The 60,948-nt window shown below is 42.2% G+C and overlaps 1 protein-coding gene across 1 annotated transcript; it reads left to right on the forward strand.

Annotated features, from left to right (window-relative positions):
* The first annotated feature begins 5,520 nt into the window (after positions 1-5,520).
* LOC117518921 (leucine-rich repeat-containing protein 24-like) lies at positions 5,521-55,493 on the forward strand. The gene is made up of 8 exons (XM_034180190.1): positions 5,521-5,667; positions 7,721-7,906; positions 10,618-10,704; positions 11,595-11,786; positions 11,862-12,030; positions 16,711-16,973; positions 34,721-35,290; positions 54,956-55,493. The coding sequence occupies exons 2-8, from the start codon at positions 7,739-7,741 to the stop codon at positions 55,361-55,363; spliced, it is 1,857 nt and encodes a 618-aa protein (XP_034036081.1). The 5' UTR covers positions 5,521-5,667; positions 7,721-7,738; the 3' UTR covers positions 55,364-55,493.
* Positions 55,494-60,948: the final 5,455 nt, after the last annotated feature.

Here is a 60,948-nt window from a genome sequence, read left to right on the forward strand (position 1 = left end):
TAGCATGTCTATGGGATTTTCAATGTTAAAAGTTAGCATGAAGCAGTTGCAGCTGTCATCACGTTCGGGTGCATTTGTTTTCAAACTGTAATATTTCTTAAATTTATTTTTGTTTATATATTAATAATCTAATGATTATTATATACAGTTTTAGAGAAACAGACAAAAAGAAATAGATCACTGTGCCAAGGAGGGAATCTCTTTAGGGTCAGTGACCCTATGGCTTTGTTTAGAGAAGTGTTTCATAAATGTAAAAAATTTCATATATTTGCAGTTTAGTTGAATAATAAATTGAATTTTGTCTCTTATTTGTTTTTGGCTATAAGCACATGCAATATCAATATCAGTGCTCAGATGACAGTAGCTTCTGAGAAAGGTGCAAGTTGCAATAAACTGTGATGCCAAGCGCTAAGGATACATGCTATCCAGTCACAGCAGATGAAACTTTTTTTTACTACTGAGCAAACATCATTGTTAGACCTTTTTAGGTTCAATGATTCCACGGCATGTAGATGTTATGGCGTCAGTGACCCCATGGCCTTGGCGGAGGTTTGCACTCTGAGTGCTTCTAGTTACACTGTATAATTGGACAATTATATTGGACAAAAACAATATTGAGAAATATGTTTTCAAATTCAGAATATGCTAAATTTGCATCTTGCTTCTCATAAATGGGACTCCAATTCTGTAAAAGTAAATCATTTTTAAGGCAGTGATAGCTTCTTCAGATTGCAGGCGTTTACAATATTGTATTTCCTCAGTACATTTTATTGAAATTTAGATCAGTTAATATAAAAATTGGTAAATGGTCACTCATATCATTAATTAATAAGCCACTTTTTTGGGATCTATCATTTGTAAGTATATTATCAATGAGAGTAGCTGAATGTGAAGTGATTCCTGAAGGCCTAGTAATTTTTGATATAAATTTAGACTACATAGTATTAATGAAATCGCAGGGGTGGTGGCCAAGTGGTTCGTGCGCTTGGCTTCAGTGCAGAAGGTTCCCGGTTCAAATCCCACCCCTGCCACATTTCTCCATGTAATGTGGAGTCGCGTCAGGAAGGGCAATACAATATGCACATCCGCCTTGGATTTGCTGTGGCGACCCCGAGTGCAAACGAGGGAGCAGCTGAAAGGACTTACTATAGTATTCATGAAATCCTGAGCTCTCTGCAGCTACCTGATTATAATACCACTGATAATAATGCATTATATATTTATATAGCGCTTTACACAGTGCTAAAAGACGTTTTACAGGACAGAGAAAATATCAAAGAACAAAGCAACTTTATTATAGATTGAAAAATAAAATGAGAATATAAAATCAAACCACCACTGTGCCTTGTGATGGAATCACTACGCTGACCGCTCCAAGATGGCGGCCGCAATTCTTGCGCCTCAGCAACCAATGTGGCGTCTAGTCTTTGTAATGTCTATGCGTCGTCAGGCATTAGATTAAATAGAAATTGATGATGCGCTTACTTAAAGTTGGGTTAAAGTGATCTGAAAGTGATCTTTCTTTATGGACAAAATCTCAACATCATGAGCAAATAGTATTGTTTCATTTTTTTTTTTTCATTTCCATCAGAGTTTAAAGTGTATTTTTGATCAAAAAGAGGCACATGAATGCAACAACTGGGATCTAAACCCTTGATAACCAGACTGATTCAAATTATGGAAAGTGTGTGCACTTAATATAGTTTAGCATTTTAAAAGTGTCATGTAATGAATGGTACTGGAATGCACCTATTTGTTGATTTTTTTTTTTTTTTTTTTAATTACTTGTGAACTGCCTTGTGTTACATATGTCAGTTTGTCCTTTTAATTTATTTTCTGTTTTTATCCTGTGTGATAAAACATTATCAGTGCTTTTCCAAAGTAACAAAGAGAACAATTCCACAACTTACAGTGTCACTTCCAAACAGTCTGTGATCTTCTTTTTTATCGCCTCTGCCAGAACACATCTGCAACAATATAACTGAACTTGTGGTTTCAACAAATTAAAACATGTATATGTAGTCACTGCCTATATATCAGAACCACATGAAAGAAATCGACTTTCACACAAGCCTCCTGAATTAGAAAAGCTATAGTGAGGAAACTAAGTATTTGAACACCCTGCGATTTTGCAAGTTCTCCCACTTAGAAATCATGGAGTGGTCTGAAATTTTCATCTTATGTGCATGTGAGAGACATAATCTTAAAAAAAAAAAAAAAAGAAATCGCAGTGTATGATTTTTTTAATAATTTATTTGTATGTTACTGCTGCAAATAAGTATTTGAACACCTGTGAAAATCAATGTTAATATTTGGTACAGTAGCCTTTGCAATTACAGAGGTCAAACATTTCCTGTAGTTTTTCACCAGGTTTTCACACACTGCAGCAGGGATTTTGGTCCACTTCTCCAAATCTTTCAGGTTTGGAGTTTCAGCTCCCTCCAAATATTTTCTATTGAGTTCAGGTCTGGAGACTGGCCAGGCCAGTCCAGGACCTTGAAATGCTTCTTACGGAGCCCCTCCTTAGTTGCCCTGGCTGTGTGTTTGGGGTCATTGTCATGCTGGAAGACCCAGCCATGACCCATCTTCAATGCTCTTACTGAGGGAAGGAGGTTGTTTGGCAAAATCTCAAAATACATGACCCCATCCATCCCCCCTTCAATATGGTGCAGTCGTCCTGTCCCCTTTGCAGAAAAGCACCCCCAGAGTATGATGTTTCCACCCCCATGCTTCACAGTCGGGATGATTTTCTTGGGTTTGTTCTCATCCTCTAAACATGGTAAGTGGAGTTGATTCCAAAAAGCTCTATTCTGGTCTCATCTGACCACATGACCTTCTCCCATGCCTCCTCTGGATCATCCAGATGGTCACTGGTGAACTTCAAACGGGCCTGGACATGTGTTGGCTTGAGCAGGGGGACCTTGCTGCCCTGCAGGATTTTAAACTATGACAACATCATGTGTTACTAATGTAATATTTGTGAGTGTGGTCCCAGCTCTCTTCAGGTAATTGACCAGGTCCTCCTGTGTTGTTCTGAGCTTTCTCAGAACCATCCTTACCCCACAAAGTGAGATCTTGCATGGAATCCCAGACCGAGGGAGCTTGACAGTCATCTTGTGTTTCTTCCACTTTCTAATAAATAATCATAACAGTTGTCTTCTACCAAGCTGCTTGCCTGTTGTCCTGTAGTCCATCCCAGCCTTGTGCAGGTCTACAGTTTTGTCCCTGGTGTCCTTAGACAGCTCTTTGGTCTTGGCTATGGTGGACAGGTTGGAGTGTGATTGAGTGTGTGAACAGGTGTCTTTTATACAGGTAACAAGTTCAAACAGGTGCAATTAATACAGGTAAAGAGTACAGAATAAGAGGGCTTCTTAAAGAAAAATTAACAGGTCTGTGTGAGCCAGAGTTTTTGCTGGTTGGTAGGTGTTCAAATACTTATTTGCAGCAGTAACATACAAATAAATTATTAAAAAATCATACATTGTGATTTCCGGATTTGTTTTTGTTTTTTTAGATTATGTCACTCACAGTGGACATGCACCTAAGATGAAAATTTCAGACCCCTCCATGATTTCTAAGTGGGAGAACTTGCAAAATTGCAGGGTGTTCAAATACTTATTTTCCTCACTACTTGTTTTTTGCTTTTCTGTTTTTCTTTTAAATGAATGAAATAAATATTTAAAAAAAACAAACTAAAAAAGTCATGCCCAGGCTGCACATTTGCCCATGTTGCATTTTTTTTTCAGTTATAAAGGTTTTGAATGGTTAAAACATGGCTGAAGATTGAAATAAAGCAATTTCCCCTGTGTTAGGATGAAAACCAAAAATGCAGGGAAGTGGAATTTTTCCCCCTGGCTGCTTATTTACCCATAATGTTGGAATTCTTCCAAAAAGGAATGGTTGTGAAAGGTGTGTATATTTCCCCAGATTAAAATAATGCAATTTCCCCAGTGATAGGATGAAAATTGGAAAAGCTATTGAGAAAGGAAAACTGCAAAGTTTGGGTCCAAGCTACATACTTGCCCATAATATTGGGATTTTTCCCAAAAAGAAGGGCTGTGAATGGTGGGTACATGGGTGTAGATTAAAATAAAGCTATCTGCCTGTTGCCTGGATGAAAACTGGAAGTGTTATTGAGAAGAAACTGAAAAAGTTAGGCCCAGCCTGCATATTTGCCCATGACTTTGGAATTTTTCCTAAAAATAAAGGTTGTAAAAGGTGGCCACATTGAAATGGATTAAAAAAAAGTTGATCAGGCTCTGCAATGTAAATGCTAAAAAATATTGAAAACAACTGAAAACCTTCAACCCAGTTTACATTTTTGCCCCTAATGTAGGGATTTGTACCCAAAAGGAAAGGTTATAAAAGGAGAGGTCATGGACAAATCTGAAAATAAGATTGACCCCAGGACTCCCAAAAAATAATCCCCATTTTATACCAAGAATATTATTTCAATACTTTCTCATAAAGATATCTGACCTAAAACGAAGCAAGTGTGACACAAGTATAAACTCAGTCACATTGAAGAAGTCACATTTAAGATGAATATACCGTTGTATGTAAAGGCTTGGGCACCCCGATGATTTTCCTTAGATATATCATACAGACAAACTGATATTTGACAAGTGAAATGAAGTTTATAGGGTTCACAGAAAGTGTGCAGTAATTCTTTAAACAAAATTAGTCAGGTGCATAAATTTGGGCACCCCAACAGAAAAAAATACGTCAATATAGTCTATCCTCCTTTTGCAGAAATAACAGCCTCTAAACCAGGGGTAGGCAACCTGTTCCAGAAAGAGCCATGAGGGTGCAGGTTTTCTTTGCAGCCACTGACTCCACCAGGTGATTTCACTGATTATAGGTGATTTCACTGATTATAGGTGATTTCACTGATTATAGGTGATTTCACTGATTATAGGTGATTTCACTGATTAATAATCAGTGAAATCACCTGGTGGAGTCAGTGGCTGCAAAGAAAACCTGCACCCTCATGGCTCTTTCTGGAACAGGTTGCCTACCCCTACTCTAAACTCTTCGTTTAGCTTCCAATGAGAGTGTGGATTCTGGTTGAAGGTATTTTGGATCATTCTTCTTTACAAAACATCCCGGGTTTGTTGGTTTCCGAGCATGGACAGCCAGCTTAAAATCACACCACAGATTTTCAATAATATTCAGGTCTGGGTACTGAGATGGCCATTCCAGAACATTGTACTTGTTCCTCTGCATGAATGCCTTAGTAGATTTTGAGCAGTGTTTAGGGTTGTTGTCTTGTTGAAAGATCCAGCCCCAGCGCAACTTCAACTTTGTGACTTTCATGAACATTGTTCTCAAGAACTTATTTACACAATAAAATGAATTATGAATTAACGTAACCTCGGTTAATCTAATTTTGAAGTCATTAATTTTTTTTAAATGACTTTCAGATACAAACAGTCGATAAACCTGCGGCGACGAAAAGACGCAAATTCACCGTAAAACAGAGAATAGAGTTAAACAAAACAAACGGGTTCCGGTGACGCAGGGAGGGGGCGGGGCTGTCGGCAGCTCTTCTTCGTTGGTCCTGGATGCTGTCGGTGCCGCGACTGGGTTCGTTCGGCTGTCCGCAGCACCGAACCGAACTCCCGTTACGGGGCTGAGGAGCAAACGGCACAGAACCGACGGTCCAAGGTAGGAAACGACACGTGTGTAGTTCACAGGTTCCGCCTGCAGGGGCGCGCGTTAGTTTGCGCTTATTGTTTGTGTTTCATTCATATGAATAAAAATAAAAAAACGGGAGAGAGAGGGAAAGAAATATTATCCAGAGCGCTTCAGTGCACACATCACGCAACCGGGATCTCCAAACCGGATCAGACAAAACCTGCTCAGTGTGGGCCAAATTCATCCAACCTCAGGGATAAAATACAAATATACACGACAAAATACAGTTCAAATCATCCTAATCTACAGGCCAGAATGCACATCAAATCATCCTAATCTACGGGGCAAAATATGCATCAAATCATTCTAATCTGCAGGACAAAATACACAAAGTAATCCAAATCTACAAGACAAAATACACATAAAGTAATCCTAATCTACAGGACAAAATACAGCTCAGATCATCCTAATCTATAGGACAAAATACAGGTCAGATCATCCTAATCTATAGGCCAAAATACATCTTAAATCATCCTAATCTACAGGCCAAAATACAGCTCAAATCATACTACTCTACAGGACAAAATGCACATCAAGTAATCATAATCCACAAGACAAAATACAGATGAAATCATCCTAATCTACAGGACAAGATACAGCTCAATCTAGATAGTCCTTTTCGTGTTTGGTCCGGAGCAGACAGCGCCCATTTCTTCCAAAAAAGATCTGGAATACTGATTTGTCTAACAACAATACATATTTCCAGTGTGTGGTGGTCCAACCCAGATGCCTCTGAGACCAGCGAAGCCAATTTCACTTCTGGACAAGGTTAACATTGTTTGATTGTTTTTGCACTGTAGTTTTAAGTTCCATTTGTGAATGCAGCTGTGTATTGTCATGCTTGACAAAGGTTTCCCAAAGTAATCCCTTGCCCCTGTGGTTATATCAGCTGTTGATGAATGACTGATCTTGATGCAGTACCATCTGAGGGATGGTTTAATGATATTCTGCACTGTAGCTCAGCTACAGTTTAAGTTTAGTTTGTGTTTACAGTGTGCGCAAACCTTCGTCCCTCCATTCTCCGCCTCCACCTCTGTTAACTGCATTCATCTGTTTCTAAGGTAAAAACACTTAATAAAACTTTTTTCTTTTACTTTATATATTTTATTATGCACAGGTAAAATATACAAGTCTATTTGTTAATAAAAAAAATTCATTATTTAGAGTGATTTGGGGATGTTTTACAAGGCTGGAACAGATTAAAATTATTTTAGCTATTTTCAAATGGGAGAAATTCATTTGAAATATGAGCAGATTGGCTTACGAGCTTTGTCACGGAACAAATTCAACTCGTATATCAAGGTTCCACTGTACTACTAAAATGTAATTTTTTTTTTTATCCTTTTCATCACGTTATTAAGAGACTGCATCCATGAGACCTTGAAAACTTGCTAAAACAAATATGCCATATGATCCGTGTCTGCTACGTTTAACCTGCGTGGAATTTAATAAATGCAAACCGAATTTCAGGCATCTTAGAAATATTACTCTGGACCATAGAGGACAAACAGTGTTGTAAAGGACAATAAATAGGACGTTAAAGTGCAAGCTTCACTTTCCCCCAGAACGACATGAGCAGGAAGCGATCGCAGCTCACAGCAACTCCCATTGAAAATAAGAGACACGACCTGAGCTTCTGGCATTTTTCCATAAATCAAACGCAATAACAACGTCTAAAAACCCACTTAATATATTCAGGAGAGTTTTAGGCACAATATACAAATAGTTCTATGTTGCGATGTTAATGCTGTTGTCCGTGTGCAACGGTTTAAGTGCAGCCTGTTTAGAGCGTTTCATTGCAGTTCTCAATGTTAATGACAGCGCGCCTTTTTTGTTTGGAGCCGGAAGTTGAAAATCACATGATGCATTACATCACACTTAACAACTGGATTGGTGCAAATTTCAGCACCTTATAGAACAGAGTGGATCTGTTCAAACCACTTCAGGAATTGGCTGCTGTCGTGGGCGGGGTTTGTGACCAGAACCTGTTTGGTAATGACGACTTTGCTTTTTGTCTCTTTAGTCTCGGGCTGCTGTGGTCATGGCGGTGTTGTTGGTGCTCGTACTCTCTGTGCTTCGCCCGCCCTTTGATATTTGCAGCCACGCCTCCCCGACCTGTCCTGCTAGCTGTCGCTGCTACAGCCTGACTGTGGAGTGTGGCTCCACCGGCCTGCGGGACATCCCCAAACACGTCCCGCCTTCCACACAGGTGGGTGTCCAGTTTATTTCAAGATCTGTTTGAACTTGTGTCATTATTTTTCCATCTTGATCTGGTAGCTGAGAAGAGAAGTCCTTCCCTGAGCACATGAAGTTAGGAGATATAGAAACATTCCGGAGATTAACAAGTTGTGTGAAAATATGTGAATCACATATGTCTGCCAGGTCTCACTCCCAGGTGGACTGGGCTGGCCTGTTGCTTAGCAACTGTAGCCGCAGCATTTTCGACAAGTGTCAGTTCAACTTCCACCAATACTTGCGTATATTGTACATTATTTTACTTGCATGGAGCACATTAAAAGCAGTCCATTGTGCAGGTTCTACAATTTAACAGCTCTGTCATGCATGAAAAAAGAAATCCCCTTTAATATAAGCCGCTGCTTTATTTATAGATTTTTTTTTTTAAGTTAACAGAATTTGTGTGTGTGTGTGTGTCTTCCTAATTCCACTTTGCTCTGCAGTGTAGGAGTACAACTACTCTCACTACACTCAGCTACACTCAGAGTAATATTGATTGAATGTTTTTGCTGTTAAAAATACATTTGTTATCATCAAGTTGCTGCATCCATGACACTATGTAACCACCTTGGTTTCTGGATGACAACCATCCAGGTAACCATCCATTTCTACATATCGAAAATACCTGGCAACTTGCTCCCGGGCAGACTGCTGACACTCTCCACAGTTCTGGTAAATGGTACAAAAACTGGAGCCTTTAATGTTCAGTCAGGAGTAAAGCAGGCTCATGTTGTTGCCCTTCTGCTTGCACACCTGATCAAGAACAAGGTGCCACCATCAATTGACATCTTGGACAGAACGGATGGAAAGGCTTTCAGTCTGATCCGACAGAGTCAAGAATAAAATCACCACTACTTCACTCCTGGACGTTCAGTGTGGCTACGACCACAGCATGTCATCCTTTATGGACAAAGGTCTTCAGAAAATCTTTGAAACCTTCAATTCAAAGCTTCCTGTCGTGAGACTGTACAGACAGGTCTTGGAGAACATGACCCACTTTCCATGTGTCATCCGACACCAACATCAATGATGAGATCAAACACCATGCACAAGTGTGCAGGAAGTGCCTTCGGGGCTGGCTTTGTACATCCGTTTTCACCAACAGAGATCTTTGACACGAGATGGAAATCCATATGTACAAAGTCATCATCATGCCAACCCTGCTGTACAGATCTGAGACCTGGAGCACCTACTGCTACTCATTGAAGAAGACCCTTGATCGATTGCACCAACACTGCCTGAGGAGTATCTTCCGCATCAGGTGGGAAGACTACTGTACCAACATCAGCATCCTAGCTGAAGCCAAGCTCCAGAGCATTGAGTGTGCCATCATCAAGAACTAGCTCTAGGAGGTGGGTCATGTTAAGATGGATGACAGCCAACTGCCCAAGCAGATCTTCTACTACCAGCTGAGTGAAGGAAAATGGTCGAGACCTCCTGAAGCACAATTTCAAGAACTGCTCTATCGACTGGAAGACCACAGAAAACCGAGAAAGGGACTGACCCAGTTGGCGAGCAATGATCCACATGGGTAAGGAAGACTTTGATAAACAACAGTCAGACAGTAGAGAGGGGAAGAGGAGAAAGAGGAAGGAGAGAAAGCAAGATCCTGACCAACAGAAGCTTCCTGCAGCGACCGCAAATAGAGCTTGTCAAGACTGGGCCTGTTCAGGTCCAGCAACTCATAACTCCCTGCTTTTTTTTTTTTTGAATGTGAAGGACATTTCCATCATTTTCACTATGGTTAGATACATGCAGACCAACCTGGGCTTCAGACCAGAGGATCCTTTGTTCAAATTCCAGCCTGACCGGAAAATCACTAAGGACCCTTGGGCAAGACCCTTAATCCCAGAGTTGCTCCCGGTGTGTAGTAAGGGCCTTGCATGGCAGCACCCTGACATCGGTGTGAGAGTGTGTCTGTGTGACTGGGTTAATGTGAGGTATCACTGTAAAACACTTTGAGCTTCTGATGCAGATGGAGAAGCGCTACATAAATGCAGTCCATTTACCCAGCAAACGAGCCCCAGTTGTCACTTCAGCAGCTGACTAACATCAGATACTCCAGACAGGAAACAGGGAAACACTAGAAAACACTGACAGCCTGGACTGCAGCCCAGACCACAACACAACACCACTGGAAGGAGCTGGTCTGCCACAGCAACTGCCACTTCCTCCGTACGCCAACTGCCGAGACGACACAACCAAAAATAGGTCTCTCAACCCACAGAGATCTGGCTGCTTCCAGGTCTTCACCCGTCAGGCAATGCAGAGGAAGCCAGCGCACCCGGAGGGAACCCACACAGAAAGGAGGAGGTGGGAATTGATCCTGTGACCTTCTTGTCGTGAGGCAACAGTGCTAGCCACTACGCCACTGTGCCACCGTGGCACAAATTTCTTTGATGAAACATGATTTATTTTACTGAAGTTTGAATTCAGATGGCCTTGTTTATGGACTGTTGGCAGGAGGCTGCCATCTTGAGTGATGCGTGGTTTTGCAAGAGTCGAGTGTCACAGCTGAACCGTTCCTCCACCTGAATCTGGGTTCCTATTTCAGGCTGCAGTCAGTGTGTTACACCTGCACTAACACACATGTTGCTTGTTGTGGTTTGTTGTTGTTCAGTAGTTCTGAACGTTTTGTGAAATATTCGGACTCTGCAGATGGATTTGTGTCTGTCCTGTTTCCAGACCATGTTCCTCCAGGACAATGTTATTGGTCAGATTTATCGACATGACCTGAGTCCATTGCGACACCTGCACTACCTTTACCTGCAGGTAAGAAACACTCTGACGCACCCACATGCATGGTTTGTCCAATAGTTCTACTGAGTGTGTGAAACGTGACACAAGACCTCGTGCACATCGATTAGATGGAAATTTAAAGATGAAAGATCTTAATGATCTCTGAAGAGGTGAGGGTGGAATATTTAAAGACTGAAGCCACACACACACAAATTAGTTTTCACTTATCTGCAAAATTTGGTGTGTTGAATCAGCGATACGTGTGTGTTGGTGGCCAACCACTAACCAACTCCACGGAAGACGAAGAAGGTGCCACACCGTCACATGGTGATTTGTAGCCATTTGGTGTGAGAAAAGGATCAAGGGAACAGTCTGAGAAGATGGCAGGAATTGTTGACAAAAAGAGGAAAACCGAGCTGGAGAACTTGACAGATGGAGGATAAGGTAGTGAGAGGAAGGATGTGCTAGTAAGGCCGAACACACGGGATCAGCGGGGTTCACCTGCATGCACCCACACCTGGAGTTTCAAACCAGCAGAGACTCGTATGATCACAAGTCTAAGTTTAAATTATTACAACAAACTTAATGGAGGTCACGAGAACCAAAACTGTAGTATCAAGTGGAGCTTCTGAAAATGTGACTGGAATAGTTTGTTAGGGTTGTTAGTACAGAGCACACAAAAAAATTCTGTACGTTAGGTGACTCAGGGTGCAACTGTGTCATGAAGCATGGCTTCATTAGCGCTGAATAAATCTTCATAAATATCAGGCTGTGTCATGTAAGTGGGATATCTGCAGGCTGATGACACAAAGCAGAGAAAATCTAATGCTGTTGAATGAACGATAATTAATGGCACTTTTTGTTGAAATCAGAAGGAGTGGATAAGAATCTTCAGCTGTTCCTCTGATTTGTCTCTCCCAAAGAACAACAGTATCTCGGCAGTGGAGCCCGGAGCTTTCCAGAACCAGGGTCAGTTGCTGGAGCTGGCGCTGAACGGGAACCGCATCCACTTGGTGACGGCTGACATGTTTCATGGACTTGAGCAACTCCGCATTCTTTACCTGGCAGGAAATGACATCACACGGCTGCAGGACTACACCTTTCGTGGCTTACAGGTAAGACATCCTCGTGCGTTATCGTGTTTCCACGTGTTCCGTCATGTCTGACGAGTGACACCTGTATCTCTGCAGCGTCTCCAGGAGCTCCATTTGCAGCACAACAGTTTAGAAATTCTGGCCGACCAGGCGCTGGATGGTTTGACTTCTCTGGCTCTGCTGGATCTGAGCAGGAACAACCTTCACACCATAGGCTCAGCGTCACTGCGACCGCTGATCAGCCTGCAGGTGCTGCGCATCACAGGTCAGAGTCCCCGCGGCTAACGTCCTTAAATGTGATGTTCTGCAGAGAGCAAACGGGTTAAACATGCCAACGGTCTTCTCAGAGTGTTGTGTGCGTCCTCTGCATCTCTGTCCATGTTTATGTGGGCCAGTGTGACCCAAGGTTCAGTGCTTTGAATATTCAGGGACATTTTGAAATTCCAGAACAGGGTCCCCTGTTCTGTGGAATGATCTCCCTGCGTCAATAAAACAGTCCAGTTCTGTAGAGACTTTTAAGTCCAGACTTAAGACGCACTTATTTTGCCTTTTGTATGGCTAGCATACAGGCATAGTATGTTACTATGCTTTTTACTCTTTCAATTCATTTTATTACTAAACCGAGTGGGCTACAGCCTTAACTTTATCTAAATTCTGGGTCTTTTAGTGAAGCTTAGGGCTAGTGGCTGGCGATCATGTATGTGTAGTATTTCTTCTGTTTTTCTTGTTGCTTAATGCTGACAAATTATACTGTATTTGTTGTCTTTATGATGCTTGATTCTGTTTTTTCTCTCTGTTTGAGGTCCAGCTCCAACCAGAGATGGGTGTGGTGTCTGTTTCTGAAACCCTCCCATCCTGTGCACCAGCATGGACTCCCAAAATTTCTTGTATATTCGTTTTTCAATTGTGTCTGTAGCATGGCCCAAGCAGAGGGTCGCCCCTTTGAGTCTGGTCTGCTTCAGGTTTCTTCCTCAGAGGGAGTTTTTTTTCTTACCATTGTCACCTGTGTTCTTGCCCTGGGGGTTGGTAAGGTTAGACCTTACTTATGTGAAGCGCCTTGAGGCAACTTTGCTGTGATTTTGCTAAGGTTTAGGGGTCCAGACGGGACTGGACCGTTACTTGGCGATGGACTTAAATGCAGGGAACAATAACCAGGATGGAATGCAAATGAAAGGAGATTTATTATACTAAACCAGAAAATGCTGCTGAGGAGAGAGGTGGCCCACCTTCTAGCGGTGGAAATCCAGGTGCTGCTGGATACAGGGCCAGTCTTGAAGGAACGTGTCAACTAAGGATTCTAGGACCAGGACCAGGTGGGACACTCTCCTTTACAACCAAGAACTAGGGAAGAAGACACACTGATAAGTGGAATGCACTCCTTATGCTGGACCACAAACAGTCACTGTTCATAACAGGATTTAACAGAGATTATCTCAGAATGCATCAAATAATATCTGTAACTGTTCAGCAGTTGTTCATAGTTCATGAGTGGTCTCTAAAGTCAAGGGTCAAGCGCTGAAGGACAGCTCCAATCAAGCAGGACTTCATATAGCTGGGCATCGTTCTCAGTTGTTTGATATCAAAGTTCAGGCAATTCTTAAGCAGAGTTCTTGAATAGATCTTTATCAAAGTACAGTCACAGTCTGAGGAATGTGAGAACGGGATCCCACAGAAAGGGGGCAGAACTTAGCTGGCATTTTGGTCCAGGAGCACTCCGCGCCGGGAGCCAAGTTTCCACAGAGACATGTGGAACCGGCAGCCAGTACCAGGGGCCAGGTCTGGCTGGTCAGCGTTACCTCAGTATAAACTGCAGGGCGCTTCGGCATCAGAGCGCACAGGTGGAGATGTGTTCAAGGTCACGGTGCAGCAGTTAGGTAAAACCCTCTGATCTCCGTCTGGAGCGTGGACGAGGCGTGGAGGCTGACGAGGCAAACGATTAAGCAAGGCACAGAGAACAGACATGGAAGTCTGCAGTAGTATCTGGCATCGACTGGCTCGATAGCATGGAGAACAATCAACCATGGCACAGACAGGACATGTACCAACCAAGAATCCGGCAAACATGAACCGAAAGCTCGGGTTTAAAAAGTCTATCAGAAATCAAGTCGCTCATATGATCCAGGTGTTCTCTCAGAAATCAGTTGCTCAGATAATCCAGGTGTCAAACAAAAACTGAGGGTGCCATCTGGTGGAAAAAACAACACAGGATACTGGAATCCTGACAGATTTGGTGCTATATAAGTGAAAATAAATGGAAAATTGAAATTGGGTATTGAACCTGTCAGCCTGTGCTTTCTGAAAGAAGGGCCCTATTTTGACTATCTGTAGTGCACAGTCTAAAATGCATCGTGCAGGTTTGTATGAGGTCCAACTCTGTGAGACCGTGCTTGGGCGTCAGGCAGTGGCATGCGAATGGGGCCCGGCAGGGGCCCGCAAGTTGCCGTATGGCAGCGGCCCTTCTGCTTCACCAAAGGTTTTGCCTGCAATTTCAGTCATGCACAGAATGGCCTTTGACATGGCACGTGCACACAGAAGTCAGTAAAACAATTGGACGTGCATTTGAAACAATGTGATGTTATTGTATTTGTCATGGTGGAGGGTTCTGTATGTGTGGACTTTGATTGAGGAATGAGTGTTTCTGTGGTGACGCCTATGTGGACGTCAGTACAGTCACGACATGAGGAGCTTGAAGGGTGAAAATCTAGCCATGATGAGTCTGCATGACCAGGCCTGTAGGGGGTAATACATAACACCCGCAGATGCACAGAATCATGTGCGAGCGTGATGGTGTACTTCTCACAGAATTTTTGGACCACAGCAACACTGTCAAGTCTGACCAACTTATGGACACTCTACAAAAGCTGCATGCGTGCTTGAAGTGGGTTTACCCTGTGAAAGACGCATTCTTCAGTGTGACAACTCCCGTTCACACACAAGTGGACGGGAGTTGGATGCACTGCAGCAGCTCAAACACACCCACTGCAGCAGCTCAAACACATCCACCGTACAGTCCGGATCTCACACCCGCTGACTTTTTTCCGAACTGAAATATAACCTGAAGGGATGCATTTACACTGATGATGCAGAAGTGCAAGCAGCTGTGCATCGCTGGTGCCGAGAGAAGACACCCTATTTCTAAACCAGTGGTAACGCAGAAACATGTCTGGCCTTGGCATAAATGTGCGGAAAGGGAAGGTGACTGCGTGGAAAAGTAATGACACCACCTGATAGAGAACAATCCGAGCTTTATACAGATACTAGCGTGCTGCCGTGGGGATCCACAGGCTCTAGATTGGGTTGTGTTTATAAAATAGGTAGCTGACATTTCTCAAGGGTGGTAATAAATTATGCAAAGTTTCTATAATGAGTTAGAATGGTGTGTGAGTCCAGAATGTTTTTAGAACCTTAGACCTCAACAGTTTTTAGAAGAACTCAACCCTTTTATTTCCTGTTAATTATGCTATTTTTATGTTGATTTACTGCCTTAATGTATTTATAAATTGTTTAGGTTCTTGTTATCATATACACACTATTAATATTATCAGTATTATTTGTATTTTATTATTACTTCTATTTTGTCATTGGACCAGAATGAAAATAAGTGTTTTCACTTTCTTGTGTCATCCATGTATTTTAACTTATTTACAATTATATTATGTACTTACATTGAATTTACTAAATAAAATCACTCATGCACTCTTATGTAGATGATTTACCGCCCCTTGCTGGAATGGCGTGTGAGTCCAGAATGTAATTATCAACATCCATTGTTGAGTGCTGTTATCTAATATCTAAAAATATTAGTCCTGTCAACTGTCCATTTTGGTGGTGTTCATCCTTGACCCAAAGAACATAAACAGCAAATGTCAGCTCTCCACAGTTTGTACATGATCGAAGGCATACATGCGCATGCACACAGAGGCCACTTAGTTATTATAATATAGATACGGTTCATGTAAGGATCAAGGGTGATGTGCAGAGCTGCAGTAACTACAGAGGCATGAAGTTGATCAGCCACAGCATGAAGTTATGGGAAAGAGTAGTAGAAGCTAGGCTTAGATAACAGGTGAAGATCTGTGAGCAGGAATATGGTACCAGGAGAAGAGTTGTGGTATTGTATGAGGAAGTCTGGAGTATGTGAGGGTAGTGCAGGAGGTGGGATTACACCAAGGATCAGCTCTGAGTCCTTTCTTGTTTGCAATGGTGATGGACAGGTTGACTCATGAGATCAGGCAGCAGTCTCCATGGACTATGATGTTTGCAGATGACATTGTGATCTGTAGTGAGAGTAAGAGAGCAGGATGAGTCTAGTCTGGAGAGATGGAGATATGCTCTGCAGAGAAGGGGAATGAAAGTCAGTAGGAGCAAGACTGAGTACATGTGTGTGAATGAGTGGGAGCCCAGTGGAATAGTGCAGTTACAAGGAGTAGAAGTGGTGAAAGTAGATGAGTTGGTCAACTGTCCAAAGTAATGGAGAGTGTGGTAGAGAGGTGAAGAAGAGAGTGCAGGCAGGGTGGAGTGGGTGGAGAAAATCGGCAGGAGGGATTTTTGACTGAAGAATATCGGTAAGAGTGAAGGAGAAAGTCTACAAGACAGTAGTGAGACCAGTTTTTATCCAGCAGGTTTGCTCAGTCATGTCCCAACCTCTCAAGTACAAAATCAGTATGTGGTTTATAGCAACAATTTGAAGTGTGAGAAAGGTTTCCTTACTGACAGAACGTGTAGGTCGACACCAAGTGCAAAGTACGTATTAAATTCCAAACACCATCTCAGGGGTGTTTTTCAGTGAATAATCATCCACCTCTAAAGATGAATAAATAAATGACTTTGTAGTCGGCCTCCGTTATCCTGGTATCTCCTGGTTCAGATCAACTCATTGTAAAGGAAGCCATTTTTAAAAAATAATTATACAGCTTAAAGTGTTTGTTGTGCTTGGGTCTTTCAGATAACCCATGGCGCTGTGACTGTGCTCTCCACTGGCTCAGGAGCTGGATCGACAAGGAGGGCCAGCGGCTGCTGAGCTCAGCAGAGCGCCGCCTAGTATGTACTGAGCCGCCACGCCTCTCCCAGCTCAGCCTGGTGGAGGTTCCACTCAACAGCCTGATATGCATCCCTCCACTGGTGCAGCTGGAGCCAAGGAGGCTGGCTGTTCGCCTGGGAGAAAGCCTGAGGGTGTCCTGCCACGCCTCTGGATACCCACGTCCTCAGGTATTAACACTCCACTCTGACTGTTGTCAGTTTCTTCTGATTCTTTTACCTCCCGTTCCAATAAGATCCTTAGACAGACTATTTCTAAAGTTAAATTTATTTAAGAGTTGTGTTAAGAAAAAACACAGGCCTGGGCTCTTCATGGGTATCGTCAAACAGGAATTCCACCCAGTGAAGAAGTCCAGACAAAGAGGTCAAGTACTTTTTATACAAGGCAGTTGTGGGTGTGTCCAAGGGCAGAGTCCATCCTAGCAAGTTCCAATGTCATTGGCTTCCTGTGGGCAGAGGGAGAGCTCGCCCCCTTACTCAAATCAGGGTTCACATGGCTCAAATGAAATCTGAATCTCTCTTTGTTCTAAAAGTTGAAACCAGCCGAATAAAGTTACCAAACTCAGAAAAAGTAAGCTAATTTAAGTAAGGCGATTACTAATATCAGAACATAATAATATAAACCCTCAGATATATTTAACGCCGTGTTTTTCTGATTATTATTTTTGCACTTGATGGTACAGTCACTGTTCTGACAGTTCTGTGTGGTGCTTTGTTTAAATATGCTAATATGACCAAAGAAGATGGTCACTCCACTGAGTCTCATCTGCTTGAGGTATCTTCCTATAATTAAGTAAACTAGCGCTCAGGGAGTGCATAAGGTTTGCCCTTGTCCTCAGGAAATATGACTCCTGATAATATCAGCATTTTGTTGACTGATCATTAGGCGGTCAGTCAGGCTGGAGTTAGTTAGCAGGTTCATCCAGTGCTGTATTATCCACAAAATGAAATGATGGCTGAAGACTGCATGGTTTATCAAGAATCTGAGCTCATCACATGAACCATGTATAGAGCACATTTGATTGACTTGGTATTATTTGCATGTTCACCAAGAATTTCCTGTTTGACCTCTCTGATCTTGAAAGGTACATTGGGGTAACCCATATACAAACTCATCTGAGGTCCTCATAAGAGGCACAGGCGCACCAAGTTTAATGGTCCTGCTGTTATTTGTTCACAAGCTGTGTGATGGACAGACACACAGATGGAAGGATGGACGGAAACCAGTTGCTACCTGCAACTACCTGCCCAAAAGGCGTTTTTCCTTTCCTTACAGGGTGGGCTAGGTCTTTTGGGGTTGGTTAGGTCTTGACCTAGCTTGGGTGTAGTGCCTTGAGATGACTTGTGTTATAATTTGAATTGGACAGATTAAATAACTATGTATACGATGCAAGTGGTAACCTCTTCTCAGTCTCCCAAATTAATTTTTCACTTGTTTAAAGGCATTCTCGCACTAGTCAAGGATCTTTCAGAGACCTAGCACCAAAGTTACCCAGTCATCAACTTAGGTCAGTGTTAGCATGAAGACAGCAACTCTAAAGACTAGGACCTTTGTTCTCCTGCAGTGGTTTTAGCATCACCACATACTTCTGTCCATTGACTTCATAAGCTCTTCCCAGGCATGTCTTCTTGACCTCTCACTTCTTAGACATGTTCAGCTGACATACATGTCTGATAGCCAAGTCCAGGAAGTCATTGAAAGCTTAGATCTTCAACTAGATCCAATTCAGTTGAATTAAAATAATTTAATCAGCAGAAAATCATAAAGTCCACACAAGAAGCCACACATGGGCAAGGTTTTCTTTTTTCGCGAGGGGCCTATTCCTGCAGTCATAGAGCGTGAGGCAAGGTTCAGCCTGGACAAAAAAGACCATCTCACAATAATAGAATAGAATGCCTTTGTTGTCACTATATGCATGTACAATGAGATTAAAAGCAACTCCTTCTCAGCACAAACATATAAAACACTGATACAGGTGGGGGGGTGGGGTAAGTTGCACAGTCTGAGGTTTGTATATACAACTGTAAAAAAATAAATACTATGTACAACCCCAATTCCAATGAAGTTGGGACATTGTGTAAAATGTAAATAAAAACAGAATACAATGATTTGCAAATCTTCTTCAACCTATATTCAATTGAATACACCACAAAGACAAGATATTTAATGTTCAAACTGATAAACTTTTTTTTTTTTTTTTTGTGTGTGCAAATATTTGCTCATTTTGAAATTGTTTTGCAACTGAAGACACTCATGATTGGGTATAAAAGGAGCATCCCAAAAAATCTTAGCTGTTCACAAGCAAAGATGGGGTGAGGATCACTGCTTTGTGAATCTCAATGTTCGCTTGCAAGGAATTTAGGGATTCCATCATTCTACAGTCCATAATATAATCAGAAAATTCAGAGAATCTGGAGAACTTTCTACATGTAAGCGGCAAGGCTGAAAATCAACATTGAATGCCCATGACCTTCGATCCTTCAGGCGGCACTGCATTAAAAACCGACATCATTGTGTAAAGGATCTTACCACGTGGGCTCAGGAACACTTCAGAAAACCATTGTCAGTTAACACAGTTCATCACAACATCTACAAGTGCAAGTTAAAACTGGGAGATCCCCCAGACCCCCATAATCAATACTGTGTTTTTATTTCACAGTTTGAAGTGACTTTTGTTTCAGAGGGCTTCATCCCCATTAAAATTCACCAGAATACACAAAATTTAACTTGCTCTTTTAAAAAATTTCTGGGGGAGATCCCCCCCCCCCCCTCCAGAATCAATACTGTTTTTATTTCACAGTTTGAAGTGACTTTTGTGTCAGAGGGCTTCATCTCCATTATAATACACCACAATACACAAAATTTGACTTGCTCTTTTAAAAAAATTTCTGGGGGAGATCCCCCAGACCCCCCCTCCAGAATCAATACTGTTTTTATTTCACAGTTTGAAGTGACTTTTGTTTCAGAGGGCTTCATACCCATTAAAATTCACCAGATTACACAAAATTTGACTTACTCGTTTAAAACATTTCTGGGGGAGATCCCCCAGACCCCCATAATCAATACTGTGTTTTTAACTTCACAGTTTGAAGTGAGTTTTGTTTCAGAGGGCTTCATACCCATTAAAATTCACCAGAATACACAAAATTTGACTTGCTCTTTAAAAAATGTTCTGGTGGAAGCACCCCCACCCACCCCCCACCCTTTTATGTACTTTTATGTTCAGGTTTTGCATTGTTTTTATGCTTTGTCTCTCTCCTTACAGGCTATTTAGAATAGATTTGTATACTGTATAATGTGTTTATTGCATTTATTGAGGAAAAAACAGTGCGTTCTCCCACTACGCCACATTTTAGGGAATTGCTGGCATTGATTTTTGCCAGGAAAAAATTTCAGTCAGATGAAAATTTTTTGCTTTAACCCATGCACTAGCTGTTACTGACACAACAGCGAGCCAGCGCTTCTGTGTTAGATCAGCCTTCTCTCAGCAAAATAGACTTGATAACCAGAGAGAAAGAGAAGAGAAAGAAGAGAGGGAGAAAAAAGACGATTTCTCTTCACACCTTACAGACTCACCAGCATATCACCCAAGTCATGCACAGGCAAACAGTTTTGACCTATGGATAAAATTTTGAATAAACTAATTCCAAACAAGTTGTTTAAATTAATGTCACATCTGTTGTTTTATAAAGTGAAAATATCAGTAATATGTTTTAGTTTTAAAGTAATGCACTAATTTTTAATGTTTTAGCATTTAGACAAACATGCCGCAATGCATTATGGGTAAATTAGTTTCCTAACAGACATGAGTGTTTGGTTGGTTGGTATAACACACACAACTTACTGAAACGTGTGGTGAATTTTACAAATAAATCTGTATTTGTAAATATGTATTTGTTTTTCATTTGTAAAAAAAAAAAACAAAAACAGGCTATTTGAAAACTGAAAATTCTGTTAAGTTTGTAAAATGACATGAGTTAATTATTATCCAATCGGTGGTGGAGGTCTGATCTGATCGATCACCTCGTCTGATGATTACACTGACAGCAACAGCGCTTTAGTTTAAAGAGCCACAGCGCTTTATTCAGGTCTGACCACACCTGATCGGGGTCGACTGGTGCTTTTAAAAGTTTAAATCATCACATTGCTTCATGCAGGTCTGATCTGATTGATCAGCTCATCTGATGATCACAGCAACAGCGTTTTAGTTTAAAGAGTCACAGTGCTTTATTCAGGTCTGATCTGATCGATCAGCTCGTCTGATGATCACACCGACGGCAACAGTGCTTTACTTTAAAGAGTCACAGCGCTTTATTCAGGTCTGATCACACCTGATCGGGGTTGACTGGTGGTTTAAAAGTTTAAATCATCACGTCACTTCTATGTGATCAGACCGTGACACCGGCAGTGAGAAATGCACCAGGAGTAGAAAAACCACAGATGGACTTTCTTTACAATGCTACGTTTTCAGCCACGTTGACGTTGCTGCTGTGAGGGGTTCAATGAAAACTAGAAGCACTCAGAGAGTGCAAACCTCCGCCAAGGCCATGGGGTCACTGACGCCATAACATCTACACGCTGTGGAATCATTGAACCTAAAAAAGTGTAACAATGATGTTTGCTCAGTAGTAAAAAAAAATGTTTCATCTGCTGTGACTGGATAGCATGTATCCTTAGCACTTGGCATCACAGTTTATTGCAACTTGCACCTTTCCCAGAAGCTACTGTCATCTGAGCACTGATATTGATATTGCATGTGCTTATAGACAAAAACAAATAAGAGACAAAATTCAATTTATTATTCAACTAAACAGCAAATATATGAATTTTTTAACATTTATGAAACACTTCTCTAAACAAGGCCATAGGGTCACTGACCCTAAAGAGATTCCCTCCTTGGCACAGTGATCTTTCTTTTTGTCTCTTTCTCTAAAATTGTATAGAATAATTATTAGATTATTAATATATAAACAAAAATAAATTTAAGAAATATTACAATTTGAAAACAAATACACCTGAACGTGATGACAGCTGCAACTGCTTAATGCTAACTTTTAACATTGAAAATGCCATAGACCTGCTAATGCGTCAGCATCAGGATCCAGATCACCACTAAAATTTAATCACTTGTTCCTCTTGTCATTTCCAACCACTCCACAAAATTTCTATAAACAAAATAAATTTAAGAAATATTACAATTTGAAAACAAATGCACCCGAACGTGATGACAGCTGCAACTGCTTAATGCTAACTTTTAACATTGAAAATGCCATAGACCTGCTAATGCGTCAGCATCAGGATCCGGATCACCACTAAAATTTAATCACTTGTTCCTCTTGTCATTTCCAACCACTCCACAAAATTTCTATAAACAAAAATAAATTTAAGAAATATTACAATTTGAAAACAAATGCACCCGAACGTGATGACAGCTGCAACTGCTTAATGCTAACTTTTAACATTGAAAATGCCATAAACATGCTAACACGTTAGCATCATGATCCAAATTTAATCACTTGTTCCTCTTGTCATATCCAGCCACTCCACAAAATTTCATAAAAATCCGTTCAAAACGTTTTGAGTTATCCTGCTGACAGACAGACAAACAAACAAACGCGACCGAAAACATAACCTCCTTGGTGGAGGTAATGACAAAAAGAGAATGTGAGAGTGGAACCTTGGTGCGGTGTGAACCTTGATGAAGTGATTCTGTTTGTGGAGACGGTAGCCCTTTGTGATCTGTTCGTTTTAATCCAGTGAATAAGTGACTCTCTAAACCCAAATTTGAGTAAAGCGCTGAATAAAATGAATCAGTTACCTTTTCAAAAGCCTTTTCTCTGTCTAGTGGTATGATGATAGTTTGATCGTGGGTTTGTTGTGATATATTGATTAGATTAAAAACATTATCTGTGGCATGTCTGTTTTTTTATGAAGCCTGTCTGATCTGAGCGAATGAGCATGTAGGTGACCCTCTCTATTCTGGTGGCTAGTGCTTTGGTGATCATTTTCAGGTCAGTATTGATTAGTGAAAGAGGCCGGTAGCTGGGGGGCTGAGTGGGATCATTGCTGGGTTTTAATAGTAAAGTCGTGACAGCAGCATATGTGTGGGTATCGTATCTGCCTCATGGTTGTCCGCGTGACTGGACAACCATGAGGCAAAGACCAGAGAGCTGACTGCACCAGTCGTTCACCGGTTGCATGGATGCTAGATCAGTCACCAATGTTAGGACATTGTCCAGTTCCAACCACAACACAAATGTTGCTCTAAACCCTGCAGAAAGTCCCGCACATCCCACAAGAAATTTCTGGGGTTCAAAGTTGTGTAGGCCACACACATCCCACACCCAGGGCCACATGCAGACACAGCACCATGTCCTCCTTTCACATCTGCCAGTTCTGTCAGTCCTCCCAGTGTGGCTGGAAATCCGTCACCACCCAGTTGACACGGGCAGCTCCTCGTCAGGCAGCTAATGGAACCCACATAGGTTGTGAAGGCAGGAGCTCGGAGAGACAGAACCAGTAAGAATAAATCAATCAGAATGACTAATCTAGGGGGGGTCTAGCAAGATGGCTGTCGATTAGACGTGTTTTTCGGAGCTCCTCGGGCATGAACCACTTTTATATTTAAAACGTATTTTTTGTCAACATTAGAGCCTACATCTATCACTTCAACACAGCAGAAGTTGTCCGACAGCATTTTTGATCAACTGAATGACGTTAATGGCCGGTAAATGTAACGGAAAGGGTCACCATGCAAGCGGAGCTATGGCTAAAGCTAGCCATGCTGCTACCACAAGCTCATGCGAGACGGTTAGCGATGATGAGGACGAGATACCATTTGTATGGCAGAAAATCTCCAAATCCATCTCCAACTCTTCCAATGAAAGATTTGACAAGTTCGAGGAGAAGTTTCAAAGTCTCATGACCGGCCAACAAGTGCTGATTGAGAGGGTGACTGATGTGGAAAATCAGGCAACGGACCACGAGCAGCGAATTAAATGTTTGGAGACATCGCTGACGGCTATACAGCAAGAAAACAGAGTACTTCGCTCCAAGCTTGCGGATTTAGAGGGCAGATCCAGACGCAACAACATTAAAATAGTGGGCATCCCAGAGGACGAGGAGAAGGGAAGACCTTCCAACTTTGTCTCCCATCTGATTCCTAAGTTACTTGGGGCGGAAAACTTTGACAAGCCTGTAGTCATCGACAGGGCGCACCGCGTACTTCAACCCAAACCAGCGGAGGGCTCGAAGCCGCGTACCATCATCGCACGAGTGCACTTTGCTCAAGATAAGGAGAAGATTATGCGGCTTGTGAGACAGCGCACGTTGGAGTACGGTGGAAAACAGATCTACATTTTTCCTGACTACACGATGGAAGTTATGGAACAACGATGGAGCTTTAAGGAAGTGTTGAGAGTATTGCGGGAGAAAAACATCCAGCACTCTCTACGCTTCCCAGCGCGACTTCACATTCTTCATCGTGGGCAGGTAAAGGTGTTCAGTAGCCCTGCTGATGCTAAGAATTTTATAGACAAAGTCCTCTGTCAGATAGATGGTGGCCGCGATGTGAATGACTAATCTGAATTCTAATGGTTGGCATTTTGTTTTATTTTAAATGTTTCTGGGGGCCTACGAAGGACAGTAGCCAGCCTATTTTTCTTCTTTTTTCTCTCTTTTTTGGCCTGTGGCCCCAAATGGTAATGTGGGTAGCCCAGCTTCGTTTGGGGAAGCAATGGGTGGAGCTGTTTAAGCATAGATTCTGTGTGAGTGTTTTTTTTTTTTTTTAAAGTGTTTTCCTCACTGCCAGACAAACACTAGAATGTGTTTTTTGTTTTGTTACAACTGTACTTTGTTTGATATTTCAGTCTGTTTTTTGGTTAATAATGAGCAATATTGTTGATACTTTGTCTCTGGTCTCCTAGAATGTTCGGGGTCTTGGTCACCCTATTAAACGAAGTAAAGTTTTTGCACACCTGAAGTCATTAAAAGCTGACATCATGTTTCTTCAAGAAACACACGTAAAGGCCACACAACATAGTAAACTTAGGGCCAATTGGATCTCTCAGTCATACCATTCTCCATTCACGTCTAAGGCTAGAGGTGTAGCAATTCTTTTTCGTAAATCTGTGCCTTTTAGTTTTCAGTCATGCACAACAGATCCCAATGGTCGATTTATTGTTGTAAAAGGGCTCATCAATCTCTTCCCAGTGACTTTTATTAATTTATATGGACCAAATTCGGATGACCCAGTATTTTTTCGAAAAGTGTTTGATTTGATTCCAGATGATGATTCAGGTTACATTTTTGTTGGAGGGGACTTTGTTACCTTGATCCATACTTGGACAGGTTCGGCTCCACCTCCCAACATTCTCTCTGTACAGACCATTAACAACTTATCTAGTTCAAAAAGAATTGTGGACATTTGGAGACTGCAGCATCCGGTTGACCGTGATTATTCATTCTACTCCCATGTTCACAAACCTTTTACACGTATCGATTATTTTTTGGTTGACTCCAGATTAATTTCCAACATAGTTAGCAGTAAGTATCACAACATATTAATATCGGACCATAGTCCTGTTAGTGTTACTCTCAAACTCTTGCTTCCCAAGCAAACCTACAGTTGGCGCTTTAATCCTATGCTACTCTCTGACCCAGCTTTTGGGAAGCACATCAGTGAGCAAATTTCTGTATTTCTTGAGACCAACGACAATGGCGAGGTTAATGATTCAATACTGTGGGAAACCCTTAAAGTGTATGTCAGGGGACAAATTATTTCCTATGAGGCTAGGCAAAACAAATGTAGACGAGGTCGATTAGAGGAAATAGAAGGGGAATTACAAACTGCTGACCGGGTCTATAAAAGCACTCAGTCTCAGTCTGATTATAATAACATTCTCAAGCTACAATATGAATACAATTCTATATTGGCAGAACAAGTTGGCAAAACCTTAATAAAATTAAAAACAGAAACATTTTGAACTTGGCGAAAAACCTCACAAGCTACTGGCACGGCAGTTAAAGGGAGAGCAGACAAAGAGAGCCATCTATAAAATCAAGGATAAAACAGGGCAAATGCTGACAGATTTGCGGGATGTAAATGAGTGTTTTAGAAAGTTTTACTCTGACATCTACTCCTCCAAAGTATCTGCCACTCAAGTTGATTTCGACAATTTTTTCAAATCACTGTCATTCCCACAATTAGATCCATCTGTTAAACGATACTTGGATTCAGATTTTATTGCACTGGAAATACAAGAGGCCATTAAAGCATTTCCAACCGGAAAGGCCCCCGGCCCTGATGGCTATGGTCCTGAATTTTATAAGGCCTTTAGAGATTTGCTGACACCTATACTGTTGAGAATGATTTGCCATACTTTTAAGAGTAAAGAACTTCCATCTTCTCTACGCGATGCCAATGTTTGTGTCCTTGTGAAAAAAGACAAGGATGGCACAGATCCGGGTAACTATAGGCCCATTGCTTTATTAAATTACAACTTCAAAATAATAACAAAAGTCTCGGCTACAAGGTTGGGCAAGAGTATAGCTAGCATCATACATCCCTATCAAACGGGGTTCATTCCGGGTAGACATTCTTTTTGTAATGTCCGCAAAATCCTCAACATTTTATATGCAGAGCATAAATATGCTGATGGTGCATCTGTATTGTCTCTGGATGCTCATAAAGCCTTTGACACAATAGAGTGGCCATACGTTTTCTCGACACTTAAAAAATTTGGTTTCAACGACATCTTTATTGAATGGGTTTGGATTTTATATTCAAACCCCAAGTCTTCCATCCTCACAAATGGGAATAAATCCAAACCATTCACTTTACAGAGAGGTGTTCGTCAGGGGGATCCACTTTCACCCCTGTTGTTTGACATTGCACTGGAACCTCTTGCAATAGGAATTCGGGCTCATCCAGTTATTAGGGGCATCACATTAGGCAGAGCGGAGACATGTGTGACTCTGTATGCTGACGATCTATTGATCTGCATGACAGACCCCAGGACTTCCATTCCTGCTCTCTTGGAGTATGTTAATTCATTTGGCAACATTTCGGGTTATACAGTAAACTGGGGAAAGAGTGAGTTTATGCCTCTAGTTGACGGCCTGCCTCAAGAATTTCTGGACACCTTGCCTTTTAGAGTAGTAAGCAATGATTTTACCTATCTAGGACTGAAATTGACAAAGAATCCTAAGCATCTTTTTAAAGCTAATTATGCAGAGCTAGTTGAGAGACTCAAAGCCAATATTGAGGCATGGAGGATATTACCCTTAACCATGATCGGGAGGGTCAATGCGATTAAAATGGTTAGTCTACCCAGATTTTTATATCTGTTTCAGAATTTACCCATTTACCTAAGTGCCTCATTCTTCAACAGATTAGATTCACTAATATTGCCCTTTGTATGGGGATACAAAGCTCACAGGATATCTAAAGCCCATGTGCGTAAATCAACGAAAGAAGGTGGCCTCGGCCTTCCAATTTTTAAGCACTATTACTGGGCAGCTAACGCCAGAGCTTTCACCTTTTGGAAACACAGTACCACTGGTGAGGAGGGGCAGGATGGCACCCCCTCCTGGTTACAGCTTGAAACTCCCACTGATGGTAACGTCACTCTGTTCATGGTTGTTTTCTGACCACAAGTTGGATAAATTGTCTAAGAACACTTTTGTCTTAAAGAACTCGTTGCGTATACTGAAACAGATTAAGATGGCCAATCGGCTTCCTAAAGACTCTATATATGCCCCAATCTGTCAGAACCCCTCTTTCATGCCTGGGCAGTTAGACGGCACATTTGCCGCCTGGAAAAAGAAAGGTATCACGACTATAGCCAATTTGTATGTTGATGGTTACTTTGCCTCATTTGCTCAACTGAGTAATAAATATGACCTCCCCAATTCACATTTTTTCCGCTACCACCAGATAAGGCACTATGTGAAGCAGAGGTTTGAGAATTTTGAGTCTATGCCAACTTCCCATCTATTTTACAACAGTCTGTGTCTGGCTCCGGATTCCAAACATTTGATTTCTAAATTTGTGGATTGTGTCACTTCTTCTGTGCCCTCAGCTTATTTGCGGGAAGCTTGGTCTGGGGATCTGCATTCAGACATACCGGTAGCGCTATGGGATGTAGTCATGTCACGGGTTCATTCCTGTTCTATAAATGCTCGGTACCGGCTAATACAATATAAGGTCATCCACAGACTGCATTATTCAAAGGCTGAGTTGAACAAAATTTTTCCATCAGTGTCCTCTCAGTGTGATAAATGTAGTTCCGCTGAGGGGTTGTTTGCTCACCTTTTCTGGTTCTGTCCTCAGCTGCTCAGCTATTGGTCTGCAATATTTAGATGGTTTTCTGATTGTTACTCTAAGGACATTCAACCAGATCACAATATTGCAATATTTGGATGCTCCATAAACAGCCTGAAATTTTCCTCGGACTTGCAGCTGGCTTTACAGCTTGGGATGGTGGTTGCCAAAAAGCTTATATTGTTATTGTGGAAATCCACCACTCCTCCGAGTTTTGAGCATTGGCTCAGGGAGATGGTAGCTGTGATACAAGTGGAATGCATCTGCTTGAACTGGCCGGACAAACGTCACAGACATGAGAAGACATGGGGACCCTTCTTGGCTCACTGTCAAATTACCACACTATCTGGATGACTGAGACATTGTGGAAGCATACAAGGACAGATATTGTGTTACTCTGTATTATAAATGTAAGTCAGGTGCACATATGGTATTTTATTTCCTTTCTGGCAGTTGTTTTGATTTGTTCTGTCTTGTTTTGTTTGTTCATGTTGTTCTTGTAATATTACTAAAATCTTGACAAATATAATAATAATAATAAAAAAAGAATGACTAATCTAATGTAGCGCAAATATGTGTTAATGCATTTTTATGTGTTATTGGCCTCACGGGGAGCACCAAAAGAATATAATATAAATGTGATTGTTTAGTATTTGTGCTGTAGGGTTAAACTTTAAACTTGGCCACACACAGCAGCACAAGCTGTAGCAAGTAGAATTATCAAGATCCTAATTTGAATTAACTTGGACTGGACCTCATTCAACGGATCACCAAAATAATTAACAGTTTTAAGAGTTAATAATTACTTGGATCAAATGGGCGGACCACAATTGTAAGGAATTTGACAATGGTGGGGACAGTTCCGCTAATCCGCTAACCGATAATTACACTTCTTATTTTTGTTTTGTTCCTGGGTACACAGTGTGTTTTCCTAAGCTGTTATGCTTTAAATAAATAGAAAATAGCTGTTAATTTAAATTTATTTCCTTTATTGTTATTCCACAGAAACTTTGCTTCTGTGATATTTTTAAATTTGTCTGTTTTCAAGAATATTCTTGATTCGCCTTCACTACTACTGAGTAGTCTTCTAGAATATTCTTTAACTGCTAGAACTGTCCAGAATTTTCTAGAAGTTTCCAGAATTATCTAGAAATTTCAAGAAACTTTTAGAACTTTCTAGAATGTTAAAAAAATAAAATCAGTTTCTGCTGAATGTAGTCATTTTTCCATAGACTTTAGACATAAGAAGTTGAAATATAACACTTAGAAGTCAGGAACAAAAATTGTGTTACATAGTGTTATCGAAGATAATGTTTTCATTATCGGATTAGCTTTTCAGATAACTTTGAAAACCATCAGCGGACTAATTATCTTCCGATAAATTTTAGACCGCTATCCTATTTTTGCAGGCGTGGTGAACAAAGCTTAACAGTTACAAACATTTATGAAGTCCGAAATCAAAGATTTGAGTACCTACCTCTTAAATGTTTTGTAGTAGATGCACAGAGGATAACCGGGGTCAAAATAAAACAGAGGAGAGCAAACAAAGGAGAGCTGGTTCCAGGAGAAACTGCTGTATTCTCTGCAGACAAAGGAGAACTGGTCACAGAAAAGAAAAGCTCATTTCTTTTGACCCCATATGGATGTGCTGGCAATATCACCCAAGTCAGCCAGAGGCATACAATTTTAACTTATGGTTAAAATTTTAACCAAACTAATTTTGGACAAGTTATTTAAATTAACGTCACATCTCAAGTTTTATGAAGTGAAAATATCAGATATATGTTTTAGTTTTAAAGTAATGCACTAATTTTGAAGGTTTTAGTGTGGACATTGTGGCTCCACAAAGTGCATTATGGGTAACCTCAGTACATTCACGATAGAAGAAATGCATTTGCAACGCTCTGATCAGGCTCCACATGGACAACAGCATTAAACCCTTTGAATATTGTGCCTAAATCTCTCTTGAATATATTATCTGGGTTTATAGACGTTGTTATTGTTTCTTTTATGTAAAAATGCCAGATGAAGCTCAGGTTGCTTCTCCATTATTTTCAATTGGAATCATTGTGAGCTGCAATGCTTCATGTTCTTTAACGTCTTGCTTTTGTCAAACACTGACTGTCCTCTTTGTTCCAGAGTAATATATACAAGATGTCTGAAATTTTTTTTGCGTTTATTAAATTCCAAGCATCTTAAACGTAGCAGACATGGATGGATAATTTAGAAAAGATCCGTATGACCCATATGAAACTGCAAGTTTTCAGGGTCTCTACTGCCATCTACTGGCCAGTAGTGTTCATGGCAGTATTCGCCCTAAGTACTAAGCGTCTGGGGACCAGTAGATGGCAGTGTTTTATTTATTTTGACCGCAGTTATCACCCTGCTCAGCGTGCCGCTCTCATTGGACTGACATCTCTGTTATTATGGAGCTGTGGGATAGCTAACGCCCACAGATTGAGCTCCCCGGACTACTTTCGTCACCCTGCTCACCATGCTGCGCTTGTTGGAGCGACAACACAAAGAATGTGTCTCTTCCCAGATAGATTTCTTTCAGTGCCAGCTTCTTGTTCTGACTTTAACACGAAGTTTACACCCAAGTCTTTCATTGCCAACTGTAAATGGTAATAAAACCATTCTAATCGTATGTTTCTGAATTCTTCCGCAACAAACTGCATCGTGTCAATGTTTACAATGTGCTTGCACAAAGACAGGTGAAGTTGCTCATAAATAAGTTTCTTAAATATTTATTATGGCCACTCTTAAAACTTCAGTTATCTTTATAATTTTATTACTGGTAAATTTTTAGAATTAACTGAGATGAGATATACTCATTATCTCACAGGAACTACTTTTTGCGCAGGAATTCATCAAGCACGTTGGCCGAGGGCGTGTACTAACACAGAATACCCAAAAACTGGCTAGAAGTTCGGCCAAAACAAGAGCGTCCACTTTTAGCTTGCCATAAGCTAAGGTAGTGACGCTCTTGAGAGTGTGCCCAGTTATATCAGATGGTTGTCAAATCAACTTGTTGGCTTAGCAAATGGCTTTTTTTTTTTTTTTTTTTTTTTTTTTTTTGGAAATAAAAAATTGCATATTTTACAAAAGCACATTTATATGTAAACACCAACACACACACCTCACATTGTGTTGGTTTTTACATACATGAATGAGCCAGCCAATCAGTGTTAGCGGAGGCTCATTTACCTATATTCCTTTGGCATCTGTCTGCATTTGTTACAAAACTTCAGAATTAGTGCATTATTTAAAAGATATATGTTATGTATTTTAACTCTGTAGAAATGACAGAATTGACATAATGGAGTTATTCTATCTGTATTAATTTTATTTACACTTCAGAACCATAAGTCAGCACTGCTTTATTTTCCAAGACCTCCGCCTCACGGAGACGCTGCTACTGCGTAGAGAGTTGAGCTTTGCAGCTCCTCTCAGCTGTTTCACTGCTACAAGCTATGTAGTAAACAGCAGCTTCAAGGAGTGGGCAGGGTGCTCAAAGACAGAAATGACTCATTGTTTGGGTCTGTGGTCACCATTGACGCTACCAGAAGCAATTCAACTTGTTAGTTGCAAGTGTACCGGAGACAATACTGAGAGTTATCGGTTAGCTGTAGCTTCTGATAATTTTTTGGGTGGTTTATCGGTTTAGCTTCATAAAAGATAACTTTTCAGTTAGCTGATTATCTGTTATTGAAGCTAACTTTTTGGTTAGCTGTGCCCACCACTGGAATTTGAATATTAAGATTTATTAATCTTTAATATGTAAAGGTCCTCTTTGGAGGGACCCAGGTTAAGTCACACCACATTAGTCAAGCAATATTTGATTAGAATGATATTTAATTAACCTCGGCACCACCCAGGTTTTAAAGCTATTGGAACTTTTAGTTTAAACATTATTCATTAATCAGTGTCAAATCATTAATCAGTCTCACTCTCAAATCTTAAAGTCGTAAATTCGACAATACGATTGGCCAAACGTTTCCATCTGAACACAAACCACAGCAGAAATATTTACATTTTATTTACACATATACAAGGAAAATGAACAGTTTACTGGCATTTTGAGACTGGACAGTGATTAAATAACTTCATTTATGGAGACATTTCTTACTCATGAGATGTTGAAAGAAAGCAGAAGCCAATTATTATTAAGAAAATTGTCAGACAAATACATGAATATGTTTAAAGCCACTTTGCACCCACTGACAACAAAACCCTTTTGCTGAAACCTTTAACGGGGTCACTTAGCTGATCCGTTGAAGAGGTGAAATGACCCAATCGGCATCAGTCGTTGATGGAGCTGATTCTGCCTGAGCTCGCTTGGATCAGGGATTAACCACGGGTCTCCCCCGCTGATCCTAAGGCAGTGGCGGCTTCAGTTGGTGGGCCGGCAGGCTGGTTTTTTGCGTCTGCTGGCAGGTCCGTCCATCGTAGGTTGACTCAAGAGGTTAAATTTCTTTTGTTGAAAATGGTTTCTGGTAGCTTTAAAAATCTTGTAACCAGATTAAAAGTCTTTGGGAATTCAGAAAAAGTTAAAGTTTTAAGAGTGGTGTTGTAACATTACAAAAAGGAAAAGTTGCTTTTCTGTAAATTCGCTTATACTCTGAACAGTTCTACTAGGAAGTTATCTTATAAAAGTGAACAACTTGACGAGCCTTAAAAAAAAGTCAGGCTGTACATTGTCATCAAAGTTAGAATGAACAAAGAACCACATTGTAGCTTCGCTACGCGAGGCTATAGGCCACAAAAGAAAAACTAAGCATTTGCAAAAAGAGAAAGAAAAGAGTGCCGAAGGTGGAAGAAGAAGAGGAGCAGAAGGCTTTGCCGAAGGGGCGAGAAGCTCCGTTTTGGAACTTTTACGTCATTAACTCCAGCCCTTTTGAGGGTGTAGAATTTACTTCAGAAAAGTTTCATGTGTAGAGGCAGACATATGAGTTAATATATTTAAAAACATTAACAATTTGTTCTATGATACTTCTGAATGACTGTAACATTATTAAAGTCCCTTAAACACATCCTTGATTAAAACATCATCAGAATATTGATAATTCAGAAAACATCACACTTAAACACAACAGCAGTTACCAGGAACACGTGTCATTAAATGGAATATATGTAAACCAGTTTGTTTGATTAAACAACAGACAGAATTTTTATATCTTCAGACAAAATACTGTTCTTTTTCATTTAAACAAAGGTCTTTTCTCCCCCTTTTAGTGAAAGGAAGAGATATCTCGGCTTGGTCTGTGAACTCTCTGGCCTTGACATGAGGTGATAAAGGTTCAGACTCCCAGCCTGGAAAGCTTCTAATTCTGACGTGAAGCAATTATAATGTCATATAAGTTACACTGACCGAAATTTCACTGATACAGGTTTCAAGGACCCCCTTTGAAGAACTCTGAATTATGTTCTGTTGGAATGTGGGCCACAGTGTTGGGGCCCAGGGAGTGTCCAGGAGCTATGTGCAGTTGGAACCATGAGTTTCCCAGTCATGAGTGAAACAGCAGTCTGCCTTCAGTTCAAATCTCAGGTTTTGGTTGAGAAAACATTAATGTACTTATTTAATCATGGCGAAGTGAGGCCATACTAGCTACACTAAAGTACCATCATCTCTTCAATCTCGACTTAATGTCTCCAGAGAATCAGACTGTTTTATCTCAGCAGGCAGATTGTTCCACAGAACAGGTGCATGGTGGGAGAAAGCTCTGCGACTTGCTGACTTCTTTTTAACCTTTTAACCCAGGGAGGCGCTAGTCCTTGGAGGATTTTGTATGTTACGAACAAAACCTTAAAAGCCTGACCTCACACAGATAGAAGCCAGTGAAGGGAGGCCAGAATCAGGGTAATATGGTCAAACTTTCTGCTCCTAGTCAGAACTCTAGTATTCAGCACTGTGAACCAGTTGATGCTGTAAGACGGAGAGTAGGATGTTAGAGGAATCCAGAAGAGACCACAATTCACTCTCTGTGCGTCAGACAGAGACAGCTCCAATCTTCACAATATTATGGAGGTGATAAGAATTCTTAGTGATTTCTCTAAGGTCAGAGGTCAGTGGGAAGTCAAAAATCGCCCTAAGATTTTTTGCCGCATCTGTGCCATGAAGGGCCGAGACACTGCAGGTTTTCCTTTCTACCAGTCACCTCAGCAGGTGATTTCATTAATGATGATGTGTCTCAGCAGATGATTTCATTGACATTCAGGTGTTTATGTTCGGGGAGAAGCTCATCAGCAACCCACCTGCTGAGGTGATTGGTGCAAGGAAAACCTGCAGTGTCTTAAACCTCGCTGCCCACCCCGGATCTAGTCCCTCCAGGTTTTTTGGGGCTTTTAATTTTTGGGCAGCCTGATTTCTAATCAGGAGTCGTGTGCGTCAGCGTTGTGTTGAATTGTTGAAGTTTTCTGACATTTATGATGTGTGTTGTTATTGTAAAGCACTTTCAACTGAAAATCCAATACAAATAAAATGATCATGTATACAAGAAAACGGAGGAGGAACAGGTGGTCCCTGTGGTGGATCTGGACAGCACTAATGTCGATGTGTCGTTTTCACACTAATTTTCCTCCACTCACCTGCAGGTGACATGGAGGAAAGCATCCCAGGGGAAAGTGGTGTTGTCTCCCAGAGGCCTTGTGCAGGAGTTAGGCACTGGAGGCGGGTCAGTGGGAGGTGCAGAGGAGACCACGGAGGAAAGCAGAGTCAGTTTGCAGAAGACGGACAGTGAGCTCTTTGACCCAGACACCGGCAGCGGCATGTTGTTCCTCAGTAATGTGACTGTGGCTCATGCTGGATTCTACGAGTGCGAAGCCTGGAACGCTGGGGGTGTGGCTCGGGTGACCTTTCAGCTGGCCATTAACTCTTCTACATCTTCCTCTTCCTCCTCCATTTGGGCCTCATGGTCACAAGTGTCCTCACCGTATTCCCCTATTTGGCCTCGGCTGAGGAGCCACGGTCCTGCAGTGGGCTCAGATGTGAGCCGTGAACCCCTGTATGCCCTGGGCAGCATGGCCTTCAGCGCCCTGGGTGCTGCCACGCAGACGGCCATAGCTGTTGGCATCTCACTGCTGGCCCTGACTGCACTCCTGCTGGTCGCCATGATCTACAGTCGCCAATACCAAAGAGAGAAGGATGTCGACGGAGCTGACAAGGTTTGTGCTTGAACATCAAGCTTCTTCAAACATTCAGCATGTCTTCCTTTAATCATTTATGAGAAATAAGTTCATTCATTCATTCATCTTCTACCGCTTAGTCCAATTAAGGGGCTGGATCCTATCCCAGCAGTCATAGAGCGCGAGGCGGAGGACCTTCTCACTGTGAGGCAACAGTGCTAACCGCTAATCCACCGTGCTGCCCGAGCAATAAGTTATTCAGATTAATTCACAATTTCAAATAAAACTCATACATCATATTCAATTTTTTAACTTTGTCTGTTACCCACAAAGGGTAGTATGACTGCTAGAGTCCGCAGTTGCACTGACACATGTCTCGGCAAGGAGGAGTGGTCAACATTTTAGATCAGGGCAACTCAGTGGGCAGCGCGCACACACTCAATGACTCTTGTCAAGAAATGGGTGCAAAATGGTGGAAAGCTGCACATCAAATCAAAATCAAATCAATTTCATTTATATAGCGCCAAATCACAACAAACAGTTGCCCCAAGGCGCTTCATATTGCAAGGCAAAGCCATACAATAATCACAGAAAAACCTGAACTGTCAAAACGACCCCCTGTGAGCAAGCACTTGGCGACAGTGGGAAGGAAAAACTCCCTTTTAACAGGAAGAAACCTCCAGCAGAACCAGGCTCAGGGAGGGGCAGTCTTCTGCTGGGACTGGTTGGGGCTGAGGGAGAGAACCAGGAAAAAGACATGCTGTGGAGGGGAGCAGAGATCAATCACTAATGATTAAATGCAGAGTGGTGCATACAGAGCAAAAAGAGAAAGAAACACTCAGTGCATCATGGGAACCCCCCAGCAGTCTAAGTCTATAGCAGCATAACTAAGGGATGGTTCAGGGTCACCTGATCCAGCCCTGACTATAAGCTTTAGCAAAAAGGAAAGTTTTAAGCCTAATCTTAAAAGTAGAGAGGGTGTCTGTCTCCCTGATCCGAATTGGGAGCTGGTTCCAGAGGAGAGGAGCCTGAAAGCTGAAGGCTCTGCCTCCCATTCTACTCTTACAAACCCTAGGAACTACATGTAAGCCTGCAGTCTGAGAGCGAAGCGCTCTATTGGGGTGATATGGTACTATGAGGTCCCTAAGATAAGATGGGACCTGATTATTCAAAACCTTATAAGTAAGAAGAAGAATTTTAAATTCTATTCTAGAATTAACAGGAAGCCAATGAAGAGAGGCCAATATGGGTGAGATATGCTCTCTCCTTCTAGTCCCTGTCAGTACTCTAGCTGCAACATTTTGAATTAACTGAAGGCTTTTTAGGGAACTTTTAGGACAACCTGATAATACTGAATTACAATAGTCCAGCCTAGAGGAAATAAATGCATGAATTAGTTTTTCAGCATCACTCTGAGACAAGACCTTTCTAATTTTAGAGATATTGCGCAAATGCAAAAAAGCAGTCCTACATATTTGTTTAATATGCGCATTGAATGACATATCCTGATCAAAAATGACTCCAAGATTTCTCACAGTATTACTGGAGGTCAGGGTAATGCCATCCAGAGTAAGGATCTGGTTAGACACCATGTTTCTAAGATTTGTGGGGCCAAGTACAATAACTTCAGTTTTATCTGAGTTTAAAAGCAGGAAATTAGAGGTCATCCATGTCTTTATGTCTGTAAGACAATCCTGCAGTTTAGCTAATTGGTGTGTGTCCTCTGGCTTCATGGATAGATAAAGCTGAGTATCATCTGCGTAACAATGAAAATTTAAGCAATGCTGTCTAATAATACTGCCTAAGGGAAGCATGTATAAAGTGAATAAAATTGGTCCAAGCACAGAACCTTGTGGAACTCCATAATTAACCTTAGTCTGTGAAGAAGATTCCCCATTTACATGAACAAATTGTAATCTATTAGATAAATATGATTCAAACCACCGCAGCGCAGTGCCTTTAATACCTATGGCATGCTCTAATCTCTGTAATAAAATTTTATGGTCAACAGTATCAAAAGCAGCACTGAGGTCTAACAGAACGAGCACAGAGATGAGTCCACTGTCAGATGTACCCCCTGGACATGGTAGATAAATACCATTTGCCAAGGAGATTGACTATGTCCTTGGGCGAAAACTGAAACAAACTGGACAATTCTGCAGAACGGTAAGGTCTACAACCCCTGGCAAAAATTATGGAATCACCGGCCTCGGAGGATGTTCATTCAGTTGTTTAATTTTGTAGAAAAAAAGCAGATCACAGACATGACACAAAACTCAATTCTGAGGAAAAAATTATGGAATCACCTTGTAAATTTTCATCCCCAAAACTAACACCTGCATCAAATCAGATCTGCTCATTAGTCTGCATCTAAAAAGGAGTGATCACACCTTGGAGAGCTGTTGCACCAAGTGGACTGACATGAATCATGGCTCCAACACGAGAGATGTCAATTGAAACAAAGGAGAGGGTTATCAAACTCTTAAAAGAGGGTAAATCATCACGCAATGTTGCAAAAGATGTTGGTTGTTCACAGTCAGCTGTGTCTAAACTCTGGACCAAATACAAACAACATGGGAAGGTTGTTAAAGGCAAACATACTGGTAGACCAAGGAAGACATCAAAGCGTCAAGACAGAAAACTTAAAGCAATATGTCTGAAAAATCGAAAATGCACAACAAAACAAATGAGGAACGAATGGGAGGAAACTGGAGTCAACGTCTGTGACCGAACTGTAAGAAACCGCCTAAAGTAAATGGGATTTACATACAGAAAAGCTAAACGAAAGCCATCATTAACACCTAAACAGAAAAAAACAAGGTTACAATGGGCTAAGGAAAAGCAATCGTGGACTGTGGATGACTGGATGAAAGTCATATTCAGTGATGAATCTCAAATCTGCATTGGGCAAGGCAATGATGCTGGAACTTTTGTTTGGTGCCGTTCCAATGAGATTTATAAAGATGACTGCCTGAAGAGAACATGTAAATTTCCACAGTCATTGATGATATGGGGCTGCATGTCAGGTAAAGGCACTGGGGAGATGGCCGTCATTACATCATCAATAAATGCACAAGTTTCGAGCAAAAACAGAAAACATTCCTTGCAAAAAGACACATAGGGTCAATGTCATAGCCTGCAAATAGTCCGGATCTTAATCCAATTGAAAATCTTTGGTGGAAGTTGAAGAAAATGGTCCATGACAAGGCTCCAACCTGCAAAGCTGATCTGGCAACAGCAATCAGAGAAAGTTGGAGCCAGATTGATGAAGAGTACTGTTTGTCACTCATTAAGTCCATGCCTCAGAGACTGCAAGCTGTTATAAAAGCCAGAGGTGTTTTTCATGATTCCATAAATTTTTCCTCAGAATTGAGTGATTCCGTATTTTTTTTCCCTCTGCTTCTGAATCTTTCAAATGGTTTCCAACTGGCTGTCTCTAACAGTTTCTGAAAAAAATTTAATGGAGCAAAGCGGCAGTCTCTCAACCATTTCACTGACAATAAAAATCCAACGAGGGGGGTGTACCAGTGCTCACTCAAAGCCTGCCCACAGGCGAATGATGCAACCGACAGGCGTGAAAAAACTCACGCATGCGCACAAAGGTTCAAGCTTGGCTGATGCAATCACACGATTCAAATCCATATAGTTTTTGAAAAAAATAAAAAGGTCCGTTACTTTTTGGACAGACCTCATATATTGGATACTGGATCTATTGGACTACTATTGGATTAACCATGGAATTGATCAGCTTGTCTCTGAACGCTATTGACATCATTTTTTCTACAAGAAGGTTAGGACCGGGGGATCCTACCTGCCCAGATGGAACGCATCCTGCGGGCTCTGTTCTCGACTCCTGGAGTTCCTGGTGTGTGGCATGCTTGGCGCCTTTCTCTGTTGAGGACGTCAAGGATTTATTCATTTTTTGTCTTATGGTGGCAGGGCTGGTACTTTTTGGCTTATGTGCTGCCCTGATCTACCGGAAAATTGGCAAGATGGTGGCATCAAGAACCATGGACCCTCCCTTGTCCGTCATGATTAACGAGGTTGGCAAGGCAGTGCATTCTCAGACTGCGATGACTCTTGAACTCAGACGCAAATTGGATGATATCTTGGAGCAGATGCGTGCCTTGCAGTTGATGTTGAAGATTTCAGAGGCTGGTGAATATTCTTGATTCATAATTGGGATTTGGTTGTTCAAGTGGAACTAAGTGTTTTTTTCGCTGCTCAAACCATAACACTACAGGCTTATCAAGCCTGAAGGTCAAATTGCCCAACTGTTTTCCCTCCAGAGGAATTTCTTCAGCCTGGGGATCATTTGGCTGTTTCTTATCTCAACTCACAAAGACAATAAACTGCTTTTCACAGGACTGAAGCATGCTCCATTCCCTCCCCCCACCCCCCCTCCTATCCCCTATCAAACACTCCCCACTCCAGCGTCTGCTCACGTCACTCCTTTCCCCTTCTGCGGGGGCGGTGCAGTTTTAGCTGCAACCCCCATTCTTCCCCCCAAGCTGACGGCGGCGCATCTTAGAGTTGCTGCGTGGCCTTCACCCACTTGCCTCAATTCGGATAACAGACTTCTTCAAACTTAGTGCACATAAACAATGTCAAATGTGTATGTGCTGTCTTTAATTCTGATGTGTGCCATTATTACAGTAAACAAGTAATAATTGTGGACTAATTGCTGTCTGAGGTAACTGGAGTGTAAACATAATTTCTCCACTTTGAAATCAATAAAGTATATCTAATTTCATCTCGCATCTCATTTCAACTAATATTGCTACAGTACAATTTTAGAGAAACAGACAAAAAAAAACCTGATAAAACAAAATACAACAGAAAAGGTAAAACCAACTAACAATGAATATAAATAAATAAATATAGAAATAAATAACTGTTTCCTGTGAACACCTAGTGACTCTACTTCATCCCTGTTTTATTTAAGTTTAATGACAATTTGTTTTGGTCAAACCACATCTAAGCTGTGTTTTTACACAAAAGAAAATAAACTGCACATTTGTGTCTTTTTTCATGACAATAACTTAATAAAGATCACATATTACACTTTAGTCAGGCCTTTAAAATACGTTTGTGGACTCTTGTTTTAATATGTTGTCAGTGGTTGAGATAGTTGCTGTAGGTATCTAAAAATTCTCATAATCGGATAAACCTGATGGAAATCTCTTTGTGGTGTGTCAGTGATGTATGTATGTGCAAAATAAAACAAAACACTACTCCAGGTATGTTTTTGACGAGAATATAACATCATAACTTTATTACAAGCTCAAATGTTGATGTTGCGTGACAAAGGCATTTTAATAATAACTCAAAGAAATAATGGCAAAAGTCACATGTGAGTAAAATAAAAAAAAAAAAAAAAAAAAAAAGATTAATCGATTACTAAAATAATCATTAGTTGCAGCCCTAGTTTGTTTTACGAGTGAGAGCATTTTACAGATTAAATGTGAATATGCTAGTTTTGAGTTTCTCAGTGCGCATGCGTTTTAAAAACTGATGACAGTGTTACTTTGTGCACAGCAGAACAACATTGTCAGTTGCTTTAGGCCCTAATTTTGTATTTTATTGACTGTACAGCCAGCAACACAGCACCCATTTGGTGCATTCACCAGATTAGAACCGATCAAACTACTACAGAAGACAAAGAATTTTTTACTTGACAGTTTGAAGTGAGTTTTCTTTGTTTCAGAGGACTTCATACCCATTAAAATTCATTAGAATATACAAAATTTGACTTGTTCTTTTAAAAAAATTTGGGGGGAGCACCCCCAGATCCCCCATAATCAATAGTGTATTTTTCCTTCACACTTTGAAGTGACTTTTGTTTCAGAGGGCTTCATAATCATTAAAATTCACCAGAATGTACAAAATTTGACTTGCTCTTTTAAAAAATTTCTGTGGGAGATCCCCCAGACCCCCATAGTTTGAAGAGAGTTTTCGTTGTTTCAGAGGGCTTCATACCCATTAAAATTCATCAGAATATACAAAATTTGACTTGCTCTTTTAAAAAATTTCTGGGGGAGGTCCCCCAGACCCCCCATAATCAATACTGTGTTTTTACTTCACAGATTGAAGTGTTTTATTTGTTTCAGAGGGCTTCATACCTGTTAAAATTCACCAGAATACACAAAATTTGACTTGGTCTTTAAAAAATGTTCTGGGGTCACCCCCAGACCCCCCAGAATCAAGACTACACCCTGCCCCTCACCACCCTTTTATGTCCCTGTATGTTCAAAGTTTTGCATTTTTTTTATGCTTTGTCTGTCTCTCCTTAGAGGCTATTTAGAATAGATTTGTATGCTGTATAATGTGTTTATTGTATTTATTGAGGAAAGAAAGTGTGTGCTCCCACTACACCACATTTTAGGGAATTGCAGGCATTGATTTTTGCCCAGGAAAAAATTTCAGTCAGATGAAAATTTATTGCTTTAACCCATGGAGTAGTAGAAGCTAGGCTGAGAAAGGAGGGTTGTGTTGCAGAGTCCAGCATTTTTGGTGTCTTTGTTGTAAAAAAAAAATATCGATATTCAAATACAAATTCATACTAAATAAAGCAACCAATTTTGTATGATAAAGTCTGATATGCTTTATCTGATAACAACTGTTATCTGATGATGAGACATCAGAGTAACACTCCTGGATTTCTCCGCAATATTCTGATTTATTTCCTCCTTTTACATTTGTCCATGTGTTAAAGCGGTTGCCACTCACATTCTCAGAGGTTCAGAGAGTGTTTTGTGTCCCAAAAAAATTTGCCAGGATGCAAAAGCACGCAGTGTTCCTCTGTGTCATTTCGGCGTTCTGAAGGGCAAATTTTTTGGCAATCTACGCTGTTAGGGTTAGACAAAATATATTGGAGTTGAGCGGAGTTTGCTAAAAGAATGTCGTATTTCTTCACTGTTCATGCACCAGTGTAGCAGCTGCTCTGCATTTGTTATGATTGACTCCTCCCACTCACTCCCCTCAGAATGCAAACTCACGATCTCCGGCATGCGAAGGGAATGTTCTGTCCAGTAGGCTAAAACCTGGGCTCTGGTCTGAGTGGGCAGATAGTCCTTGGTGGTAGTCCTTGAGAGAGAGATGGGGAGGGAGAGGGGGAGGGAGAGAGAGAGAGAGACGAGGCGAGAGATGGAGAGAGAGAGAGAGACGAGGCGAGAGAGGGAGAGAGAGAGAGAGACGAGGCGAGAGAGGGAGAGAGAGAGAGAGACGAGGCGAGAGAGGGGAGAGAGAGAGAGAGACGAGGCGAGAGAGGGAGAGAGAGAGAGAGAGAGACGAGGCGAGAGAGGGAGAGAGAGAGAGAGAGGGAGAGAGAGAGAGAGAGACGAGGCGAGAGAGGGAGAGAGAGAGAGAGACGAGGCGAGAGAGGGAGGAGAGAGAGAGAGACGAGGCGAGAGAGATGGAGAGAGAGAGAGGGAGAGAGAGAGAGAGAGAGAGGCGAGAGGAGGGAGAGAGAGAGAGAGACGAGGCGAGAGAGAGGGAGAGAGAGATGGAGAGAGAGAGAGAGACGAGGCGAGAGAGGGGAGAGAGAGAGAGAGACGAGGCGAGAGAGGGAGAGAGAGATGGAGAGAGAGAGAGAGACGAGGCGAGAGAGGGAGAGAGAGATGGAGAGAGAGAGAGAGGCAGGGCGAGGGAGGGAGAAGGGGAAGGAGAGAGATGGGGAGAGGCAGAGGGAGAGAGACGGGGAAAGAGACGGTGAGACTTTTTGACTCCAGGGTCTCCTCTGCTGAGCAGAAGTCGCACTGACTTGCTGACTGCTTGAGCCTGGGTCAAAGTGGGCCACGTCTGTTCGTAGCCATGGCCCCGTGCACCGCCCTCCACTGGAGATCAGCACAGCGTTTCTCAATAGGAAGGCAGTAAAGGGACCTCCAACTGCCTTTGGGAGGCGCTCCTAGTGCCAACACACCAGACCACTCGGACTCCATAGTGGCAGCCAACTCGGCTCTGTGGTGGACTTTGGTGACTGTCATTTATATGTCCTTCTTTTCCACTGTCGCCATGTCTGACAGAACTGGGAAAGACAACAATATTCCTGTTGGCTCTGGCTGTGCTCCTACGGCCCGCACAGACAGTGGAGAAAATGGCACAGGGTAGACCAGCGGACGGAATCTGTAAATTTCCAGGGCTTCTCTGAAGTGTAGCGGGAGCCCTCTCCATACCTCCCGCAAAAGCCGTTCCATCACTCACTGAGACCTGATCCCAGTCTCCCGACTCAGCTGGACTGCACTTTTCCAACCGTCCTCTGCCCTCAGGTCAGCAAGCCTGGTCAGCCTTGCCACTGCAAAGGCTTCTGTGTAGGCTGTCAGTTGTCCAGGTGGTTTCCATAGTAGAGACGCTTGAATCTTCGACTGGACTGGGTTGCTTGACGTGAGGACGTTTCGCTTCAAATCACAGAAGCTTCCTCAGCTAAAATTCTTGCTCTGGTAGTCTGACTTCTGTCTTGACTCTTGTAGAGAAGAATAAACCAGAAGCCAACAAAAGCTGGAGTTTTTAACCTAACCAGACCCCTCCTACCGAGAGGCCGACTGCTATAGGCTAGTGACTAAACAATAGCTCTAATTAGCACCTATTGTGCACTCTCCTAATGATGGGATGGAAGCCTCCCCTGATGGCTCCCTTGACGACTCTCCTGATGACGTGAATGACTCATTACCATGAACAAAAGACTGAAACTGCTTAGACCTGAGTACCCCATTGTAAACAGGGGACAAAGCGTGTCTGATCCGTAATGAACACTACATAGGTGAGACTAAGCAACCTTTAAACAAGAGGCTATACCAGCACCGCAGAGAGGTCGCCAGTGGACCTCAGTCTGCAGTTCATCTCCACCTGAAAGACACTAACCACACGTTTGAGGACAAGGAAGTTAAAATCTTAGCCAGAGAGAAGAAATGGTTTGAGAGAGGTGTCAAGGAAGCATTCTTTGTAAAACAGTTGAAACCCAGCCTTAACCCGGGGGGGGGGCGGGTCTCAGACACGCACAGGTGTGCCTTAGACTGTCCACAATAAAAGGCCACTCTGAAAGGTGCAGTTTTGTTTTATTGGGGGGGGGATACCAGTCAGTATCTGGTGTGACCACCATTTGCCTCATGCAGTGCAACACATCTCCTTCGCATAGAGTTGATCAGGTTGTCAATTGTGGCCTGTGGAATGTTGGTCCACTCCACTTCAATGGCTGTGCGAAGTTGCTGGATATTGGCAGGAACTGGTACACGCTGTCATATACGCCGGTCCAGAGCATCCCAAACATGCTCAATGGGTGACATGTCCGGCGAGTATGCCGGCCATGCAAGAACTGGGACATTTTCAGCTTCCAAGAATTGTGTACAGATCCTTGCAACATGGGGCCGTGCATTATCCTGCTGCAACATGAGGTGATGTTCTTGGATGTATGGCCTCAGGATCTCGTCACTGTATCTCTGTGCATTCAAAATGCCATCAATAAAATGCACCTGTGTTCTTCGTCCATAACAGACACCTGCCCATACCATAACCCCACCGCCACCATGGGCCACTCGATTCACAGCATTGACATCAGAAAACCACTCACCCACACGACGCCACACACGCTGTCTGCCATCTGCCCTGAACAGTGTGAACCGGGATTCATCTGTGAAGAGAACACCTCTCCAACGTGCCAAACACCAGAGGGGTGTGGAGAACATAACAATTGATGGATGGCAAGTCGTCCAACATAGAGAAATATTGGATGAAGAAAAGTTATATTGGATGAGGCGTAGCCGAGTCCAATATAACTTAGTCTTGTCCATCCAAATTGGAAGTCCCAAAAACCAGTTTTATTTGTTATTATCTATCGTCCACCTGGTCGTTACTGTGAGTTTCTCTGTGAATTTTCAGACCTTTTGTCTGACTTAGTGCTTAGCTCAGATAAGATAATTATAGTGGGCGATTTTAACATCCACACAGATGCTGAGAATGACAGCCTCAACACTGCATTTAATCTATTATTAGACTCTATTGGCTTTGCTCAAAAAGTAAATGAGTCCACCCACCACTTTAATCATATCTTAGATCTTGTTCTGACTTATGGTATGGAAATAGAAGACTTAACAGTATTCCCTGAAAACTCCCTTCTGTCTGATCATTTTTTAATAACATTTACATTTACTCTGATGGACTACCCAGCAGTAGGGAATAAGTTTCATTACACTAGAAGTCTTTCAGAAAGCGCTGTAACTAGGTTTAAGGATATGATTCCTTCTTTATGTTCTCTAATGCCATATAACAACACAGTGCAGAATAGCTACCTAAACTCTGTAAGGGAGATAGAGTATCTCGTCAATAGTTTTACATCCTCATTGAAGACAGCTTTGGATGCTGTAGCTCCTCTGAAAAAGAGAGCTTTAAATCAGAAGTGTCTGACTCCATGGTATAACTCTCAAACTCGTAGCTTAAAGCAGATAACCCGTAAGTTGGAGAGGAAATGGCGTCTCACTAATTTAGAAGATCTTCACTTAGCCTGGAAAAAGAGTCTGTTGCTCTATAAAAAAGCCCTCCGTAAAGCTAGGACATCTTTCTACTCATCACTAATTGAAGAAAATAAGAACAACCCCAGGTTTCTTTTCAGCACTGTAGCCAGGCTGACAGAGTCAGAGCTCTATTGAGCTGAGTATTCCATTAACTTTAACTAGTAATGAGTTCATGACTTTCTTTGCTAACAAAATTTTAACTATTAGAGAAAAAATTACTCATAACCATCCCAGAGACGTATCGTTATCTTTGGCTGCTTTCAGTGATGCCGGTATTTGGTTAGACTCTTTCTCTCCGATTGTTCTGTCTGAGTTATTTTCATTAGTTACTTCATCCAAACCATCAACATGTTTATTAGACCCCATTCCTACCAGGCTGCTCAAGGAAGCCCTACCATTATTTAATGCTTCGATCTTAAATATGATCAATCTATCTTTGTTAGTTGGCTATGTACCACAGGCTTTTAAGGTGGCAGTAATTAAATCATTACTTAAAAAGCCATCACTTGACCCAGCTATCTTAGCTAATTATAGGCCAATCTCCAACCTTCCTTTTCTCTCAAAAATTCTTGAAAGGGTAGTTGTAAAACAGCTAACTGATCATCTGCAGAGGAATGGTCTATTTGAAGAGTTTCAGTCAGGTTTTAGAATTCATCATAGTACAGAAACAGCATTAGTGAAGGTTACAAATGATCTTCTTATGGCCTCGGACAGTGGACTCATCTCTGTGCTTGTTCTGTTAGACCTCAGTGCTGCTTTTGATACTGTTGACCATAAAATTTTATTACAGAGATTAGAGCATGCCATAGGTATTAAAGGCACTGCGCTGCGGTGGTTTGAATCATATTTGTCTAATAGATTACAATTTGTTCATGTAAATGGGGAATCTTCTTCACAGACTAAAGTTAATTATGGAGTTCCACAAGGTTCTGTGCTAGGACCAATTTTATTCACTTTATATATGCTTCCCTTAGGCAGTATTATTAGACGGTATTGCTTAAATTTTCATTGTTACGCAGATGATACCCAGCTTTATCTATCCATGAAGCCAGACGACACACACCAATTAGCTAAACTGCAGGATTGTCTTACAGACATAAAGACATGGATGACCTCTAATTTCCTGCTTTTAAACTCAGATAAAACTGAAGTTATTGTACTTGGCCCCACAAATCTTAGAAACATGGTGTCTAACCAGATCCTTACTCTGGATGGCATTACCCTGACCTCTAGTAATACTGTGAGAAATCTTGGAGTCATTTTTGATCAGGATATGTCATTCAAAGCGCATATTAAACAAATATGTAGGACTGCTTTTTTGCATTTACGCAATATCTCTAAAATCAGAAAGGTCTTGTCTCAGAGTGATGCTGAAAAACTAATTCATGCATTTATTTCCTCTAGGCTGGACTATTGTAATTCATTATTATCAGGTTGTCCTAAAAGTTCCCTAAAAAGCCTTCAGTTAATTCAAAATGCTGCAGCTAGAGTGCTGACGGGGACTAGAAGGAGAGAGCATATCTCACCCATATTGGCCTCTCTTCATTGGCTTCCTGTTAATTCTAGAATAGAATTTAAAATTCTTCTTCTTACTTATAAGGTTTTGAATAATCAGGTCCCATCTTATCTTAGGGACCTCGTAGTACCATATCACCCCAATAGAGCGCTTCGCTCTCAGACTGCAGGCTTACTTGTAGTTCCTAGGGTTTGTAAGAGTAGAATGGGAGGCAGAGCCTTCAGCTTTCAGGCTCCTCTCCTGTGGAACCAGCTCCCAATTCAGATCAGGGAGACAGACACCCTCTCTACTTTTAAGATTAGGCTTAAAACTTTCCTTTTTGCTAAAGCTTATAGTTAGGGCTGGATCAGGTGACCCTGAACCATCCCTTAGTTATGCTGCTATAGACGTAGACTGCTGGGGGGTTCCCATGATGCACTGTTTCTTTCTCTTTTTGCTCTGTATGCACCACTCTGCATTTAATCATTAGTGATCGATCTCTGCTCCCCTCCACAGCATGTCTTTTTCCTGGTTCTCTCCCTCAGCCCCAACCAGTCCCAGCAGAAGACTGCCCCTCCCTGAGCCTGGTTCTGCTGGAGGTTTCTTCCTGTTAAAAGGGAGTTTTTCCTTCCCACTGTAGCCAAGTGCTTGCTCACAGGGGGTCGTTTTGACCGTTGGGGTTTTACATCATTATTGTATGGCCTTGCCTTACAATATAAAGCGCCTTGGGGCAACTGTTTGTTGTGATTTGGCGCTATATAAAAAAAAAATTGATTGATTGATTGATCACCAGATTTGAACAGTGGAATCACTTGAGCTATTTTCATTTTTGAAGGAAATTTCCCAGTCATTAATGACAAATTACAAATATAAGTTAATGGTTTAATGATACAGTCAGTAATCTTATCAAAAACTTGTCAAAATTATAGATGTCAGTTGACTTTTTACCTTTTAATTTATGAACTATGTCAATTATTTCTTCATCTGTTTCTTTAAGAAACATTGAAACCAAAATTGTATTGATTGTTTTGCTGTTATCCAAGGAATATATTTTAGGGGACACAATTGAATTAGCTCAATTTTTACCCACATTAACAAAATAATCATTGAGGTGGTCAACTATAGGTTTATTTTCCTTAATGACTGTGTCTGTAGTTGTGTAAAAATAAGCTGGATCGTCTTTAACAACTTTTTTCTTTTTGATGATTTCATTTAAAAGCTTCGAAGATCCTTTAATATTGGTTTTATTTTTTCTAATAAATCACTATAATACTGCTTCTTACAAGATATCAGGAGAGTCAGACAGGAATGGCTGGACACAAATGCAGGACGCGACACAATAGCTCTCATTGAGATCGGCGTTTACTGAGAAACTCGGGGTTCGGTACACAAATAGGCAGTCCAAAACAAGCAAACAAAGCAGAATCATCAGGCAAAAGCGTGGTCGGTACAAACAGGCAGATGGTCAGATACACTATGTGGCAACAGGACTTGGAAGATACAAACTGAACAGAGCTAGAAGCGAGGGCACAAGGCGCAAAGATCGAGCGAATAACCAGTGCAACCAGTGAGACTAATATACACCTGGGTAATAGGCAGCTGATCATAAACAGCTGTGCAGAAGGATCCAGAAGTGGGTGTGGTCAAGACAATACCACGCCCACCACCCAGCACCAAGAGAAAAGGAAGACGTAATCACCAAAAAACACTGACCTAAAACATGGCCGAAGAGCCGAACAATCACAGATCATGACACAAGATCACATAATGTTAGTTAATTTGTTTTTGTATATCTTATATTTACTTTCAGCATCATTAGTTCTAAATTTTATAAATTGCTTATACAATACTTTTTTCTTTTTACATGCATTTTGTAACCCCTTTGTGATCCATGAAATATCTACATTTCATTTGTTACCAACTTTATGCACAAATGTGTTTATCATATTTGGAAATAATAGAGATAAATGATTCATATGATTTGTCTATGTCATCATTGTTTTGATGCATTAAGTTCGTTCTAAGATTTTCAATAGTTGCATCAGTTATTTTCCTTATTAAATTACTAGTTTCATGATGGACATTTTTATCGACTGATGAATTAAAGGCAGCAAAAACTGGCAAATGATCACTGACATCACTAAGAAGTAATCCACCTGTTAAATTCCCTACAGTAATGTTTGTTAATATATTATCAATGTGTTGCTGTGTTCTGCTTGGATGTGTAATTATTGGATAAAATCCCACACAAAACAGAATTTATGAATTCTGTTATTTGTGATTGACTATGCGGATTTAAAAAATCTATATTGAAGTCTCCACAAGCAAATAGAAGCGTATTGCTTTTAATTGTGGTATACATTTCGATCAGTGTATCGTCAAAAATATTAATGTTTGAACCAGGAGCTCTATAAACGCAGCTTATAATTATATTTTTTGATTTTTCGCATTTAATTTCAACTGTAACACATTCCATAACATTTTCCGAAGAAAATTAGATATTTTGAACAATTTCACACTGATGACTTGACCTAACAAAGTGCAACACTCCCGCCTGGTTTATTCATCCTATTTATGGCGAAAAAAATCATATCCTTCAAGCTGAACAACATCTTCTTGGTCATCTTTTAACCATGTCTCAGTAATTGCAATAACTGAAAAATGTTTGTTGGATATTTTTAAACAGTCCTGAATTTTTGGAATGTTCATAGAGAGACTCCTACTATTAAAGTGTATAATTGAAAATGTCCCATTTGTCAAAGAATAAGACTTAAATTGTCCTTCAGAAAAACAATTACAATGATAAATAATGCTATTGAGAAAAAAAAATCCCGGTCAATATTATGAGATCTACTGTATGTTCAGTGTACTCGAAAATGTTCAAATTGAGCTCCTGTGCAGAGGTAAATTTAAAAAAGTCTGTTGACATCATATAATAACTAGAATCCTAAGAAAGGGACGTTCATCAAGCCCCGCCTCCTGGGAGAGATCTGACAGCTGAGACAAATTGTCATCCATGTTCTCCTCCTCATCTTTACCCTGTGTAACCCCGCTGTTCCCCCCTGCCCCACTGCACTCTAGCTCCTCAGCCTCAGCACCAGGCCCCACACTCAGGGTACTGTTTACAGGGAGAGGGAGAGAGAGAGAGAGACAGGGAGAGGGAGAGAAAGAGAGAGATGGGACAAGGGAGAGGGAGAGAAAGAGAGAGATGGGACGAGAGAGAGTGATGGTCTAGTGGTTAAGGTGTTGGGCATGAGTCCAGAAGATCATGGGTTCAAATCCCCGCCTGACTAGAAAATCACTCAGGGGGCAAGGCCTTTAATCCCCTATTGCTCCCGATGTGTAGTGAGCGCCTTGTATGGCAGCACCCTGACATCGGGGTGAATGTGAGGCATAATTGTAAAGCGCTTTGAGCGTCTGATGCAGATGGAAAAGCGCTATATAAATGCAGTCCATTTACCATTTAGTGATATGGGAGAGAGAGACGGGGAGAGGCAGAGAGATGGGGGGATATGGGGAGAGAGGGGGGAGAGACAGGGAGAGAGAGGGGATGAGAGCGAGACAGGGAGAGGGAGAGAGAGAGGGAGTGAGACGGGATGAGAGAGACAGAGAGAGAGAGAGAGATACGGGAGAGGGAGACGGAGAGAGACAGACAGGGAGAGGCAGAGAGAGAGAGACGGGGAGGGAGGGAGAGGGGGAGAGGAAAAGAGAGGGGGGAGAGGGAGTGAAGGACGGGAAGAGGGAGAAAGACGGGGGCAAGAGAGAGAGATGGGGTGAGGGGGAGATACGGGATAGGTAGAGAGACAGGGAGATAGAGAGGGAGAAAGAGACGGGGAGAGGGGGAGGGGGAGAGGGAGAGACAGGGAGAGAGGGAGAGAGGGGGAGGGGTGAGACAGAGAGAGGGAGAGACAGACGGGAGTGGGCAAGAGATGGAGAGAGGGAGAGAGACAGACGGGAGTGGGCAAGAGATGGAGAGAGACGGGGAGAGGGAGAGAGACACGGGGAGGAGAGAGATGGGGAGAGGGAGAGAGACGGGGAGGGGTGAGAGAGGGAGAAGGGTGAGACAGAGAGAGGGAGAGACAGACGGGAGTGGGCAAGAGAGGGAGAGAGACAGACGGGAGTGGGCAAGAGATGGAGAGAGACAGGGAGGGGGAGAGGGAGAGAGACACGGGGAGGAGAGAGAGAGATGGAAGGAGAGAGAGAGACGGGGAGAGGGAGAGAGAGACGGGGAGGGGTGAGAGAGGGAGAGGGGTGAGACAGAGAGGGAGAGACAGACGGGAGGGAGAGAGATTGGGAGAGGGAGAGAGCGACGGGGAGAGATAGACAGGGGGAGAGGGAGAGAGAGAGAGATGGGGAGAGAGAGGGAGAGAGCGACGGGGAGAGATAGACAGGGGGAGAGGGAGAGAGAGAGAGGGGGAGGGGAGACAGGGAGAGGGAGAGAGAGATTGGCGAGAGAGAGAGAGTGAGACAGGGAGAACGAGAGAGAGAGAGATGGGGAGAGGGAGCTGGTCTGTTGAAGAGGTGGTTCTGATGACTGATTCGGTCCGATCATCTTGCCTGGCTTGCTTGAGTGCTTGCTTGCCTGGCTCTGGGGTTGAACCTCTGTTTTTCCAGCCAACCCCCACCGGGACGAGTCCAACTTACTGCCAAGCACCGGAACACAGCTCTCGCTTTGTGAGTATGGAGATTGGATGGTCCTGAGAAGGGACCCCCTCACTCCATACGCCCACAGCATCTTCCGGGGTACCGATCATACGCCTTCTCCAAGTCCACAAAACACATGTAGACTGAAACTCCCAGGCCCCCTCCAGGATCTTCATGAGAGTGAAGAGCTGGTGGGTTGTTCCATGACCAGGACAGAACCTGTATTGTTATCAGCCAAACCCTCCTTCCAGCACCCTGGAGTAGACTTTACCAGGGAGGCTGAGTCGGGTGACGCCCCTGTAGTTGGCACACACTCTCTGTTCCCCTTTTTAAAATATGAGAACCACCACCCCAGTTTGCCACTCCTTAAGCACTGTTCCAGACCTCAACGCAATGTTGAAGAGACGTCTCATCCAAGACTGTCCCTCCAAACCCAAAGCCTTCAGCATTACTGGACGAATCTCGTCAACTCCCGGGACCTTGCCACTGTGGAGTTATTTGACTACCTCAGTGACTTCCACGAGGGACTTCCCAGGCCAGTGTGAAGATGTAATATCTCCACCTAGTCCTGGGTCTTTTCTAGGGTCTCCTCCCAGATGGATGTGAATGGAACACCTCCCTATGGAGGCACCCAAGGATCATCCTTACCAAATGCCAAAACCACCTCAGCTGGCTCCTTTCAGCATGAAGAAGTGGTTCTACTCCAAGCTCCTCACGAATGATTGAGCTTCTCGCCCTATCTCTAAGGGAGACCCCAGCCACCCTCCTGAGGAAACTAATTTCAGCCACCTGTACCCGATGCATGCACAACGAACTCAAACAAAACTGCTGTTTTTGGGCTAAATAGAACACACCACAGGACAAGACGTATCTAGCAATAAGTCCTGGATCCATCTGAACACTTTACTTCAGAATCTAAAAAACAAACTAAACATTTACATTCATGACTGCTTGTTTCCACTGTTATAGACAATCTCTACTTTTATCTTCACCCTCTGTCAGCATGTTAAAGGCTCCGCTGAAATCAGAGTCATTCTATTGTTTCATAAAGGCCAAAGAAAGAATCCAAATAGATTATTTGCAGAGTATCTTGGCTGACCACCTATAATCATAACCACCAATATTTTAATTTTAATGTGTGTTGTGGTGCACCGTGGCAAAGTGTGCATGCACGCACTTGTGATTTGCTGAGCCAAAGTGCAATTAAAAGGAAAATGTGTGCACAAACAGTCTCATATCATTTAGAGAGTATTGGCTTATGTGAAATTGCATTTATATAGTGCTTTTACATCTGCATCAGATGTTCAAAGTGCTTTACAATAATGCCTCACATTCACCCTGATGTGAGGGTGGTGCCATACAAGGTACTCACTACACACCAGGAGCAATTAGGGGATTAAGGACCTTGCCCAAGGGCCCTTAGTGATTTTTCCGGTCAGGCTGGGATTTGAACAAGGGATCCGCTGGTCTCATGCCCAACGCTTTAACCACTAGACTATCACCTCCCCTGGCCCCTGAAACCTGGTTAAGGTCAAATGTACACCTGCCTTTAAATGAAGCTTGTTCATAGATCCACTACCAGTCAAAGGTTTAGACACACTTTCCCATTCAAGTGAATGCGAAATTAAATTAATTCAGTGATTTCTGATTTGATGACTCAAGCTGATGAGATCTTAATTGTTGGTGATGCCACATTAATAAGCGTTTGAATCCCCTCAGCAAATAGTCCATTTGTATTGTAGCAGCGACTGCCACCACTGCTTTGAATTTCAATTTATTTAAATTTATTTCATTTATAGCGCCAAATCACAACAGAGTTGCCTCAAAGCGCTTCACACAGGTAAGGTCTAACCTTACCAACCCCCAGAGCAACAGTGGTAAGGAAAAATTCCCTCTGAGGAAGAAACCTCAAGCAGACCAGACTCAAAGGGGTGACCCTCTGCTTGGGCCATGCTACAGACATAAATTACAGAACAATTCACGGACGTATATACAAGAAATGCTATTGGCGCACAGGACAGGAGGGTCCCCAACACAAGTACAGCTCCCATCTCTGGATGGAACTGCACCTTAAACAGAGAAAAAACAGAATCAGGCATCAGAAAGACAAACAATACTGTATAATTTGCCAGCATTAAACAACAAGAAAAACAGAAGAAATACTAAGGTGATCGCCAGCCACTAGCCCTAAACTTCACTAAAAGACCCAGAATTTAGGTAAAGTTGAGGCCGCAGCCCGCTCCAGTTACTAATAAATGAATTAAAAGAGTAAAAAGTGTAAAACAAAACTGTACCAGTATGCTAGCCATATGAGAGGGAAAATAAGTGCGTCTTAAGTCTGGACTTGAAAATCTCCACAGAATCTGACTGTTTTATTGATGCAGGGAGATCATTCCACAGAACAGGGGCACGATAAGAGAAAGCTCTGTGACCCGCAGACTTCTTATTCACCTTAGTGACACAAAGTAGTCCTGCACCCTGAGAACGTAAAGGCCGGACCGGTACGTAAGGTTTAATTAGGTCAGCTAGGTAAGGAGGTGCCAGTCCATGAATAATTTTATAGGTTAGTAGCAGAACCTTAAAATCTGATCTCACTGGGACAGGAAGCCAGTGAAGGGATGCCAAAATGGGTGTAATGTGGTTGTACTTTCTGCTTCGTGTCAATTGGAGAGCCCTAATGCTAGACTGTAGGAAACCAGAAAATAGAACATTGCAGTAGTCCAATCTAGAAGAGAAAAAAATGCATGGATCAGGGTCTCAGCATATCAAGTAGAAAATGATGATCCACTGTATCAAATGCAGCACTGCCGTAGTGGTGTCCGAATCCATTGTAAGCAGAAGATCATTCACCTACTCATCAAAGTACTTGTGGAAACATTGATAGTAGATAGTAATTATTGTTTTTATTCATGCTTTGAATTTAATATTTATTATAATATTTTATTTTAATAGTAATTTTATTGGACCATATATTGTATCTTGAGTGATTTAATTGATAATATTCCATAACTTTGCATCTTGCTGAATATGAAAGTGATGAAGGTGGATTTTGCCTTGCAGGACGAGAGCATCCTCTATGTGAACGACTATTCAGATGGTCCAACAACCTTTGCCCAGCTGGAGGAATACCGTGACGAGCGTGGCCATGAGATGTTTGTCCTGAACAGGGCCAAACCAGTGCTACCTTCTGCACTACCTCCAGCCGTGTCCATCACTAAGCTGGGCGGCTCGGCTCCATCTGACACTTCCAGCCACACTCTGTCTTCAGGGCATGGTCAGCCCATGAGTCCGGTCCCGGCCCCCAATAAGCAGCATCAACTACAGGAGAGTGACACTTGGACCACACGGCGGATGGCAGGGGAGGGAGGGGAGGCGGAGCCTGTAATCACATCAGAGGCTGAAGGCATGTTGCTCAACCACACAGGACTTTTCATAGACTCTCAGATTGCCTACGAGATCCACTGCTGAGCAGAGCACGCATCCTGCTGCTGCGCATGATTCCGTTTTCTGAGGAAAGGTCCCGTGTCACGGTGACAGACAGAGGGGTTGAACTTTCCTTGGTACATGTTAGGGCACCAACAGGTGTCATGATTAAATCCAGCAGATGTTCATTTCAGCACCATTTCTGCTCATCTGCTGGTGTTCCTTCTGGCGTCTCATGTGGAGCTTATTGTTTCACTCATGTTTGATGGCTTTGAGGATGATTTACAAACCCATGTAAAGGTCTGATTTAAAGAATATACCACATTTTGGTTCCAATTTACAAAAAGAACCACATTTGGGGAATTAAATGTTTATTCTTTTATTTATTTATTTACAATTTTGTGAGGAAGATGTATTGTCATGAAAGTACCAGCGTTGGCTGAAGGGTTTGTATTTGCCACGCCCCTTGAACACAAGAGATATTTGACCGTGTTTACAGTTTTTCCCCAGTTATGAGCTCAAATGGTGTTTTGAAAAAGACTTTGTGGGAGCAAGTTCCTATCAAAATTGAAAACATTTGACATCACAATTTCAGCAGGTACGGCAAGTGGGCGTTGATGTCCCGTTGACTATCATGGTAGCTTAGGAGCAGTGGAGGCCCCAGCACAGACCTGATGATGACCCAGGGTGTCCAGCCTTCACGTTCATGCCATGGTAACGGATAATGATGACTATCAGCTACATTCTGCACACAGATCTTGAATGCTGACTGTTTCTGCACAGAGAATTCTGGGTCTTCTCAATCCTGATTAAAAGCACACCATGATCCTCACGTCAAAGAACTTGTAGGATGTGGAATCAGATGTAGCTTGTTTCATTTCCAGGATGAGTGACAGGAGCTTTGCTTTGAGTTAGAGAGGAAGACACACATCCTGAGCCAGTCCTGTTTCTTCTATGTAGACGCTGATGTCTTCTTTTCTGGGATGCCGAGAGCATAGTTTGTAGACTACCTTCCAAAGGACCAAACCGTAACAGGTGCGCAGCTTCAAGAGCCTATCAAGGCCAAATACTGAGCGAAGCTGACAGTGGGTGAGTTCACCTGTTTGATCAGGACAATGGCCCAGCCCATGAGTCGGAGTCTGAGCGCATGTGTCAGATTCTGTGTGTGAGAGAGTTATCTCCCCTCCACCCTGTAATGACTGAAAAAGGATGGGGACAGAATGTTGGAGCATTGGAGGTGTTGCACCTGCAGTCAGGGACTGTGACCAGCATGGTTTCTAATCCAAGCAGGAACGTGTGCGCGCATGTGAGAGTGTGCCTGTGTGTGTGTGTGTGTGTGTGTGTGTGTGTGTGTGTGTGTGTGTGTGTGTGTGTGTCTGAGACTGTACATGTGTGCCTGTGTGTGCACCTGTGAGAGTGTGACTGTGTGTGTGTGTGTGTGTATATGTGTCTGAGAGTGCACGTGTGAGTGCGTCTGTGTGAGTGTCTGAGAGTGCGCGTGTGTATGTGTGTCTGAGAGAGTGCATGTGTGTCTGAGTGCATGTGTGAGTGTATGTGTGTGTGTGTATATGTGTCTGAGAGTGCACGTGTGAGTGCGTCTGTGTGAGTGTCTGAGAGTGCGCGTGTGTATGTGTGTCTGAGAGAGTGCATGTGTGTCTGAGTGCATGTGTGAGTGTATGTGTGTCTGTGTGTATCTGAGAGTGAGAGAGTGCGTGTGTGAGTGCCTGTGTGTGCGAGTGCATGTGTGTGAGAGAGAGTACATGTGTGTGAGTGTGTATGTGTTTGAGTGCATGTGTGTGTATCTGAGTCTGTGAGTGCGTATGTGTGCCTGAGAATGTGTGCGAGTGTGTGTGTGTGCACGCGCGCATACGTGTGTCTGAGAGAGTCTGTTTAATCGTCTCAGCATGCTTGTGGGAGGAGCTTATCGTGCAGCGAGGTCCTCCTTTGTCCTTCCCGCTGGTGTCCCCGCAGGTTTCCCTGTTGTAAAGCCGGCGCTCAGACCACTGCTGTTGGACCGTATCACCCTGTGTTGGCTGCCCGCTTCAAGGTTCTCTTAATGATTTATACAAGACACTGATTGGCTGCCGCCCTCCATGACTGAGCTGGAGCGTCTACTGTTTGCCCCTGAGTATCCTTAAGACCCCGCCCACGCTGAAGAGGTACTATTTGCAGTAGAAAAGCTCGCGCTTGGAACCAAACCGAGTAGAGCCGAGTAGTGCTCGTGCTTTGTAGTGGAAAAGTGGCTACCAGGTGGTCAGGTGCTGTCCGATGGAGATGGCGGTAAAACTCGGTGGAGGTGTGTAAGTCCAGACGGAAGACTTATGTCAACTCCACCGCTCGTGGCTCGTTCAGGGTCTGTCCATTTACTTTCATTTGTATTTATGCCATGTTTATTTACTTGTTCTCTGTTTTGTTAATTATTTTTATGGTTATAAGGCTCTCAGTCCTGGAACCTCAGAGTGGATTCTAACCTCTATCACTCGTTATTTGGATTTATTTGTTGGAGCCATGAAATGGTTTTGATTTCTTTGATTTGAAACAATTCTTTGTCATGTTTTTTCTTTTGTCATTGAATGCTCTGGGAGTACTGCAGGGAGCACCCTTGTGTTCCTGGTGTCCAGTGAAGGCCTTTGACAGTGGGCTGCTCTGAAGTCTCTGTCACATGGTGGTGAATCGAGGAAATGTACACGTAATGTATATGACATTTTGGTATCTGTAGGTGTTCGTAAGTCTTTCTCATTCATTAGATGTCAGCTGATGTCTGGCAAGTCCATTGGAAAGTTTTGTGCATGCTCAAAACTTTGAGCTGACATCTGGTGGAGAGCTTCCCTGGTGGCTGCATTTTTGTACCGTTTCCTGTTTGTCTTTTTCTTCTTGGTCTTTTCCTGCATCCTCCTCTCTTGACTCATGGAGCAGCTGCTACACACATTTCGTCCGCTCTGTGTCTTGTGTTCTTTTACTGTGTGTCTTGTTGCAGGAAACGTTCGTACATTTTAAGATGTTTCTGAATGTAATTTTCCTGTGCAGCGGTCCCATGGTGATTTGAACAAAGTTGGGATACCTAAAGTCTCATCTGAGCCTGCATTAACTCCACATTATTAAGATGGAAGAGAAAAAATGTGGACCTTTTTTGGGGAGAATTTAGAGGGTTGGATTTGACACAAAACAGGACTGAGGACGTGGACTGAGCTGTCCTCTGGAATGGACTCTGTGCTCCTGTGGTTTTTCTGAGGTTCTGGGGCCTCATCTACAAAGTCTTGTGTGGATTTCCTACTGAAACATGGTGTACGCCAAAACCCAGAAACTGGCGTAAGCACAAAAATATCCAGATGTATCAAAGTGTGCATACACATGGATCCAAGCACATTCCACTGAACGTGGAATTGAGCACACATGCACACACACCAGGCTCCTCCCTTTCCACACCCCTATTTAAATATGCAAATCCATGACACCGAGTGTGAGCTACAGATGACTGGACATGATGTGCAGACACGCAGGGATAGTTTATTTGGTACCCTGTCAAACGGAATAAACATGAAACATAAAAATGTTAACTGAAGCACGTGTGTATATGTGAGGCCGAAACGCTGTGGGCTCAGAGCAACACACACCCACTGAAGTAAAAAAAAAAAAATGAGGTGTGCTGCGGCTGACAGTGTGACATTCATATGGGAAACAATCAGGAGCCTGTTAAGAATCTGCAGCTCTAGTTTCACCAGAAACAAAAAAACTAAAAACACATTTTCAATGCCCAAATGTGCCCGAGCTGGTTTTCATTCAGAACAACTACACGAATAAACATTTCCTCACTAAGCAGCCACCCATCGCGCACCAGCGTGCCAGCTTCTAGCCTGTTCCCACCCAACCCAATGCATTTGTGCATCAAATATGATTTGAACATTGATGGGATGAAAATGTTTCCTATTAACAAAAACAAATTCATCATGTCATTGCGCCTTTATAGCAACATGGCTGTAGTCAATAGCTCCGATTACATTCAGGAAACTAGCTCTTGTTACAAATCACGCTTTAATGTTGGAATGTGATGTACCTGGATGACATTCGGATGATTGGGTTCCATACAGCTGGCTTGGCTTGGCTCAAGGTTGACTGGCACACTCCTGACCGAACAGCCAGCTCATGCTGAAATGCCCCTGTTGCCAGGAAGCCCAGTGTGGTCAGCACCTGTGTGTGCACAGGCGATCCGTGGCTCCTTGCCGTATTGCGCTCTGGGCCAGCCGCAGTTCTGTGCACAACTCCAGTAACAGTGGCTTTGATAGTCGAAATCGGCTTATGAGCCAATTACCATCATTTGAAAGTAAATCCTCACATTCCTTGAATACACGCTCACATCGGATCGCACCATTTGCAAGGTCCTCTGACAATGCTAACACAGCCACTGTTAGTGCCATTTTACGCATCACTTTGTGCATGCTTTTATACCCACCCATATACAGAATATATGGGTGGGTAGGTGGGTGGGTGTTCAGAATAATAGTAGTGCTGTGTGACTAAAAAGATTAATCCAGGTTTTGAGTATATTTCTTATTGTTACATGGGAAACAAGGTACCAGTAGATTCAGTAGATCTCACAAATCCAACAAGACCAAGCATTCATGATATGCACACTCTTAAGGCTATGAAATTGGGCTATTAGTAAAAAAAAAAAAGTAGAAAAGGGGGTGTTCACAATAAAGCATCTGCTCTTGACGCTACAAACTCAAAACTATTATGTTCAAACTGCTTTTTTAGCAATCCTGTGAATCACTAAACTAGTATTTAGTTGTATAACCAGTTTTTCATGATTTCTTCACATATGCGAGGCATTAATTTTGTTGGTTTGGAACCAAGATTTTGCTCATGTACTAGGGTGCTTGGGGTCATTGTCTTGTTGAAACACCCACCAAGTATTTTGACATATCCAAACTGATCCATGATACCTGGTATGCGATATATAGGCCCAACACCATAGTAGGAGAAACATGCCCATATCATGATGCTTGCACCACCATGCTTCACTGTCTTCACTGTGAACTCTGGCTTGAATTCAGAGTTTGGGGGTCGTCTCACAAACTGTCTGCAGCCCTTGGACCCAAAAAGAACAATTTTACTCTCATCAGTCCACAAAATATTCCTCCATTTCTCTTCAGGCCAGTTGATGTGTTCTTTGGCAAATTGTAACCTCTTCTGTACATGTCTTTTATTTAACAGAGGGACTTTGCAGGGGATTCTTGCAAATAAATTAGCTTCACACAGGTGTCTTCTAACTGTCACGGCACTTACAGGTAACTCCAGACTGTCTTTGATCATCCTGGAGCTGATCAATGGGTGAGCCTTTGCCATTCTGGTTATTCTTCTATCCATTTTGATGATTGTTTTCTTCCATGCGTCTCGTTTTTTTTTTTTTTTGTCCATTTTAAAGCATTGGAGATCATTGTAGATGAACAGCCTATAATTTTTTTGCACCTGCGTATAAGTTTTCCCCTCTCCAATCAACTTTTTAATCAAACTATGCTGTTCTTCTGAGCAGTGTTTTCCTCAGGCTTTCAAAGAGAAAAGCATGTTCAACAGGTGTTGGCTTCATCCTTACATACCTGATTCACACCTGTTTGTTCCACAAAATTGAC

This window comes from Thalassophryne amazonica, chromosome 10 (assembly GCF_902500255.1).
Source record: "Thalassophryne amazonica chromosome 10, fThaAma1.1, whole genome shotgun sequence".
Classification (NCBI taxonomy): Eukaryota; Metazoa; Chordata; class Actinopteri; order Batrachoidiformes; family Batrachoididae; genus Thalassophryne; species Thalassophryne amazonica.

What these genes read in the sequence shown, in the direction of transcription:
- LOC117518921 (XM_034180190.1), top strand. Translation starts at nt 7,739, where the DNA reads ATGGCGGTGTTGTTGGTGCTCGTACTCTCTGTGCTTCGCCCGCCCTTT. An exon ending in TGCACTACCTTTACCTGCAG is followed by an intron (nt 10,705 to 11,594) that starts GTAAGAAACACT and finishes TCTCTCCCAAAG; the next exon opens with AACAACAGTATCTCGGCAGT. An exon ending in ATGTCGACGGAGCTGACAAG is followed by an intron (nt 35,291 to 54,955) that starts GTTTGTGCTTGA and finishes TTTGCCTTGCAG; the next exon opens with GACGAGAGCATCCTCTATGT.